This window comes from Nelumbo lutea, chromosome 1 (assembly GCF_056320005.1).
Source record: "Nelumbo lutea isolate HS-2025 chromosome 1, American lotus-T2T, whole genome shotgun sequence".
NCBI lineage: Eukaryota > Viridiplantae > Streptophyta > Magnoliopsida > Proteales > Nelumbonaceae > Nelumbo > Nelumbo lutea.
In genome coordinates, this window is record NC_142684.1 from 70,225,251 (window position 1) to 70,290,048 (window position 64,798).

Consider the following 64,798-nt stretch of genomic DNA (forward strand, 5'->3'; position numbering starts at 1 on the left):
TCCACTGCACAATTCTGAAATTATAGCCCCCCATATAGCTTTCCCTCATAAACTGCATCGGATTTAACATCAATTCATGGTCAGGATTCATTCCACCTGTACACTAAGATTTCTGAGATGGATTGAACAGTCATTCTCCTTTGATATATCCCACAAATAAATACAGTTTTGCTTTGCCTATATCGATTTCAGGCTTAGCCGGGGCTGAATCAATGCGTGGTGAATATAATGCAATCTGTCTTACCCTAGGCGCTAGCCTGACGCATCTTGATCGAAATTTGTCATTACCCCCTGATTGGAACCAATTCTGGTTCTCAAAACAGATTCCATAATGAATAGTTAGTTGGGGTAAATGAACCAATTCTGCTTTGTAGGGTTTGTCTCTTGACTCGCTGATGTATATTTCTTGTTTGCTTGTTTGGTTAATGGATATCTTTCTTACCAAAAAAGAACAACGAATATTGCGGAATTACCTGCTGCCCCAAGGCATTAGAATAGTAAAAAGATTGGCAACAAATTACAATTATATACTTATTATATTAGGGTCCATTTGTTTTGTAGGAATATGGGTCTGTAATTGGAATCGGAATGGGACTGTTTGGTTGGGTGGAATCGGAACCCCATTCCCATTCATGCTGGAATGGTATTCTCCCATTTGAGGGAATGGCCATTCCCTGCCCTTCCCTTGGGAATGAAATCTCATTCCTACTGATTTTAATTCTCATTTCCATTCCTGAACTCATTTGATTCCAATTCTAGAAGATTTCCATTCCGATTCCAACTACAAACCAAACAGGCCCTTAATTTATTTGAATTATAATAGTATAATTAAATTCAGTTTGGAAGGAGTAAAAAAACTATAAATACAAATATGTAAAGTGTAAAACTTTAAATTTTATATTATTTTTATGTATTTATATTATATATATTTTTATTTGTATTTTTTCTAAACCGGTAGAAAGTCAAAGAAGATGGGAGATCTGCAAAAGGAAATAGCAAGATCAACTCTAAAAAGGAATCTAAAATATCAATGGTCGGAGATGGAGAGTGGGAAGTTACCATTGGGAGGCACCTTACCAGTGAAAACAGTAGTCTCTCTTGCTAGACCATTGCAATCAATAAGCCTGCTTACATCGATTTTCAAAGAGCACAAATTTGTATCCAAAAAATGGATACAATCACAAACCTGAATCGGGGGTACATGAATATATCGATTCGATGTTTGTATCGCAAACCTGAATGGGGAGTACAAAACCTTATTTGCAATGAAAATTTGACTAAATACAATTTTTTCACCTAATTTTGTTATGCATATATTTGTTTGTAATTATTATGGGTCAATTTGAAAATAGTACAAATGCAAATATATACAAAATATAAGATTTTGTACTCTATATATTTACATTTATATTTATATTTCTATTTGCTGCAAAAATTGTATTTTTCTTATCAGTTGCACTAATTAACAGTGCAATTTTTGCATCCCAAAAACTGATGCAGAATTTCTGCTACCTTCTTATATTATTTCTAGTTCATATAGAGTGGAAACCATATCATCTTACTTCAACAAATAATTATCTGCCCCACTTCTATTTTATTTTCTATAAGGTGGGGATCAAATTATTTTACTTCTTACAAACAAATTACTGAGACAGTAAAATCTGAGGCAAAAATAAACCAGAGATTACACACACTATATGAATTCCAATGCATTTATATTAGTATAAACAAAATTTGCACAACAAACAAACTGAGCCTAAAAGAATTTTTGGCTGGAGCTAATGCCTTCTTATTCTTATGCCAGTATTTACTTTGGCTTCGCATCCAGACCATTATCAAAACTCTACTCCTTTTGTTTTCCTATCTCCACCATCTCTTTTCCTCTTGTTGTTGTTTTTTTTTTTTTGATATGAAGGAAAAAAAAAACCTAGTGAAGAATGACCAATGTTTTTGAACCGTCGTTGACCTAGACGGTCAGACCGTTTGGCCCCAAAATTGTCTAGGCAACCGATTCTATTTTACCCCAAATCCAATCTTTGGCCAAAAACTGTTGAATTGGTCTGCAAGTCGTTGACCTGGGCAGTCGAACCATCGACCCGTTTGATCTGTTTAATGGTTTTGATCATTTTTTTATTTTAATTATTTTTTTGTTGCAATAGACCATATGTTCAAACTGGACAATCAAACCATTGACCCAGAAAACAATGGCCAAAACAGATTCAGTTCCAAATTGGTTTTTAAAACCTTGAGCATGACCCTACCCCAAATGTCCGTATCATAAAATAGGATAAGGCCCAAGGAAGACTATAGAACAACAGGTCACTTTGTTGATCAAGATTCATTATTGATGCGTATAGATTACACTAGCAAGTGCACTAGCCGATCAAGTAATATAATGATGAATAGAGTATCGTTCCCGCGAGGATTGATCCAACAACTATTAGTATTGAATCAGTCGTATGTTATCTGATAAACCGAAATATTAAACAAAGAAAAAACCTAACTCCTAATTAGCAAACTACCCTAAGCAGTTTGGATCAGACCACCTTTAATGATAAGAAGAATTATTGCATGCAAGAACTAACAAAACCGATTTAGCAATTAAATCCTTAAGTTGTCCAACCGAAGTGAATTCAGTCTTGGGTTGACGAAACCCTAATTTTATGAGCAGCCTCTCTCGAGCGCAACCCACCCTATCTATAAGCGACAATTCCTATATATCTACATACATTAAGAACAAAGAACTCGTAGGTCATCAATTCAGGTATGAATGATTACCAACTGAACCATGCAAATTATTTCTAATATGCATTCAATCTGTTTTCTTGATTAGATGATCTGATTACTTAAACTCTTTCTCAAGCAATTCAAATAATCCAAGATACAAGAACAATTCGGCCAAGATTATTCTATAAATCGAAAACCTTAATTACAAATCCCAAGAATAAATCACAATCAATCGGATCTGCTTAAACATCAAGAAACCCTAATCGAATCTAGGTTACCAAATTGCAGAATCAAAGAAGAATCGACCTAAGAATTCTGCATTAGTCTTCAATCTTCTCTTCTGTTCTCATTTAGCAACCTTCTCCCTCTCTAACAATTCTCCTTCTTCTGTTATGACTCCAAGGGTCTGAACCCTCATTCTCTCTTTTTCTTTTCTTCTTATACTATTGTCTTCTCAGCCTTTTTTCTCTTCTAAAAGTCAGTCGCCTTTTCTCCCTTCTCTAGGGATGCGAATTGGGTTGTTGTTCTTGGTGGGCCGAACTGTTGTTGGGTTGTTCTCCTTGATGGGTCGAACTGCTGTTCTCCCATAAGTTTTTCGACTGGGTTGCAGTTGGGCCTCTCTCCTTGGTGGCTTCAGTGCTTCCCATGGGGTTTCGGTTGGGCTTTTCTTCTTGATGGGCCGAAGTATGTTCTTTTCACCCTAGATTGCCCCAAACTCCTAGTTTCCTAAAATTCTGTTTAAATAGGGTAAAAACCATTGCAGATTATCATTAAAACCATGTATACAGCAATAAAAATGATGTGTAGCATGCGCACACATCAAAATCCCCTCACACTTAAGCTTTTGCTTGTCCTCAAGCAAAGATATTACCCATAAACTGATCATCCCCCAGATTATTTCCATCTATCAAATGACTTTTAGGATGAAAATGCGTTAAGTGACCGAAAACCCTACATAAGCACTCTGATTCATCCCCATGACTGGCCACTCTTACCACATACATAATAAGAAAGGAATGGGAGAACATGAGATTCTCCATGCTCCAGCACTCACTTTCGTTCAATATGTATAGCAGCTCCTTGACCGCCATTATTAACCATCACTTTGAGCTTGGTCTCAAATCTGTCAATGCAACTAATTGAACGCTCAACCATATTGTGTCCCTTTGAACCTTAGCGGAGTTGGGACTGAACTCATTCATAAACCGCTAGTTTTACAATTCAGTTCATGATAGCGGAGTCATTTGGACTTTGTCCCTTTCTCTTCTTCTCTTTTTTTTTTTTCTTTTGCAATTGTTAAAATTCATGGATTAATGGTTCTTGTCATCATGGGTTTTGAAAAGATTGTCCTCAGACTACGTATTCAGTATTGGTACTTGACTACTTCTAGATTGACAATTTAAATTACTATTCGACTTCCTTAACCTCATGCATTGTTATAAATTTGGATAGTTCACAGGAATAAATTTTAGCACTTATAGTGATTCGCTTCAACTCATCGTATTCCCTCTTGGAATTCACCTTATAACCAACAATAATCTTGAAGGAATTTCAGTTTATTCGGCCTATCAATGCATTATGTATTGGGGTGATTGAGGTGCATAGCTACGGCCTCCCCCACACTTAACATGAACATTGCCCTCAATGTTCATAGTGATAGAATGTAAAGATGAATTCAGCAATGAGGGCAGTTCCCTAAAGAGCATCATCAAGCAATAAAAGGGGTTTAGAGAACTCTGCTAAAGAGCATTCTGAAATCTGGAATGACTCCTTCGTTTGGACCCTCTAGCTGCTAAGATCAAGAGAAATTAGGAGGAGAGAATGATAAACACTAAGAGAGAGCAGCAATCTACAAAACAAAAAAAAAAACTGAATAATACTAAAAAAGAAAAACAAAAAAAGAACAATGAACAAGAAAAGAAACTACTTAACAGCATTGGGTTGTCTCCCAATAAGCACTTGTTTTCCGTCTGAAGCTCGACCTTCCAATAGGATCATCGATCGTCTAGGTATACAGTGGATGGAGTAGGCAATGTTCCATCCACTATATATGGCTTGAGGCGTTGACCATTGACCTTAAACGTGTCTTGTGTCGGGTGAGTGACCTCTACAGCTCCATGGGGGAAAACTTGGGATATGGTGAAAGGTCCAGACCACCTCAATTTCAGCTTGCCTGGGAATAGCCGGAGGCATGAATTATACAATAACACTTGTTGTTACACCTGAAAATCACGCCTCAACAAGTTCTTATCATGCCATTGTTTGGTCCTCTCCTTGTAGATCCTAGCATTCTCGTAGGCTACAAATCTGAATTCATCCATCTTATTCAGTTGCATTCGTCTTTGTGCTCCTGCTGCCTGCAAATCAAAATTTAATAACTTCAGGGCCCAATATGCCTTATACTCAAGTTCAACAGGTAAATGACATGATTTTCCAAAGACTAACCTATATGGGGACATGCCGATGGGTGTTTTATATGCAGTACTATATGCCCATAATGCATCATCCAGTTTGACTGACCAATCCTTTCTAGAAGAGTCTATCGTCTTCTCCAAAATTATTTTGAGTTCCCTATTAGCAAATTCGACTTGGCCACTGGTTTGATGGTGATATGGGGTTTCTACTTTATGCGTAACACCATATTTTCGCATCAGCCGCTCAAATTGGGTGTTGCAGAAACGAATTCCCCTATCACTAATTATGGCGCGAGGTGTGCCGAATCGAGTGAATATCTTTTTGAGGAAGTGAACTACTTTCCTAGTCATTTGTGGGTAAAGCCACGGCTTCCACCCATTTGGACACATAATCAACATCAACTAGGATGTATTTATTCCCAAAAGAATTTGGGAAGGGTCCCATGAAATCTATACCCCATACACTAAAAATTTCACAGATTAAGATATTAGTAAGGGGCATTTCATTCTGTCAAGAAATATTACCTGTCCTCTGGAACTGGTCACATGTGGACACATACTTGTGAGCACCCTTGAACAATTTTGGCCAATAGAAACCTTACTGCAACACCTTGGTTGCAGTGCGGTTGGCTCGGAAGTGGCCTCCCGCTTCCCAATCATTCCAGTACTGGTGCATCGACTCCATCTCCTCATCGGGGACACACTTCCGTACGATCTGATCTGCACAAAGTTTATACAGAATGGGGTTCTCCCACAAATAGTGTTTCACATCAAAGAAGAATTTCTTGCTCTACTGATATGAAAGGTTAGGGGGAAGGATATTTCCAACAAGATAATTTGCAAAATCAGCATACCAAGAGAATGTATCTACCTAAATGGAATAGAGCTGCTCATTCGGAAACTCATCTCAAAGGGTGCTAGTTATCTTCCCTTCCAAATCTGCATTCTCTAACCGGGAAAGATGATCAACAACTAGGCTCTCGGTACCCTTCTTGTCACGGATCTCAACATCAAACTCTTGCAGCACCAGAATCCACCTTATCAGCCTTGTTTTGCATCATTCTTTGCGAGTAGGTGTCTTAATGCCGAGTGATCTGTATACACAATAACCTTGGACAAAATCAGATATGAACGAAACTTATCAAAAGCAAAGAGTATTGCTATTAGTTCATTTTCCGTTGTCGTGTAATTCTATTGAGCTCCATTCAAGGTTCTGCTAGCATAATAGATCGGCTGAAAGTGTTTGTTCATCCTTTGTCCTAGAACAACTCCCACTGCTGAATCACTCGCATCACACATCAATTCAAAAGAAAGTGTCCAATCTAGTGCTATAATGATTGGGGCATTAACCAGCTTGTCCTTCAGGATGTTGAACGCTTGTAGGCATTCCTTTGTGAAATCGAAGGGCACATCTTTTTGAAGCAAATTGGACAACGGCTTAGCTATCTTGGAGAAATCTTTGATGAATCTTCTGTGGAACCCGGCATGTCCCAAGAAGCTTCTCACAGATCGGACGGGTGTTGGTGGTGGCAACTTCTCAATTGTCTCCACCTTGGCTCTATCAACCTCTATCCCTCTTTGTGAAACCTTATGTCCAAGTACAATGCCTTCTTGCACCATGAAATGACATTTCTCTCAATTCAGCATTAGATGTGTTTCCTTGCACCGCTTGAGCAACTTCTCCAAGTTATTTAAACATGCATCGAAGGAAGAGCCAAAAATCGAAAAATTGTCCATGAAGACCTCCATAAACTTTTCAACCATATTAGAAAAGATAGCCATCATGCACCTCTGAAATGTGGCTGGAGCATTACATAACCCGAATGGCATCCTCCTGTAGGCAAAGGTACCGTAAGGACATGTGAAGGTGTTATCCTCCTGATCTTCCGGTGAAATCGGAATTTGATTATATCCTGAATACCCATCTAAGAAACAATAGTACTCATGTCTGGCCAGCCTCTAGCATTTGATCGATGAAAGGTAGAGGGAAATGATCCTTGCGTGTGGCTTCATTCAATTTTCTGTAATCAATGCACACTCACCACTGGTAACGGTCCTAGTCGATATGAGTTCATTCCTTACATTCGGAACCATGGTCATGCCACCTTTCTTCGACACTACTTGCACGGGGCTCACCCATGAGCTATCAGAGATCAGATAAATGATACCAGCATCTAACAGCTTGATGACTTTTGCCTTCACCACATCCTTCATGTTTGGGTCCAGGCATCTTTGGGGCTAAACCGAGGGCTTGCTGCCGTCTTCCATCAGTATTTTATGAGTGCAAACTAACAGATTAATTCCCCTGATGTCTGCTATCTTTCAAGCCAAAGTTGTCTTGTGTTCCCGTAACACCCGCAACAGTTTTTCTTTCTACAAATGGGTCAAGGCTGGTGATATGATCACTGGTAGGGCTGATGGTGCTTCTAAGAAAGCATACTCCAAGTGCGATGGGAGTAGCTTCAGCTCAAGGGTAGGTGGCTCTTCGGTTGAATGCTTGCTTTCTGGCACTGAAGGCTTGTTTAGGCTCTCAAACTTGATGAACCCCTTCCCTTGTATGCATACTTTGAATCTCTTCATTTTTCCCCACTATGGCTCTCAAACTTGCTTTTTGGCATTGAAGCAACATACCTGTTGCTTCAGGTATGTTGTCATACTTTGAATCTCTTCATTTTTTCCCACTATGGCTTTTCCCTCTTGTATGCATATCTCAAGGGGATCAGCCGACCTGTTAACCTGAAAACAATCACCAACAGCATAATCAATGACATCAATCATATAGCAAGAATCATCACTAGAAGGTGCATGTTTCATAGCATCAGACATTTTAAAAATTACTACCTCATCTTGAATCCTAAGGCTGAGTTGCCCTTGCCGGACATCAATCATTGCCTTCCCCGTAGCTAGGAAAGGTTGCCCTAGGATAAGAGGGACATCAACATCCTTCTGCATGTCTAAAACTATGAAATCCACAGGAAAAATGAATTTGTCAACTTTAACATGTACATCTTCTATGATTCCCCTAGGATGTTTTATGGACCTATCAGCTAACTGCAATGCAACTCTAATGGGTTGGGGTTCACCTAAACCCAATTTCTTAAAAACCGAATATGGCATCAAATTTACACTAGCTCCTAAATCACACAATGCCTTATTAAATTTCAAACTGCCTATAGTGCAAGGAATAGTAAAACTCCCTAGATCTTTCAGTTTAGCTTGTTGAGGAAGATTGTCGAGCATTCTTCATTCAGTGCAACTGTAGCCACGTCTCCCAGTTTCCTTTTATTCGCCAAGATTTCCTTCATGAACTTTGCGTAGTGTGGCATCTGGGCTAAATCATCAGCAAAAGGGATGCTAATATGTAAACTCTTAAAAATTTCAAGAAACTTACCGAATTCCTTTTCCAATTTGTGTTGCTTTAGCCTACTCGGAAATGGTACTTGCGGCTGTTGACTTTTCTCCTTCTTTGAATCAGATTGCTCTTCCTCCTTTTCGGTTTCTAGGGTTGCACCCACCTTGCCTTCTTCCTTTGCTTTCTTCTCCACCTCTTGCAACTCCTTACCACTCCTCAAGGTAATAGCTTGCACCTGTTCTCTTGGATTTGCCTCGATGTTACTGGGTAAAGCGCCTTGAGCTCTAGAAAATATCATACGTGCCAACTGCCCCACTTGAGTCTCCAAGTTCTTGATCGATGCTTCTTGGTTCTGAAATCTCGTTTCTGCACTTGCTATGAACTTGGTCATCAACTCCTCTAGATTAGATTTCTTTTATGGCTAATTGAAATTTTGGGGAAAAGGTTCCACCGCATTTTGATTTTGCCAAGACTGATTCGGGTGGTTCCTCCATCCGGGATTAAATGCACGAGGGTATTGATTGCCTTGCTGCCCTTGCAAATTACCAACAAAATCCACCTACTCGGGAGACTGCACGAACTGATTTCCAAGTTGAAATTTAGTGCTGATATGACCTCCCCCACACCATTCACAAGCTACGGTCTGAACATGCATGGTTGTTATCTGCATTTCACCTATCTTCTTGCTAAGGGCACCGATTTGTGTAGATAGTGCTATATAAGTGTCTACATTGTGAAGTTCGGGTTGTCTCCTAACTTGGGCTCTCTTGGAATGCCACTGATAGTTGTTTGTAGCCATCTCCTCAATGAGTGCATGGGCAACTTCAGGGGTCTTGTTATTAATGGATCCCTCAACTGCAACGTCCATAATAGTCTTATTGGCTTCGGTCAACCCATTATAAAATGTCTGAACATGCAGCCATACGGGAAGTCCATGATGAGGGACCTTCCTCAATAACTCCTTGTAACGCTCCCATGATTCATACAATGACTCTCCGTCCTGTTGATAGAAGGTGGTGATATCATTCCTCATCTTTGCTGTCTTGGACGGAGGAAAATATTTGGACAGGAAGCGGCTGGCCATTTCATCACAAGTTGCTATCAATCCAGTAGGTAAAGAGTTCAGCCAAGTCTTGGCTTTGTCCTTCAGTGAGAACGAAAACAATCTGAGCTGCATTGCATCATCACTAACCCCATTGTGCTTGAATGTGTCACATATTTCCAAGAAATTGGCGATGTGAGTGTTATCTTCATGAGCCAAGCCGCAGAACTGAACTGTATTCTGTATCATCTGAATTATTGTTGGTTTGATTTTGAAGTTATTAGCAGTTATTATTGGTCTCACAATGCTCGAGGCAGCCCCGGGGAGGGTTGGTTTGGCATAATCCATCATGGTCCTTGGTTCGGCCATCTCCTCACTTGCTTAGAAGCTCTAAGGCGGCGACATAGAGTTCTTTCAATCTCGGGATTGTAGGTGATGCTCTCCTTTTCACTTCCGCGTGTCATAAATTGTACAAGTCAAAGTCATAAAAATGCTAATACACAGATATCATAAACATAATGTACAAAATTAGATTAACAATGATAGATAGTTCCTAATATTACTGTAATAAATCTCCAACAGCAACGCCAAAAACTTGATTCGTATAGATTACACTAGCAGGTGCACTAGCCAATCAAGTAATATAATGATGAATAGAGTATCGTTCCCACGAGGATTGATCCAACAATTACTAGTACTGAATCAGCCGTATGTTATCTGATAAACCGAAATATTAAACAAAGAAAAAACCTAACTCCTAATTAGCAAACTACCCTAAACAGTTTGGATCAGACCACCTTTAATGATAAGAAGATTTACTACATGCAAGAACTAACAGAACCGATTTAGCAATTAAATCGTTAAGCTGTCCAATCGAACTGAATTCAGTCTTGGGTTGGCGAAACCCTAATTTTATGAGCAACCTCTCTCGAGCGCAGCCCACCCTATCTATAGGCGACAATTCCTATATCTATCAGAAATTTAATCACCTTAGATACATTAAGAACAAAGAACTCGCAGATCATCAATTCAGGTATGAATGATTGCCAACCGAACCATGCAAATCATCTCTAATATGCATTCAATTCGTTTTCTTGATTAGATGATCTGATTACCTAAACTCTTTCTCAAGCAATTCAAGTAATCCAAGATACAAGAACAATTCGGCCAAGATTATTCTATAAATCGAAAACCTTAATCAAGAATCCCAAGAATAAATCACAATCAATCGGATCTGCTTAAAATTAATTACAAATCAGAATTAAAATTCATCATGGTTTGCATAAAAGAAAGAAAGAAAAAAGAATCAATAAAGAAACATCAAGAAACCCTAATCGAATCTAGGTTACCAAATTGCAGAGTCAAAGAAGAAGACGACCTAAGAATTCTGCATCAGTCTTCGATCTTCTCTTCGGTTCGCATTCAGCAGCCTTCTCCCTCTCTAGCAATTCTCCTTCTTCTTCTATTTTGACTCCAAGGGTCTGAACCCTCATTCTTTCTTTTTCTTTTCTTCTTATACTCTTGTCTTCTCAGCCTTTTCTCTTCTAAAAGTCAGCCACCTTTTCTCCCATCTCTAGGACTACGAATTGGGCTGTTGTTCTTGGTGGGCCGAACTGTTGTTGGGTTGTTCTCCTTGATGGGTCGAACTGTTGTTCTCCCATAAGGTTTTGGCTGGGTTGAAGTTGGGCCTCTCTCCTTGGTGGCTTCAGTGCTTCCCATGGGGTTTCGGTTGGGCTTTTCTTCTTGATGGGCCAAAATATGCTCTCTTCACCCTAGATTGCCCCAAGCTCCTAGTTTCCTGAAATTCTGTTCAAATAGGGTAAAAACCATTGTAGATCATCATTAAAACCATGTATACAACAATAAAAATGATGTATAGCATGCGCACACATCAATTACCAGTCAGCAGCTTGGTTTCTTTCTCTCTAAACGTGGAAGTATGCTATGCGAAAGTTTGTTTCCTGTCTTCAATTGCCCACACTCCCTGATAAGCTATTCACATTTCCATGGTGGTTGATCCTTTAAAAGGAGACAATCTCCTCTCTTCTTACGTGTTTACATGTGCCATTCAACTATAAAGTTTTATATCTATTAACATTTTGTCCATGAGTGGATATAAAATTGAGATAAGTGGACTGCAATCCACCTAGAAATTTGAAATTGCAGCCCCCTCCTAGTCTACTAGTAGCCCCCCTATAAATTGCATACTGTCCATGAATTTGGCATCAATCCGCATACAGGATTCATTTGACCTATACGGTAGGGGTCAAATTTTTTAGGTGGATTGAACTATAAAGGCCCCTATGAAATTTCTTAAAAACATTTTCTAAATTTTTTATTTCTCTTATTTTTTCATTTGGAAGAGCTAAAGATTTCATACCCAAGATAATTCTATCCACACCTACCTACATAACATCACAGTCACACGTAAGGAACATCTCATCCTCTTATATGTTATTATGCACGAGAAGATGTTACCAATGCACGATGGTAGTGTTCTGTAAGTAAGCATTAAATAGAGCTCAGATCTAGAATCGTTTTGAAGTGCTTTGGATAAGCTATTCAAAGAAGCTGATGACCAATTGATAGCCAATTTGGGCTTTCTAGATATTTTACCAAAACTCTCAAGCGAACCTTGGATGGGTTCAAGGCTATCAATCAAGCAATGTTTTGGGCCTTCCGAGTTCAAACCCATGAAGACTAAGGAGTCCTTAATTCATTCTCGCTGACCATGCCTCACGTGCCTCGCTCGTGCTACTGTCGGACTCAGAAAAAGAAAACCAACAACGAAAACCCGAAAAACAAAATTAAAAAACAGAGTCCACTAGAGAAAGTGCTCCAGTTTCATAGCTGAGAGAAGTGGAGGAGAGCTTTCGATGCAGTGAAGGGGACTTCACACTTCAGATCGGTTGGTTTAGTTTTGTTGCAGAGAGAGAAAGAGAGAGAAGGAGAGAGGGAGAGAGAGAGATGTCGGACCTGGACAGGCAAATAGAGCAACTGAAGAAATGCGAGCCTCTCAAGGAGTCCGAAGTGAAGGCTCTCTGCCTTAAAGCTATGGAAATCCTCGTTGAGGAGAGTAATGTTCAACGGGTCGACGCCCCAGTAACCGTAAGCCATGAAAACCCCATTTCAATACAGCTCCATCTCCTATTTTATTTTAACCCTTGTTGCTTTGGTTCTGTTTGGTTCCTTTTCCCTCATATATTATGGATTTATTTTATGCTTTTTTTTTGTCCTCCTTTTCATTTATTTTCGAGTAGGTGTTTTTTTTGAGGAATATGGAATAGTTCTCAAATTATCTTATTTGGGTTTGATTTGGTTTGGGATTTTACTGTTGGAGGCGATGCTTCGAGAGGCTGGATTATCTTGGGATTTCGATGTTTGTGAGAGGTTTATATTTAAAAACTCACATCTCTCTCTAACTCGTTTGCGATCATCCAATACGAGTTCTATCTGTAAACGAAAGCCGAGTGCCTTGAAAGGAAGCCTTTTCAGCGTCTAACTTTCATTGTTAAACCCAATATAGGACGAGCTTAGACGCTAGTTTTCCTCAATGGGTTTTATGCATCTAATTGCCTGTTACACAAAAGTAATAACTGTAACATTGTTTCCTTAACATGCGGTGCCCCTGTATAGTTATCTGTAAATGATTTATGGCAGGAGTCAAAACATTTGAGACTCCATTTGAATGTGCCCTTATTAAGCTTGTATCATGCCACCACTGGCGCTCTAACCCCTTGTTTTTCCACGTAGCTACCGCAAGCAATGCCTCCTGTATTCCATCTCAGAGCTAAGAACTCCTTATCTTAGATTGTTATTTTGGTTACAGATACTCTAGAAGTTATGAAAATTTATGTTAATTGGATTAATTTATTGGCCTAATTGGCCTCGATAGGAAGTGCAAGAGGACTTTAAGGATAGGGTTCTGAAAGGTGGCTTCACATTGCCTAAGATGATATGTCGGTGAAAAGGGGAGTAGAGAATCAGGTGAGAATGTGTCTAGAAGTTTGCCAAGGCGTTTTATTAGGACTAGAATATTTTACATGACCTTCCAGTCCACTTTTTTTTTTTTTGATAATTAACCTTCCAGTCCACTTGGCTTTTATGTTTTTCATTAGATAAATGATAATTCAATCCTTCACTAAGTTTGGTTGGATTTGGACTAGGCAATTTCCAGATAGACCCATACTTGATCTCATCCAATCATTTCATCACCAATAGAAACTTCTCCTAACCCCATACATTTTATGGGTTCATGTTGATTAATTGCAATGCATCTTATGTTTAGTGAAGGTTGTAGTTGGGGTGTCTTCTAACTAAGACACCCCAATATGAACATTATCTGATCTTAACAACTGCCACCTACATAATTGCCAATAAGTTCTATCACATTGAGCCCTATTTATCTCCACATCATACTAGTCAATGTGGATGAATTGAAAATAGTAACAAGAAAACATTGGAAGGATACTTATTTGACATGTACAATCACTTCATCTCGAAGGAAATATGAAGCCAATGGTTTTGCAAAATATTCTTTAGCATTGTTGGATTTAAAAATTTTGATTTTGACCCCAAACTGGGTCGAAGCCATTTAATGGAAGATTCGAGTCAAGATAGGAACCTCTTCTCAAGAACGCATAAGGTAAACCCATGAATAGTGAGTATAGTCATCAACAAACAACAAGAAATATCTGTATCCCCCCATAGCAGTGATGTGATATGGTCCCCAAACATCAGTATGCACAATTTCAAAAGGAATGCTACTTCTTTTATTGCTCAAAGAATAGGTTGTTCTACAATGCTTTGCAAGTTCACAACTTTCACATTTCAAACTAGATATCTAGATTGACTCAAGCAAACTCTTCAAAGACCTAGCAAATGACCTAACCGATTATGCCAAAGCATAACCTAATTCACAGATTGAGAAACAAAAGACCTCCCAACTTCTCTATATTCCCCATGTGAATTCTCTCCAAACAGGTAGATTCCATTTGTTTCCTGGCCAATCCCAATCACCTTCCTCATCTCCAGATCTTGAAAAACGCATTGATCAAGAAAGAAAGTCATTGAACAGTTTTGCCTTATAGTGATGCTACTAACTGAAAACAGGTTAGTACTAAGTTTAGGAACATACAAAACTGAAGACAAAGAGATGGCATTAGACAAATAGATAAGCAATAAGTAGTAAACAGTGAGGACATGCCAGTCATGTGGTCAGATGCACTTGAACCTATAACCCAACAAGGTTCATTGTTACCTAGGGTTGTGGCATGATATGCTGAAGCCCTTGTACTTGAATGAGCAAAAACTGAAGTGGGAGTAGCAGATGTTGTAACTGGTGGTTGAGATGAGGATGCTAAAGTGCCAACTTCACTTTCCAATTGAGTCGGAGCAGCTTGGACAACAACCAAAGTGTCTAGGGATGTGGCTCTTGTGCTAAATGAAGGTGCACCATCAATAGTGATAGCTACATTGGCATTCCCCTTTTTATTTCTAAGCTTTGTTGGGATTAGATGTGGATATAACTTCCAACAGGTGTCTTTGGTATGTTTTGGTTTCTTGCAATGTTCACACACTAACTCCCTCTTATCCTCCATATTCCTCTCCTTGTCACCTCCAAACTTTGGTTTCACTGCTTCTAAGGCTGATTCCATAGGTTGATATTGCAACATAACTTTCCTCCTACTTTCCTCACTGTGCACTAAAGAATAGGCTTGAGATAAGGTCGCACTTTCTCTGGTAAGGAGTTGTTGCCTCACAATATTATATTTTGAATTTAGATCAGCTAGGAATTCAAAAAGCCTATTGGTCTCAACCTGTTTTTTGTAGGTTTGTGCATCCCTCTAACTTTCCCACTCAATCGTCTCTAGGTGATCAATTTCACGCCACAAAGATTTCAAAGTGGAGAAGTAAACTGAGATTGGTTTCTCTCATTGCTTAAGGTTGTTTACTTCACATTTCAGCTCATAAGCCCTAGCAACATTAAGTGGTTGGGAGTAAGTTTCTTTCATAATATCCCAAATTTCCTTAGTAGTTTTTGCCCACAAGTAATTTCGGTTGATGTGAGGCTGCATGGAGTTTTACAGCCAAGTCATAACCAAATAGTTCTCTTGAACCCATTTGGCATATGTTGGGTCTTCCTTGGTTGGTTCCTTTACATCTCCCCATCACATAGCTCAATTTTCCTCTACCCCCAATAACCATCATGGCTGACTGAGTCCATTCCAAGTAATTTGGTCTGTCAAATTTGACAATGGTAATCTGAAACGTGTTTTCAGTTATGTTTCCAGTACCACCAACCCCCAAAACACTTTTCCCTTGATTTTTAAACCCCATTCCTGCCATCTCTTTCAAGAAATTTATCAAAAGGAAACCCCTTTAATGCTGAAACAGATTAATTACTCCCAGAAATTGCTAACTGACTTGGAAGGTTGAAATAGGTCTATCAATCACCCAGAAATATTGGAACAGGCCTAATAATCTCCCAGAAACTAATATCAGTCAATCTGAAGTACTGAGACAGGTCTAAATGTTACCCAGAAACTGATAACAGTCATAAATTTAGGGTTTAAATCTGAGAACTGGTTGTAGGTCAATAAAAAACCCTAAAAAAATTCAGAGAAAATAGAAAACTTCCAGCCACTCCTTCCAGATTACTCAAATTAAATTCTGATTGAAGTCGATCTCAAAAAAAAACTGAAACCTACCCAGAAAAGTCTGGTCGCCACCTCCAGTCCACAGTCTGAACCCTAATCTTGAATTTTCTTTCCTTTGACTCTTCCTGATCACCGGACACCTTCCAAGGCTCTACAATCCCTTGGGCACCTGCTGCACTCTACCAGCAATCTCCAAGAACCAGCCAATTGACTTTTTTTTTCCTAAAACTTCCAATCCTAGGAAGTTCTCATTGCAGTTAGCCTGATTAGTCTCACATGAGAAGCCCTAGGTTGGCTTTGATACCAAGTTGTCTAGTAAGACTACAATAAGTCTTAGTTTAGATCTGAATTAAACAAGAAATAATGTAGAGAATAAAAGAAGAAGAAGAAAAGAAGAAAAAGAAAAGAAGAGGGGAAGAAGAAGAGAGAACATGAAGAGGAGAAAAGGTTCAGAGAAGAGTGTGGGTCATTTGTAACACTAGAAGAAGAGGGGGGACCCCGGGTGTCATTTGTAAACTTGATATTGAAAAAGCTTATGACCATGTTAACTGGCAATGTTTGGACTTGGTGTTGGAGAAAATGAATTTTGGGCAGAAATGGAGAAACTGGATCAGAGTTTGTGTTAAGACCCCAAAGTTTTCTATCCTAATTAATGGGCAATCGACGGGGTTTTTCAGTAGCTCTAGGGGTTTGAGGCAAGGAGACTCTCTTTCTCCCTTGCTTTTCATTTGCATCATGGAAATTCTAACTCTTTTTAGCAAGAAGGCTGCAGGGAACGGGCTTTGGGATGGCTTTGCAATCTCACCAAGAAAGGAAAAAATTAATATCCTTCAATTTGCAGACGATACCTTATGTTTTGTTGATGCTTCCCCAAGTCAATTGGAGGTGGTGTTTGGAATTCTGAGTTGGTTTGAGGTGGTGTCTGGTCTCAAGGTCAACTTGAGTAAGTTTCAGATCATCCCCATGGGTCATGTTACAAACTTAGAAGATTGTGTAGATGTGATGGCTTGTTAGATTGCTCATCTCCCGGTCAAGTATTTGGGGCTACCTCTTGGGGCAAAGTGTACTTCCTCTGAGACTTAGGTTCCAGTTATTGAGGGAATGGAGAGGAAACTGGCATTTTGGAAAGCTAAATATCTTTCTTTTGGGGGGTAGAGTAACATTGATTAAGAGCACTCTCTCTAATCTTCCTACTTATTTCCTTTCCCTTTTCCCTATTCCAATCAAAATTGCAAATAGATTGGAGCAAATCCAGAGGAACTTCTTATGGAGGGGTTGGGAGGAGGAAAAGAAGATCCACATTGTAAATTGGGAATAAAAACATTGAAGTTCAATTCTGCCCTTCTTAGAAAATGGCTATGGAGGTTTGCTAGTGAAAGAAATGCATGGTGGAGAAATCTTATTGTGGAAAAATATGGGGTAGATTGGGGTGATTGGAGATCCAAGTGCCCTTCTACAAGAGGGATAAGTTCCATATGGGCAGGTATTTTGAAGGTCTTTCCTTTATTTGATGAAGGAATTGAATTTAAGTTGGGAAATGGGGAAAGAATTAAATTTTGGAAAGATTCTTGGTGCTCAGAAGTGTGCTTGAAAGAAGCCTTCCCTCTCTTGTATCAAATTTCTGTTAATCAGGATTCCTCTGTTGCTGAGAACTTTAATGCTTCAGGTATTTCTATTATTTGGAATCCGCTTTGTAGGAATCTCTTTGATTGGGAGGTTGAAGAGTATTCGACTCTGTTGGATTTACTTCAAAATCAGAGGATTGATTTAAATACGAAGGATGCATGGAGTTGGAAATGGGAAGCTGATGGTTTTTTCACTGTCAAGTCCATGTTCCTTAATTTGGTCAGTTCAGGTCAAGTGAACTTTCTGGCTAGGCAAATTTGGAACTCAACTAGCCCCTCTAAAGTAAATTTCCTGATTTGGACAATGGTTTTAGACAAGTGTCTGACCAGAGTGAATCTGATGAGACATGGCATTCAGATTCTGGATATTTCATGTGGATTGTGTGGTGGTTCAGCAGAATCTATTGAACACCTGTCTATTCATTGCCCAGTTTCAGCTTATCTCTGGGGGCATTTCCTTAAAGCCTCGGAAGTCAGTTGGGTAATGCCAAATTCAGTGAAGGAACTGTTGTACTGTTGGAAAATTGAGGGCCTCAGCAAGAAAGGCTCTGGGGGCATTTCCTTAAAGCCTCGGAAATCAGTTGGGTAATGCCAAATTCAGTGAAGGAACTGTTGTACTGTTGGAAAATTGAGGGCCTCAGCAAGAAAGGAAACTTGGTTTGGAACACTATTCCGGCAGCTGCTCTTTGGGCTATTTGGACTGAAAGAAACAACAGAATTTTCCAAGGTAAATCTAAAACTCCAAAGGAAATGGTGCAGAAAGCTGTGGGCAAGTTATTCTCTTGGGTGTCGGCGACGGAGGATTTTAAAAATCAGAATATGCGGTTGTTGTTTAGTTCTCAGTCTTGGATGAGATTGTAATCTGAGGTGGTCCTAGGCAGCCTCTAAAGGCCTAGGCTCTATTGTATTGTTCTTTGATTAAATAAAGTACCTTACCTTTTACAAAAACTTACATAAGCTAGAAATAACAGAAAATTTCTACCAACTAATCCAGCTAACATACTAACAGCAATATAAATAGACATGCAGCAGTGGGGACCACATTATTGTTCTACATCTCTACAAATACTACTATAATAAGTATTTAATAGAGTAATTAGCAACTAAAGAAGATTATTAACTTTATAAAATAAAACTTCAAGATGGAAAGTAAGATAGAAAAAAAAAACAAGGATGGAGTTGCTATTTTATTTAATGATGAGAGGGAGAGAGAATAGAAAGAGGGTGGGCCTTGGCACAATGGTTGGATTGCTCCATTCTGACCTAGGTGACCAAGCAAATCTTGGAAACAGTCTCTAGGTATGTTCAGGGTTAAGGCTGCATACATCTGTCCCTCCCCAGACCCTGCATTGTCAGGAGCCTTGTGCACGGGGCTGCCTTTTAGAGAGTAGAAAAAAAAGAAACCTCTCTATACTTCTATTCATTCATTCTTTCTTGCTCTCTCCTCAAAACCCTTATATCTTTTAAATTTCAATAATAAAACATTAAAACAAAGTATAAATGATATAAATAGTGTATAATAGAATGTATTAAAACACATATTAATGAGATGCAGCAATATAAACGATATTATAATAAGGCGCCTACCTTGTCATTTTTGTCACTATGGTGGGTACCTAGTTGCTATAACTCAAGGTGTTTGGGCGAGGTGCCCAGCCAAGGGCACCTAGTCACCTAGGCAACGCCTTGATTACTATGAATCACAAATATTTAGGGCAATAATTTAATAACAAACTACAACAATATTCGGTTCATTTTAAATAATTAGAGATACAAGCAGACAAACAAACAAAACTTAAAAAATGAATTTGTAGTTCACTAGGATGACTGGTTGTTAATCAACTAGTCAACCTTATTGATACTTCGCCATTCTAGGTGATTGTGTCGTGATTATCAACTGATTAGTTGGTCTGGTCAAGTGACTAATTGGTCAACTAGTCAACGACTAGTTGACACTTTGATAAGGTATGTCTCCTGATACAACTCATCTCCCCAAACCTCTCTAGGCATCTCATTAGGAAAGGGGTTGGTTGATCTCGATCTATTTGAACAATTTGTTTACCCTGGATGTCATGGAATTTCCCTCTCTTTCCCTCTCTAATATGGTGGTCAATAATTCAAGGCCCTTAATTGCTGCTTCGGAATCAGCTAATAACAGTTTGAGTCATTCTCCACCTCCAGATGCTCTAATCCAATAAAAGCCATCGGCCTGAGACCCTGAAGCAAGACCTTCGCCTCAATAGAAACCAAGTCCAGACTCAATAGGACCAAAATAAACCAATACAGTCTTCTCCAATGCATAGCCAATTTACCACTCTACTGGTGATGAAATTATTCAAAAAATTGTGAGGCTGCTCCATCTTTGAGAAGGCTCTGGCATTCCTCTCCTCCTAAGTCCCAAGTGGTCTAAAGACTGGCCTTTCTAACAAAAATTCCATATAATTTTCCTTCTTATATAAGGGGAGAGGATTCTGACCCAAAAAGGGCTAGGGATATAATTTCTGGTTTCCAATGAGCACTGAGTAGGGCAAGTAATATTGTATTTCAAGGATGTCTATAATTATATTTTGCAAGAGTGTGTGGATGTGGCTGTAGATCTAAAACAGAAACCCTTTATATCGATACCATTAGTTCTAAACCTACTACACATTAGCAACCAATTTAGAATGTTATAATAATTCACTCAGATTCTAGGAAGAACCTACACTCTCTAATTATGGTAATGCTGGGATTTGCTTTGGCTGAACAGTAGCATGTTTGTAAAAGGTTGCTTTTGTTCACTGCATTTTCAAATGTTAGGTTTTTTATCTTTGCTAAATATCAAATCGTGTTTGCTTTCCAAATTTGACCCAGTTTCTGCTTTATCTCTTTGAAGAAATACTAAAGCTATCCTATTCCTCTGTTTTGATTTTGATCACTGGTTCACAAAACCTTCTGATAGAATGCTGTCTTTTGTTGTTTCTATATCCCAATTTTATGGGGCATTTATGTACATGGATGTTGCTATGCTCAATAAATATAAGTATGATATTTCTCAAAAAAGAAAAAGAGAAGAAAAATCAATAAAACAATTTTTGTTATCAAATGTATGGCCCAAATTCATTGGAGGGTTAGTTGGAGCATGCTTGACTATCTGGGCACTTTATGACCGGGGTTTGATCATGCCCGTTTCCATGTCTTATATTCTTAGTTATGGGTGTGGCTCTCTCCTAAGCAGTCATTTTCCTATTATCTTTTCCTCCAATGAACTTTTTTTGATAGGCACTTCCAATAAACATTTTGTTATCAATTAAAAAAATTATCTTCATAGATTAGGCTGTAATTGTTTGTGATGATACTGGTTATACTGTTAATTTCACCATGACTAGTTTTACTATTGGAGGAATGGATGCTGCTCAGACACATAAATGGGTAAATGACTTAAATTGTTGTCGTGATGTGTGTGAAGGGATGTAATCTTTGTATATGCATGTGTGTATCAATTCGATGATAAATCATTACATGCTGCCTCTGACATTTCAAAATTATTATCTATCACTTGGACTGTTTCACTGTATTAAGCATTATCCTAATATATTGTAGAGAGGCACTATAATTGATTGTTTATGTAATTAAAAAATGACAGAAAAGTGGGATAACCAACCATAAAATAAATGAAGAAAAGGGTGTCATATTAATTTACTGTTTTGTTAATTGCTTTTGGTTAAAACAGCAAGTGCCTTTCTGTCTCCAACATCTTTTCCATGCATGAGTCAATAGTTTTCAAGTCACTAGTCACTAGTTTGAAGCCTAAGATTCCAAAGGAACCTTCTGTAGATTCTCTAAGGTAAAACTTGGCATTACTTGATTGTGAACTCTTGGCCATTTGTCATCCGCATCATGGGATCTAATTCTGCTGTGGTTGCCATTAAGATTTCCAATGAGACAGAAGATAGAGAAAAGAAAAGGAAAGCATTGTGTTAGTGAACCAATTCTGCTGTGATTGTGATAAAGGTTTCTAGTGAGAAAAAGGATAGTAAAACATTGATGATGAGCTTGTTTTCCTTATTAAGCAACATTTTGGGCTTAGATATAATTCATCAGGTCATAAAAGAGAGATCTGGAGCTTTTGTCTCTCTATTTTGATTGGGTTTGTATTCTGGTTTTTCTGGACGTAAGCCGTTTAAGTGTCTATCTCTTCTCTCGGGTGCTTTCTTATCACCTTTCCTTTTGTATTCTCTTTTTCTTTTAATAAATTTCATCTTTATTCTTCAAAAAAATGTGTAAGTAGGCTACTTAACCAAGAAAAAAGGAAAAGGAAAAGAAGTTTCCAGACTTTTTTTGGATGGTATATTCCTGGTTCTGGTTGGGAAGGCTTATCCTGATTCCCGATTCCTTTTAATTGTTGAAACTGGGATTCTTTTTGAACTTTGATATGATTTATGTTTAGTTTCTTTTACTTAGTTCATTAATAACGGAAAAGGCCCCATATGATGTAATTGTGTGAATTCCAAATAGACTTTAAGTTCTGATAAATTTACTGCTATTACCTTCAAAACTTCAGACCCATGCAGAGCATTTAATATCTGAGACATCAGTACTCTGGGAGTGTTATTCTATTAGCATTTGTTGGCTAGCGAATAGGTCAAATTTTCTGCTTTGTTTGGAGAACCACTACAACAATAGTGCAACTGGAGAAGTTTTCAAATTTTTATTAGAACTTATCATCAAAGGAAATTTGAATCAGGTGGAACTAGAGGTAACCAACCCATAACTTGAGAGATAATTGGAGCTGGCCAGTTGATCAATTAGTTAATATTGCAACAATTTCTTTTGAGGGTGACAAGCATGTACTTTGTACAAAAAATGCCAAAGGTTGGGTTTGTATCCAGTCCACCCCTTATAGTTGGGACGACATTGGGTAGTGACTCCTTTTTGGTTGAGGTATATCCATATCCTTCTTGTAAATGTACTTTTTTAAGTGAGTCCCCACTAGATCTCTGATCTCAAGAACCAATTTCATTAGATTGCTATAACAATTGTCTCATTTAGACAGTTAGATGAAAAACTGTTCAGGGAAGGTATACAGATCAGTTGGTTGTAAAATTAGTGGTTTAGTTTTGTCTGATCTATATCCTGGATGGGATGCTAATATGCTAAAGATGGATATAGAGCTAGTGTATTGTGCATTTGCCACCTGTACAACATGACCAGGGAACATCCTGAGCAAAAAGGGTGAGGGACCAGGAACCAGTATATATCCATGTGGATGTGGATGGGTTTTTTTTTTTTTCATTTTTGTCATATTTTTGTATCTTGATAATTCCACTAACTCAAACTTTTTGTTATTAATATACCAATAAAGGTTGCCCTTCTTGTTGGTATTATAAACATAGAACATTTGATAACTCTTTTCATTCTTGACCTAAAAGAGATACTATTGCTTTATTTTTTTTTTAAATCTTGAGGAGTACAATTATAAACCATCTTAACATTATTCATCTGTGCTTTTCTATAGATATGTGGGGACATCCATGGGCAATTTTATGACATGAAGGAGCTATTCAAAGTGGGTGGTGATTGTCCGAAGACAAACTACTTGTTTTTGGGGGATTTTGTCGATAGGGGATTTTATTCTGTTGAGACGTTTCTGCTTTTATTAGCCCTGAAGGTCAGGTTTCTTCCTTTTTCTCTACAAAATTGGATTAAGAGATATCTCCCTTCTATCTGGGCTTTATTTTTATGTTCATTTGCTATAACTTTTGTTAAGGTTTTGAATTAAAAGGTTTATAATTTGTCATCTGCTAGTGGTCCTTTAGATACTTTCCACCATAAGTAGATCATTAGTGTTGCATATATATGCATATATTTAGGCACAACTATTTTGCTTCTATTGACTTTTGAACCAAAACCTTGTGCTTTCATGCAGGTGAGATACCCAGATCGAATAACATTGATAAGAGGGAATCATGAGAGTCGCCAGATTACACAGGTTTCGATCTCAGCTCCTCTGATGGAGATCTTTGTTCTAACATCTCTTCTGCTTAGCAGACTCACTGGCTAATTCTCTGTTACCAGGTGTATGGATTTTATGATGAGTGCCTACGTAAATATGGCTCTGTGAACGTCTGGAGATATTGTACAGATATATTTGATTATTTAAGGTTTGTCCCCATTTCTTTACTTGTAGTATAGTTACCTGTGTGATAGAAGGTTAGAAGGTGCATTAAGTGCATGGGACATGGATTGCACCTGTAGAGGTAAACTCCAGGCCAAAAACCTCTCCTGATGTTCCTATCACATTCTTTTCAATGATCATAAAAAAAAAAAAGAAAAAAAAAAAGATTTATGATCCAAGGGATGCAGTTACTACATCTGTGTAGCCAAATCAACAGATGGTTTAAGTTGTATATTTACAATTATCAATTTTTGCCTCAGTTATGTTGCCTTAATATGTTCTTAGTTTTTAAATTTGTTAATTCACGGTTTTCTACAGTCTGTCAGCCCTCATTGAGAACAGGATTTTCAGCGTCCATGGTGGTCTCTCTCCTGCTATATCCACATTGGACCAGGTACTATGGGATATATGTCAGTATCTAATTACACTTTATGATAGTAAGATTTTTTTTTAGATACTCATTAATGATATGCTAAGTAGACTCCTTTTACAGATTAGAACAATTGATCGGAAGCAAGAAGTACCCCATGATGGTGCCATGTGTGATCTTTTGTGGTCAGATCCTGAAGACATTGTAGATGGTTGGGGTTTGAGTCCCCGAGGTGCTGGTTACCTATTTGGTGGCAATGTTGTTACTTCTTTCAACCACTCAAATAATATTGATTTCATTTGCCGTGCACATCAATTGGTAATGGAAGGATATAAATGGATGTTCAACAACCAGATTGTTACAGTCTGGTCAGCTCCAAACTACTGTTACAGGTAGTTACTGTCCAAGGCCTTCCCTAGTACTACCATTCCCTTGATTAGGTGGTTTAATCTCATTTTTGGATGTGTTTAGATGTGGTAACGTGGCTGCAATTCTTGAATTGGATGAGAACTTGAACAAGCAATTCCGGGTGTTTGAAGCAGCTCCACATGTTTGTACATATAACTGTTATTCTTTTTCTTTTCATGCATATAACTTGATGTAAAAAATGGTGGCTGCATGATCCTGCATGTCTGCTGGTCTTATGCTCCCATGCTTCACATTTAGAAAAAAAAGGTTGACATTCAATCAGTAGGTTCTATCAAAACAGGCTATCTAACAATCACTTCAGTGGTAATCCTTGATCCACGAAATGGACCTACTGATTGAATGTTCATGATACTCGCATTTTTAAACTTGATTCTTAAAGAGACATGAAGCTTGATGCAGCTTTGCACTCATCATTTCTGCTTATTTCAGGTTCGTTTTAGGGCACTGAATGATTTTGGATCAATGCAGGAATCAAGAGGAGCTCCTTCCAAGAAACCTGCACCAGATTACTTTCTTTGAGATCTTGCTTAAAGGGGTTTCTCTTCCAATCATCTAGTGGACAAATTGATTTACAGTGATGACCGAAAGCTCCTCCCAGAGTCAATGGACTGGCACTGTAAAAGATCAGCTTCTCATATGGTCGACAAGATTGATACTTTTGGGTTCTTGATCGGTTTGGTATACTAGGTTAATTTTTTTCTTTTGTCATTATTTTCTCTAAGATTAGAAATATGTTTCATTACATGTCTGTGTCATTAATATGGATTCCTGGCCTCTCTCAGCTCAGAGCTAGGAATCAACAGTTTCATATGGAAATGGAAAAGGAAGTTCTGTTACCAACTTTGGGAGCAAATGCAAGGCAAGGATTGGATTAGAAACATACTATTTGGCAATGAAAGAGCTTACATTAGTTTTGTTTATTCAATCATCACCTTATGCCCCCCACTCTTTCCCCGGGGCATTCTTTCAGAAATATCACCTCTGGGTTGGTCTTTACAGATACGTCAGCAACCCGCAGTCTATTTATTTTTGGAATGATCTGCAATTTGTCTTGATTTAAATTTGATTAAAAGGATAAGAATCCACCTGCCTTGGGCGCTAGTTAGTGGGTAATTATGTTTACCAATGTTTCGAGAACTAGATTGGACTGCCCAGTTTAACTTTAACCATTCAAAGTTCAAACAATGAACCAGGTACAACAGCCTTCCATTTGCCTCGGAACTGCCGGTTTTGGTGAAGTCAACCAATCACGTTAAAAGACAACTACATGATTCATTTACTTTTTGTTAGTTTGCATTTTATATGATGTATTTTTGCATTTCACAAGGTTTACTTATTTTTGATGACTTTAACAACTTAAAGATTCAACTATGACTTGCTCTATCATTTGATTCAAGTTTCTCGTTCCACAGTGCAGTTCATGCACCATAGATTTGAACCTTTGGTCAAATTGTTTTCAACTAGCCTATTTAGTTTCTTATTTTTCCCTTTATTTAAAGATTTAAAAGATGATAAAGAATACCGAGAAATCTTATATTTTTTGCTCTTTGTAATTCATCATTCAACTGCGGTTGAAACGGTGAACTGTGAATCTCTGTCAAGTTTGAATTTGATAACTAGCAGAAAAAACTGACAAAGGCCCACCTGTTTGTTCGGTATTCACTATTTTGGATCATAGATGATGACTTTGCTTTTTTGGTTGTCCTACTTTGTTCTACTGATGTATTTTCCACCTTTATTACCGATATAGATGGAAATAGAAATAGATAGACTACAAAAGAAAGAAAGGAGTAACCCATTTTCCAATGTTCTGTACTTCTGTACATTAGGAAAGCTACTTAGGTGACCCATATGTTCTGTACTTCTGTTAATGATTTTCTAATGCCAATCCTTTGGCAAAAGTCCTACAGGCACAACAAGTAACCTGGGGGGGGGGCTTTTGCCACGTGTCTTTTGTGGAGTGGTAGAAAGTCCTACAGTTTTCAACCTATGGATGCAGTTTTCTGACCCAACATTTGAATGAATATTTTTTTATTTGATGCATAAAAGTTAAAAGAAAAACAAACAGGAAGTACATTTGAATGAATATATTCGACACCGTGCGAATTGAGAGGAAACCATTAATTGAATCTTGACCCATGTAAGAAAAAGCTTAATTTGGCCCGGTAGAAGAGAGGATTTCATGGTGAAAATTGGAAATCAAAGAGTAGAGGTATTGCCATTTCAACCACGTGGAATGGAAAGTTGATATGAACTGTTCAGAGTCCAGAGCGTGGATCAGATAAAGACACGAAATACATTCTTGTGGGGTCTAGTTAGAGACTTAAGAGGCATGGACGACAGTCGGCAGTGTTCCTCCCCCCTTAAACCTTTAGCTTACACTTTGATTGCTCCAGTGTACCCTATTCTGTTCAGCTACTCTATTATGGAGTGCTTGTAACCAGATACAGATTCATCTGTACTAGACCCAATGTCGGCCACCATTCCAGCGGTAAGAAATGCCAAAATTGACGTAGAGCTCAGACTAACCCAAAAAGAAGAGAAAACGGTTGACAGGAAAGCACTGGTTAGAAAGTTGTGTTGTATATGCAACCGTCTAGTGAGGGTGTAATGTGTATTCTTCTGGCAAATCCCAATTCCATTTTACAAACGAAAATGGAGTAATGGACTATTTGGGCAGGCTGATCTAATCCATTGACAAAGTCTTTAACTCCTCACATATCTTGACGGTTCACAAATAGGCATAAACAACCTTCATATTATTATCTTATAAGCAATTGTTTTTCAGAATTACATTGCAGCAGATCTGAAGAAATTAAAACAACTCTGTTTTAGTATTTTTACTTGGTTCATATTTGCCTTTCAACATAGAGAATCAAAGAAAGAAACATGAAGAGCTGCTGCTGCTGCTGCTGCTACTACTCATAATCATGAGATGAGAGCAAAAGGAGAGACCTAACAGAAAAGAAGAATATGCGTAGACTCGGTATCAAGCAAACTTTAATAGACCATCTGGTGCAAGCCATGTGCAAAAAGTAATATAAAAGCAATTAGCTCTGCAATTCTCAAGCCTAAGCCTATCCCCTTTCTCCACCCTTCACTTTTTTATCATCTTTGTGATTTAAATGGCCACAGTCCAGCTCTAAAGCTCTGCAAACCCTGCAAAACCTCTGACTTAGTTCTATCTAACATGTGGGGCTTTTCTTTTTCCTACTTAATCTATATTAATCAGTTATTGCTTTACTGAGCACTGTGGAGTGTGGGAATGTAGTAAACCAATTGTTTTCAACTTTTCTTTATTTACTCCTTTTCATTTATAAATAATCAATACTTTATCATGGTTTTTGGCTATAATTATAGACGCACCATTTGAGAATTCTGCTCCGCGGTTGCCGACGTGAAATGGGTCTCACTGGGGAGCTCGTCAGGAGTGTTTTCTCTAAGACTACTCGGTCTGTGAGTGAGCACGTTAGCAATGTGCGCCACAGCCACTTTTATTGTAGTTTGTTCGCTTTCGTGAGATTAGTCTGGTTTGGATTCTGATAGTCGAATTGTTTCTCTTGTTTGTTTTGTTCGTTCTCTCTCTCTCTCTTGTTTCCGTTTTCTGAGATTTAAGTGGTTAATTTTTCACGTTTTATTGTTTTCCAAATTCAGTTGGATTGATCGTTTTTTTGGGATTTCTCCTTTTGTATTGCTGACTATGTCGCACTCTGGTTTCTCGAGAAGCTTACCGTCAGTTTTCTGGTTCTGAATTTGATCAAATCAGGGAAGGAGTAATGGGGTGGATAGGAGAAGATGGAGCTCTGTTAGATCCTATCTATGTGGGGACGAATTTAACTCGGTCCTCGCTGAGGAAGATTCAGCTTCTATCAAGAGTTCAGAGGCCACTGTAACACAACCTGTAGCAGAGGATTTGAAGGAAGAAGTAGAAACTCAGAGTGGAGTGAAGGAAGAACAGATACTCGATGAAAAGCAGAATTCATCTACTAAACTTTTGAGCGAAGAGGATGCAGCAATTTTCATCCAGTCGGCATTCCGACGCTTTCTGGTTGATTCATGCTCTGTCATAAATACCTTAAAAACTTCTTCTCTGACTTCTCTTTTAATAGATTTAATTTCCGACCGAAAAGAAAGTGATATCTTTCAAAAATTAAAGTATAGAATTTTTAAACAAAATCCCCACAAAAACATTGTGAGGTTGGAGGATTCCTACATTTAAAACTTAATGAGCATTGCAGTTTGAGTTCTCCAATTTTAACAGTGGGACACTCAAACAGTCAAACTCCATCTCTAGTTTTCTCAGTGGAGCTCAGAGGAAAAATTCAAGGATTCAATAGAAAGTTGTCGAAAAAAAGAAAACCTTTGTTAAGGAGGTTTTTATTATTTTCATGCTTAAAGCATCTTCTTTCAAGTTTATATGCTTAAAGCATTTTGATTTTCATATGGTTTTTCTTGAAATGCATGGAATTCAGGCTAGGCGTCGAGATAGAGGAACAAAGCAGATGGATGAGACAGAGGCTGTCCAAGGCACAAAAAGTAGTAAGGAGTCTGTTGGTACATCAATTGAAGTTCAAACAGGAAACTCTGTTGAAGTTCTCTCAGTTCGGGAGGATAGAACTGCTGTTCAACACCGAGTGCAGCAGAAATCCCGGACTCAGATCTCCAAGGCGAAGGTAAATAGGCCATAACTTCAGCACTAGATTCCAGTCACCCTGAGAAACTCAGCACATGTCTAATTAGTAGAGATCAGAATATCCAACCAACAAGGTGTTATGACATGCAGTCTTGCAGGGATACCAAGGAACATAGATCTAGATATAGACAATTAATTAATTCAATCAAGAAGAAATGGTATTTCATTCCATGATATAGCCAGCTGCTTGCTTAGTGCAGTGGTTTCTCATGACAATGATCTTCCAATGTTGAATCCATGTTATTCTTTGAGGGATTTCAGGAAGAAATCAAGGTGGTTGACCTTGTCTCATACCGGCTCAAGATATTCAGGGTTTTAACAGTTCTCTGTGTGGTGCCACTCAGGCTCTGACGTACTACCTCTTCTCTGATTTGGATAAATTGCTCTTGTCAATAGAAATTAACAAACTGGATAACAAGGATTATAAGATAATTCATTCAAACATATATATAAAGCATTTACCCAAATCTTTGATTATTTGAGTTTATTCCACTCATAGCCCAACTTGAAACATAGGCCACTCAGATGAGATGCCAACTTGGGTGGATTAATTTAACCATTAGTTTTACAGCTATTCAACTCAAAACATATCTAGTAGCCCATGAGTTCTGCAGGAAGATTGGGATGACAGCACAGTGAGCAGCAACATATCAAAGCTGAGGATCCAAAACAGACAAGAAGCACATACCAGACGTGAAAGAGCTCTAGCTTATGCTTTCTCTCAACAGGTATAGATGTAATATTTGCCCAAAATGAGTACAGTTAAGGTGATCTGATATCCTGAAACAATTCAGTTCTTCCCTTATCTGTTGATAGCTACGGATTTGTTCAAAGAAAAAGACAGCCCGATCTGATACCGGAGAAACCAACATGGGTTGGAACTGGCTAGAGCGTTGGATGGCAACTCGCCAGACAGATGGTTCCTTCGTTGAAGATCGTATGAGCAGGCGCCTAGAACCCATTAACAACGATCAAAGATCAGTTCTTATTAAGAAAAATTTTGATATAGGAGAAGAGAAGGAAAGCTGTGGATCTAATGAAGTACCCGTCGGAATTGATAGTCCTACTCTGTCTGCAGAAGACAGATACAAACCTGTTAAGAACAGGCTGAAGGCCACCAGAAGCGTGTCACGAAGGAAAACTGTTCCAAGCTACCAATACCCATCACACCTGACCAAGGTCGACCCTCTCTCATTCACTCATTCTTCTTCTTCTCTAGTATAATTAAATACTTTAGGGAGTTATAGTTTTGGTTCTCTTTTATTTAGCATTAACAAGGCATTTGGTTGCCACATAGAAATAGAACCATTTCATCTTAGTTTTCTCCTGGGAACCTTGAGTGGTGAAGGTTCCATTCCATCTTCTGAAATGGACCCAATATCAGAAAATGAAAATTAGAGATGAGACCAGTTCTTGAAATACTAAAATTACTTTATTTTCATTTTTGTTAACATCCCAGTAATAAAACTACTCTCATTTAAACAAAAATATAGTGTTCATATATTAAAATCTTAAGATGATTTCATTATTTTCTCCGATAAGCATCAAGGATCATTCATCATGTTCCCAGAGACCCCATAATTGTAGAATTTGATTATTTCCTAAGGAAAACTTAAAACAGAGTTGATGATAAACCTCATGACTAGGGAATTATTATGACCCAACTGAAATGGACTTGTATAATCCTACTGACAATGGCATTTTTTTGAGCCTTGCTTGTCCAAGTTTCTTTATAGGGCTAAGGTTAAAACCATTTATGTTGATGCACAAGTTGGCTTGTTCAGTTTCCAATCTTTGGTTGTCTGATTTACCACATGTATACTCTTTCCACCTTGCTACAGGTGAGCAAGAAAGAAAGTTCTAGGGAAGCTGAGAAAGATAAGAAACAGAAGCAGACACAGCCACGAAGTGTGGGAGAAATGAAGCACAAAGAAACTTCATCTCAGGCAAAATCTGTTCCACCGACGAGTGGCTCCAAGTGGGGCCATTGAATCTCAATGTGAACATGGTCTTATCGTTTCTGCTTATAAGGTCCTCCATACGAGTTGGCTTCCACATGTGCTATGTCCATCTCCCCATCTCGTTAGTGTTTCCATGGAGTCGGTCACTAGTAATCTATTTCAATTTCAGCCGACACCACGAACGAAGCAATTATATTAGCTTATGAATTTCTAAGTGCAGATTTCTTAGATCCCACACAACCCGAAGACCCTCGGAAAGGTGCATCTATTGCCAGTGGGTACTAAAACTTTCCCCATCCACCCAACCTGTTCACATCTCCAAATTGGAGAAGAAAATGAAAAATGAAAAATAATAAAACTTATTTGATTTTGATCCAAGATGTAAAATATTGCAACGTATCAGTGTATATTATATTATATCTATACTTGTCGGTGCCAAGTATTAGGATTTAGGAGGAAAAAACTATGATTTGGTCAATGAAATAGCCGGTTTTTTTTTTTTTTGTTAATACCTATGAAATAGCCAGTTGATAACACAAGAGCTATCATTAATGAATTTGAGCGTAATGCACTAAAAAAGGAAATATGGACGAAAATAAGCAAGATGAGGAAAGGAACAGGAGAGAAACGATCAATCAAGGAAAAAAAACATGAGAGAAATGGGTTAACAGAGAATGCACACAGGAACAATATCAGAATAGATACGGATGAGAGAGGCTAATCAATGTAACGATCACAACTTATTATTTATGTATTATTAGCAAATACAGTAATATGAAACTATTCAGTATTAGTTACTTGTGCATCATTTTGGAATACAATCAATAAAATCTTTGGTAGAAATAAATACAACAAATTTTAATCGCAACATTTGCATCCTTTTGGGCGTCAGAGCGCAGTTGGCTAAGTAGATAAAAAAAATACCTGTACATAAACTTTGAACTTTGAAACATATACCAATCACTGATCATGTTCCCACAGGAGTGCTCCATGGAATTTCTCTTCTTCATACAAGAAACCAGCAACCAGCTTTCCAGTGGTCAAAATATCATTGAAACGTAAATATTTTTCCATTCAAAACGGATGAATTTGGATCAAATGGGCTTGATTTATCCATCAGTATCAAGATATTAAACCAAAGCAAGGATCTCCACTATTAAGTTTCCTATTTGTTTTGCCCTCATCAAAAATGCTTCTCAGTCTGCAGGACTGTTCTAGTATCAGTTTGTAGGTAGATGGGTGTTCCCATGCTACAAGCGAGAATTGGTCACCATAGTCTTCCATTTTTTCAACAAGTAACTGCCATATCAATGCTCCTGCTCCAGCTTGCCTCCTCTTTGCTGACTCGTATATTTTATCATACACTATCTTCAATAAAAAGTCCCTATCATATGTACCTTGTTCCTTGGCATGCAAAGAAGATCCAACCTCTGTAAAAAGAACTGGCTTCTTCAGCACATATTCACTATCATTCACATGGTAATCCACCCACTTTGAAAGATAATTTGCTTTCTCTTTCAAATCAGCATTTGGAATCCTGCAAGAGATGCACAACTGTGAGATATCACTGAAACCAGAGCCGAGGAAAGAAGGAGAAAAATGAGCATTTGCTAAAGATACATGACAAAAATATGAAACTAAGGTCCAGAGTTCTCAATGGAACCCTATGTTTCTACCAACTTGCTGGTCCTGACTGCTTCACTGATGCCTCTAGAGAGAGATACAATCCCAAAACCATCCACTACACACCTCTAGGTCTAGGGATCAATATGTTAACCTGTTCCTCTGATCCTTGACATCAATTCCCTTATCTAACATTTAGCCCTACTTGAAGGTAAAGATCCTTTGGTTACTCTGACATTTCGTCTAAACCCCATTAAAAATACCTCTCAATAAAAAAGATAAGATCAACAAGTTGGTTGTACAACCCTGTGGTTGGGTTAATTGCAGACATAGACCTCAGTTTCTCAAGCTACAAAATAAGCAATTTTTGCTGACCAGCTATCCGGGTAAGCATGAACCGATGCAAAATCAATATTCTCAATTGCTGAGTTCTGTATAAAATCTGATCCAAATGAGGATGCCCAATCCCCAGGATTTGCTCCAGATCTTTCAGTTGTTTCTGGTCCATAGAAGCCTTCTAATCCAACAGTCAGAAGATGTTTCTGGTCCAAGCTCTTGATAAATGCAGCCATATCTATAATCCAACTCTGTTCCCCAGAGAAAATGCATGAGAAACAGAAACAGACAAAAATAAATAAAGTAGATCTATTATCTTACAATGCCTGATAATGCATTAGAGACCAGAACCAAAGAAAGATGAAAAATGATGAAATGTCAGATATATATTTAGGTATAAAGAGGAAGTTCACTGAAGGGCATGCTAGTGCATGTGGATTATAATGCATGGACAAAATCAACCATTTCCACAACATAGGACAATCACCCACATCAGATGGCTTATCTTCTTCATTTTCTCAGTGAACAGAAATTATATGACAAACAGTAGGAACTAGGAAATAGATTATTAGATTGCATGGTTATATTTGTCCAAGTGGACTGATCCAACATAGATCTTCCATGGACAAGGTAATATATCTTAACTATCAAAAAAATTTTGGTATTTCCTACATGAATATGCCATGTGTACACAACGAGAACCCTAAGATATAGGCAACATAACTTTTCACCTGGAGAACAGGAGCAGATGAACTAGATGTGCAGCGAGGCTCATTTATAAGTTCCCATGCAAATATGGCTGGCTCCTCAGAATATCTGACTCCACTTAAGGAGTTCTTTCTTGTAACAATAGCCTGCAATGTTTCAATCAAAAACATGTATAATGGGAGTTGGTACCTTATCAAGTTTCTTTATTGAGCTACTTCAATACCTGATAAAGTTACTAAAAGTTTGATTTGATGGATATGATTGTTTATATAGTGGGATTAAGAGGTGATTTTAGTGTTCCTCACAATTCCTTGTAGTTTTCTTGAATTTTTACCTCATTTAACTTGCTACTTTGAAATATAACAAGTACACAAATAGGATGAACATGTTCCTTAGCAATCATGATCTACATAAAGCCATAGATGTTATGCCAGAGCACATTCATTGGAATAGAGATCAACAATTTTATGATTCTTATGACTCTCACTTCAGACAACTCCAATCTGCTAATACTTGCCATGCAATAAAGTGAACTACTCAATCATTTGTTGAACCATTGAGAAGACGGTGCAGAATTGGATGTCTAGGATTATTAAATTAACATTTCAGCAATAGACCACAAAGAAGGTGCAATTGAATTGTTTGTGCTAATAACAATGCTTCCTTTCCTTCTGGAATGTTTTATCACATCAAAGTAGCAAGCGCAGCATAGAGATCAGCTATGAAGAAGCAGATTATTTTATTTTCTTACATGGACTGAGATCTTTAATGAATTTGGATAACATTGTAGTAGTTGAGGGATCAGAACCCAAGCATATAGTAGAGAAATGTATCCAAATAGGGAACATAGATATTATTGCATACAACAAAAGTTCATGAACTTATGAATATCTCATTTATTGAGTGGTAAGATTATAGACTGATGAGGTGGATAAATAACTGCAAAATCAAGGATAGGAAGGGCTGTTATGTCAATGCTATTGTACTCTGCTTTTGTTTGTTCATTCATCATTTTTTCAGTTTTTGACTCATCCTCTTGGATAACATCAATATCCCCCTTTCAACAACTTTCCCATTTCCACACTAACGGTTTGTATAAGCAAACCTTACACCAGAATAGTTTACAAGAACAAGATGGAAGACAAAATGGGAGGCTTGAAGTTTTAATTCAAGATAAATTAGATAAATAATTCAATGGTTGAGTATGGGATTAACAGATTCACAGGTCAGCTAAGGCAGTTGGTAGTGGCAAGGTTCAAAGTATCGATACACCCCTGTGTATCAGCAGAGGCACATTGGTACTTAGATATATGCAGTTTTATATTTTTTTTTAGTTTTTGGGAGGTATTTAGGGCTATTTTTTTATTAAAAAAGATAGAAGGTCCTGAAACACCTGTTTTTCAGAACCCCAAAGATACAATACGATATGCCCAATATGGGGCGTATCGCATCAAAATTTTGAACCTTGGGTAGTGGTGGTGGCGGTGGTAGTGGTGATTGTCATGATGATGATGATGATGAATAAATCGGTAATGGAAGGTGAACAGACCGACCTTAACATAATCCTTATAGTAGCCCTTTATAGTTGGGTGTGAAAAAAAAGAATCAGTTGAGGATGAAACATTGAATCCAGCTTCTTTGGCCCACTTTACATACTGAGCCTTCCCACCAAAAGCATTTAGATTATTTACTAGGCTAAGAATCAACCTTATCCGATGCTTCCTTGCCTCAACTATTGCAAAATCCAATCCCTGAAATAAAATAATGTCAGTCAATAAATCAATCACGAATAAGGACCATGAGGAAAGATGAAATCAGCTACTAATTACGGGCAAAACATCACACTGAAAAAATGAAAATGAAGGGTTGCAGTTATGCATGAGGAGAGAGTATATTTGAGGGGTAACGAAAATTTTACATTCCATCAGCATCCAATGCAATGGGTAAAGTAACTTAGAGATAGGAAATAGGCAAAACTATTTCTGTGTATCTATGGTTTCAACTGAAAACAGGAATAAATTTGTTTCTAAAAAGCACATCATTTTGTTTCTAAAGACACAATATTTTGTTTCTAAAGCACATAAACTGGAAACATTCTAAAAAGCACATTTCAGATAAATTTGTTTCTAAAGACACATTATTTTGGGAACTATTTGTAATTGCTTTTTGATTGACCATGAAACAGGAATGATTTAAGGTGTTTTGGGTCAAAAGAATTGCCAATACCTTTGCTGATGGGTTAGAAAATCAAGGGGTGAATAGAGTCTCTATGTTTCGGGCTCAATTGTAATCGGTGTTTTAAGTCTTTTGTATTTGCTGAACTTCTGTGGGAGAGCTATGAGAGCATATCTCTCCCTGGTATTATACTTGGTTTTGCTTTCTAATAAAGTGTATACGTTATTGATCAAAAAACGGAATGACTTAAGGGCTCATAACTTAACAATGGATATCGTACTTAACAGGACTTATGTAGCCAACCATTCAGTTGGGACAAGGCTTAGATGATGATGAATCAGGAATGATGACCATCACATTCTTAAAATATGGACAGGGCCATTACCCAATGTTGGTCCCATCTATTCAGGGTCTTTGGGAGGCAAGGACTGGATATAAACCAAACCTTTCAACATTTTCTTGCAAAAACTGGCTGCTCTCAAACTCGAACCAATACTCCCATTTGTAAGACCAAGATTTTACCATTGAACCAGCAGTGGTTCCTCCATTCTCAAAATATGGGTAAAATAAATAAATATTGTAGGCCCAGATGGTGACCCAAAAATGGTCATTACACAATGCTACTCCCTTCTATCTTAGAGTCTTGGGAGGGAAGGGTGGACTGGATGTGGACCTAACCTTTGTACTTTTTGCATGAAGTGGCTACTCTGATTCAAACTTGTCACCTGAGATTTTACCATTGTACAAAGCAATGGCCCCTGCCTAGAAAGTGACTGTCTCATTTCAGTACTGGCACTCACATTTCCAATGTGATTATTATTACAAAGGAAATGTCTTATGAATGAAGGAAATTAAACTTAATAAAAAAGATTAAGACATGAAACTAATATTTTAGAAAACCAATTTGGATTCATGCCAAGAAGATCAATTGTGAAACCCATGTTAGAAAATTAATAAAAAAGTTCAAGCAACAAAGGAGAGATCTCCACTTGGTATTTTATTTATTTGATGAATACAAGAACAGATACTACACTTGATCTTAGCCAAAAGGCTGAGAAAGGTCTATTGATTTAGAAAAGCACATGATAAGGTCTCCAAAAGTCACCTTATAAGTTTTGAGAAAGAAAGAGGCTTCAACTAGGTATGTTTAAACTCAGGAGGGAAAATTTCCAATGACAACAGGTTTACACCAAAAGTCAATTCTTCATCCTTATCTTTTTGCACTAGTTTTTTTTTTTTTTTATCAATATCTTTTTGCACTAGTTATGCTTGAGCTAATTAGAAATTTACGGGAGGGGGTCCCATAGTGTATTTGTTTGCTGATGATATATTATTGACTGAGACTAAAGATGGATTCAACACAAAGCTATGATAGGAAGATGCTTTAGAATGAAAAGGTTTTAATAAAAATAATAGAAACAGTGAAGCTGCAATTAAGGATGATGATCAGGAGATACCCCAAAGTAGTCATTTCTAGTACATTGCATTAATCACCATTCATCCATAATGGTGAACTTGAATAGGGATGTTGCTCATAGAATTAATGTAAGGTGGTTGAAATGGAGAGGTATATTTAACATCCTATGCAATTGGTGTACAATAATGAGACTAAAAGGAAAATTTTATAAGATGAATATAATATGTTATATGGACCATCAACAAGCATGTACAAAAAATGAAAATAGTTGAGATGAGAATGCTAAGAAGGATGAATGACAAGACTAAAAATCATATAATTAGAAACAAGTGTGTTATAGAGAACTTAGAAGTAGCTCCAATTGGTGACAAAATGATAGAAAATCAGTTAAGATGCTTCAGTCATGTGTATGGATGGCCAATGACTACACTAACAAGGAGCGGTTTGGTGCAAGTAGAAGGCTATAAGAGAGCAAGGGGAAGACCAAAGAAAATGTGAGAATAAGTGATAAGAAATAATGTAGGGACTCGTAATTTGACAGAAAACATGGTTCTTGATAGAACAGAAATGGTAGGACATGATTCATATAATCAACCCCAAATAATTGGGAATAAGGATACACTAAATTGGATTGAATATTTTATGCTAAGACCAAGAGGAGACTACAAAGTACCAAGGTTGGGGGCACTAAGTAGTCTATTGATTCCATATTATCAACATAACAAATAAGGTGTTATAATTTAAATAGGCTCCACAACACTACATAATAACCCCTCCCTGTTAGTTTGTATACTGAAACTCTTAACATGCAAAACCATGTCTAAAATGCAACCATTAACTATTTGAATGACAAGCTTAAGCTGGCTAATTGATAGAGTAAGTTGATCATTTGATTAAAAGCTCAAACTTGGACAACTAAATGAACATGACTGAATGGTTGGAATCGTTGGATGGAGAATAAGATCTACGGTTGTCAAATTGGTGAAGCAATTTAATTACATGAACCATAAGTGTTCAAACTCCGAATTATATCTACTCTTACGCTTGTGGAAATCTAGTTTGCCCACTGATAAGCAATAGTTAGCGGGAAAACACAAGAAAAAGAAAAAATAAACGAAATTCCATTTAAAATTCAATAAATTGGAAACTATCTACAATTTACGAAGTAGCTTTTCTGTAATCGGTTTGAATTGAGGCAATTCAATCTCTTTTTGATATTGTAATAGATCGAGATCAAGCTCGTAAATGTGCTGATCATAATTAGCACAACATGGTATCTGCTATTTGTCCCAAAAAATAAAGAGCATTACAATTAACAGAAAAAAAAAATCCAGAAGTTTCTCTTAGTTTTTACTATCAAAATTAAATCATATTGTTTGAGAGGTATGAACTAACCCGAAAGACCTTCTCATTGAAGTTCCCAGGTGATATCTGAAGAGAATTATGACCATCTCCATCGTTAAAGGCCCAAGTCCTACAAACAGTCATCCCCATCTCAGCTCCTCTCTCGAGCATCTTGGACACCCTGTGCCTGGAATTACTCCACACACTCTCTTCCATCAACCAGTACGAATTCCACCCGTTGACGTACAGAGTTGATTGTTCGCCATTTTGGTCGATGACAACGAATCGGGTGGAGTTGGTGCCTACGAAGCTCATCCTGGGTTGCCATAGAACCGGAAATGTAACTCTGTCGCCGAAATTCATGTAAAGAAGAGCAGCTATAGATAGAAGACCCAAAAAGGGATAAAGTCCCCTCTCTCTCCACATCGGTTCCATCTCTTGCGCAAATTCATGCAACCATTGCTCCTGGTACCAGGCCTGCCAAAATTCCCTCTTGATTTTGCTTCATGAAGTATTTCTCTCTCTCTCTCTCTCTTTCTCTCGCGCTTCCGTGAGACGTCGCCTTCTGACACTGGTCATGAATCCCTCCAACACCAATCCAACGGTTAAGAAAGAACATCTTACCTGAGGGCACCCTCGTTGAACCGGGCAGACTTGTTATGACTTATGATTATAGTTGACTTTCACCGACTACTTTGTAGGACCTTAATTGTAGTCTATAAACTGAACGATTCTAGCGAAAACCTCCCCTGTATTTTGATCCTAACAAAAACCTCTGATGACGTTTAAAATAATTGCAAAAACCTCCCTTCCGTTAGTTTTGCTGTAATACAGTGACATTGAAATTACAAAAATACCCTAATACATTATCCTAATGCACAATGTGAAATTCACACACTTGACGCGCCAGCGCCAGACAAGAGCGTTGCATCTTAACTCTGTACCAATAGATGTTAATGTGAACAATGCCGAAGAAAGACGTACAGGTGCTTGTGTTTGGCAAGGTGAGAGTGGTTTAGATTAGACCTGGCATTTGGGTTGGGTCAACACACTTTGGGTTGATTTTGGGTCGAGTTGAATTTTGAGTTGGACCCACGGGTGCTTGTGTTTTAGTTAGGGTTAGACCCACGGGTCAATTTGGATCATTCAAAAAATAACTGAAATTTTAAAAATAAAGAAAAAATATAAAAAATGCCAAAATTAAAAGAATTAATCTTAAAATTTCAAAAATAAAATAAAATAAAACTGAGTGTTTAATAATTCAAAGAGTAAACAATAAAGAATAAATACTAAATATATAGTAAAGACAAAAGAGTGAAAATTTCTAACAATGCATAAATAGTCCAAAGTAGACCTAACAATCAGGTTAGCGGGTTGACCCATGACCCAACTCAACTCAACTTAATTTTTATTTGAGTTGGGTCATTCTCAAATTCAAGTAACTAAATATGAGACCGTAGCCCTATTTTTCGGGTTGGATCAACTTTCTCCAGGTCTAATTTAGATGGAGAAATAACGAAAAAGGAATTATCATGGTTTGGCAAGGCAATATGATTGAAGAAGGTTGTAGATGCCAGAGTCGTGGATTCATTGCTAGATGAGCCGTTTGGATTCAGGAATTTCAGCGAATAAGCCTTTTGGTATGAATTATCAACGAATAACCAACCACTTATCCCAAGGCCCTAGTTTTTAATTGAAATCGTTATACTGATTCTGGTTGTGTTTGGTATCATTTCTATTTGGGTCATGGCTGAGCTGGTCTTAAGAGACACGTGTCCGCCCAATCATCGTCCGGTTACATCGGCCACATCAGCACAGCCCGATCATTGTGTCGAAGCTAGGAGAAGGCAAGCTCATACCAAACTGGAAGGGACATACAAAATCACCAAAGTTCTTGGACTTGTCACCTACAGACTCGAAAACCTTGATGGCCGACAAATACTAAGAAGTTGGAACACAGGAAATCTTTGAATGTACTATCAATGATCCGATGTTAATGAGGAGTATCTTATTTGAGCCATATGTTGATTGCCTGGCACACCGTACACACACGCACCATACACGACGCGACACTGCACACACATCACGTAAGCCGCGCAACACGCACCGCACAACACACGCGTAGCTCGGCACACCACGCTGACTCGGCTGACCTTCGAACATCCTGAGCCCACGACGCGTAGCTCGGCAACATATCACCGACCAAGTAAACTGACTCGGTTGTCTATGGCCCGAGCCTAAAGTGGAGAAAAACACCCCCACCCATCAAGGCCTAAGGGCAATCATTAAACTCCACACACCCACTAACTAACAGTCAAGCTAGAGTTAGCCAAGCAACAACTAGCCCTTGAAGAGCCAAAAAGCTCCCGAGACCAATAACTATGTGTCCCAAAGATGAGAGCTCGGAACACACTCCGGTCCCACTAATCAAAGACTGAAGATCTCGACCAACCCCAGACCTCGACCACAACAAGACCGAAGAACGCAGCAAAAAAGATAGGGGAGAGAGAGAAGTGCTACACAATTTTGGAACCAAAAAAGTACATTTTCATTAAGTTAGCATCTTGGTACACAATTCAAAGCTCGGCCTACCGAATTGTACAAGGACAAAAAGAAACAAAAGTAACCCTACGGCAACTCAATCCTCGGTAGGAGTATCAACAGCCTCATCTCCCTCCTCGCCATCCTTGTACCCATCGCCCTCCTCATCAACAAGGTTGTCCAAGGCGGGAGGCATCTCGTCGTCATAAGCATCACAGGTTTACACAATCTTGGTTAGTTCAGGACAGTGGCGCAGCGCCCTCCGCCAGCGTTGAACCCTACCACGTAGGAGCTTGAAGCGAATTGATCCATCTTCTACTAGTATTCTACCGAGCCCTTGTTATTGCGTCACCGCCGCTTCGATGACCTCTTGCATTAGACACTCCCTCTCTGCCTTCAGCTCGGTGATCTACTGCCTTAGGCTACACACAACATTCACTTGCTCGGCTATCTGGGCCTTTAGCTCGGCCACCTCTGCTTCCACCGCGGTTTTCCACTCCCCGGCCGCCCGAAGCTCGGCCAATTGAGCCTTCAGGTTCAAGTACTTGAAGTCCTCTCTCTCGTATATTCCCTGCAGGTCTCGGAGTTGGTCAACCAAAGCAATCGCCGAGCACGCATTTTGCAGACAATGAACGATGTTAACACGAAAGAACATTCTTAAAACAACGAAAGCAAGTAAGTATTTACCGGAGTCGCAGCCCGAATGAGTGAGAATTCTAAGGCACTACTGCCAATGCCCGGACCTCTCGAGCAATGAATGTTGTCAGCATTCCGCGGAGCAGCTGCTCGGGAACCCTAGGCGTCTCAAGGCCATCATCGCTACGAAGCGACCACCGTGGCACGTAGATGGTCGAGATGCTGCCCTCGACTTCAGTCTGTAGAGGAACGGAAGCCTAGAGAACATCCTCTAGATCCACCACCACCACCACATGCCCGTCATCATTTCCCCACTTCCGAACCCTTTTCTAGCAATGGGACGCCCTCTCAGAAAACCTTGGTGACCACCTCCGGGCGGACCTACGGCTATGCAGCAGCCTGGTTCTACCTTTGCCGATTCTCCTTCATTTGGCGGACAATCTCCTCCTCACTCGCCATCTCCACACCTACACCTTGGAATTGCAACAATAAGCACGATATCAAAAGAACAAAAAAAAAGGAAAAGAGGATTCGGCAAGTAAACTAAGGCGACAAAAAAAAGACCGGCCACCTTGCGCATCAATTCGACGAGCATCAACATCTCAGAGCAGGTGTACGCCACCATGTCTTTCTCACCTATCATGCTCAAGGCCGACCTTTCCTCCTAGGTAACCATAGACCACTTGGGTTGTGGCACCTTCATCCTTAGGAGCTGCAGCACAGCTAGGAAGGGGAGGCCCCCGAGACAATGCACGAGGAAGAAGGTTTCCTTCCAATGCTTCATAGAAGTGGGGACCCCGACCAACACCTTGATGTTCTTCCTGGTTGAGAAGTAATAGTAGCCTTGCTAGTGAAGTTTTAGTTGGAGGAGGTAGCTCACCATATCCAGGGTCAACTTGATGTCACGGACTGCACAATAAGACAAAAGGATAAACAAAAAACTAAAGGAATTCAGCATCAGCTGCACTGGCAACACTCGGTACCATCCAAATATCCCGGCCTCCAAGCTGCTCTCGTACACACACACTTTACCCGTCCGAGCATCCGTTGGCCTCTCACTAGGCTACGGACACCTCATCCCGAACACCTTGGGGATGTCGTACATAGCCCGGATCTGAGCCATGTCCCTAGGGGTCAAAATGCAGGGGTGGTCCCGAACCGACAACCAGCCTACAAGGGACACTCTACTTCTACATTAGAAGGACCAACCTCGGCAGCCTCAAAGTCCCCGACCTTAAACTCATAATTAGAGCCACTAGAACTTGAAGAGGAACTAGAAGAAGAAGAAGAGAAACGGAAAGATGGGGAAGACATCTTATCAGACTTGAAGCCGTGGAATCAAAACGAAAGCCAAGCAACATTGACAACCCCTCACCAAGCTATCTAAGCAATTCCTCTCGCAAATGGTAAAAGAGAAATGCCCTTCCACCCCTTCTTATAACCCCCAGGAGCGTGAATCAAAGCTAGATCAACTGTGGAGATCAAGCGCCGCTCTAACGAAGCTCGGGAAGACCAATTGACGTGATTGTCACCGCACACACAAGGCCTCAAGAACCGAAGCGACGATCTTGGCAAGCAACAGTAAGGACATTTGACTAGGACCGCTGGTCCAATTAGCATCTCGGGTCTCCTCAAGACGCCCAACAACAAACACCGACCAACCTCGGCCGCGCTACACCCCAACCGGACACTCCATTCTTCAACTTCGGAATTGGAGGAGTGGTGTTCAGATTCCGAAATATCGAACACAAGTTCCTCAACCAAAGAACGAAGAGCCCTTCCGTAGCATAGCACCACCGAGCATCAGGGAGGCCCAGACTTTGGAGCTTAACTCAACACCTCGGCGCCTGGCTGAGTTAAATGGTCGTGCAATATCTTAACCGAAGAACGAAGAACCCTTCCTCGACATAGCATCGCCGAGCATCAGGGAGGCCCAGACTTCAGAGCATAACTCAACACCTTAGCGCCTGGCAAGGCTAAATGACCATGCAATACCTCAGTCGAGCACTCCCCCTCCTCGACTCTAGAACTGGGGGGTGGTGTTCGGATTCCAAAGCTAGAGTTCTCAAAGTTCCACAGCCGACGGTCGAAGGAATCCTCAGCCACTACCCACATTGCGCGGATCCCAAATTTTGACGAGCACTGAGGAACACTAATTGGACCAAACGCTCAATCAGACTTTCAACTTGGAGTTCCTCAATTGAGGAACAAAGCATCCTGCCACGCTACACCACAGTCGAACACTTCATTCATCGACTTCAGAACTAGGGGAGTGGTGTTCGGGGTCATGGCTGAGCTGGTCTTAAGAGACACATGGTCACCCAATCATCGCCCAATCACCCTATCCACATCGGCACAGCTCGACCAACTCCATGGCATACACCGACTCTGCGGCCCCGGCTACGCTATGCTATTACTATCACCCCCCATCTTATCCTCTCAACCACGTTAGCTACACGTCACGTAGATAAGCACGACTACGAATAAGAAGAGGAAGGAGGACAACTCCGCCGGGGATAGGACTCTATCCCAATGACCTCAGCGGTTAACCTCATCCCAGCAACCCTGGAAGCCCAGTCCGACCAGGACACGGACCTTTGGCTATAAAGAGGCATTCCCCGCTCAAAATAAGAGATTCAAATTTTCTAGCACCCATATTGTTACTCTGCTCGGACCAACACCTTTATTACTCCGCCCGACCATCCATTACCCTCTATTGACTTGAACATCGGAGTGCCTACCCGGGAATAATTCCTCAGTCCTCTGACTTCCCTTTCTTGATCACATGTCTTAAAGAGCAATATGAATTACCATTCCAGGCTGAAACTTTTTTGAATAGTACGGATGGGTGGAAGTTTCAATGGTTAGATGAGAAATCTGATAGCATTTAAAACCACGACGGAATGAGGAACTCGCCAGTGAAGAAGCGGAGCAGTTTTTGGAAGAAGAGAGATGTTACCCCGATCACCTGATGGACATTTTTTTACTTTTACCCCAATGGAGAGATTGGTTGAGTTTTACATCGACTTTTTCGATGTGAAAATTGCATTGACCCTCGATGTAAAAGTTAGATTTAAAAAATGGTTTACATCAATAATGATTCTTATTTTACATCCTGACCAAATGCATACAAAAGTGGATCACGGTGTAAAACTACACCAGACTGGGTTTTACACAGGAAACAAACACAACAATGCTGACTAAGAATTTATAGTAGATATGTGTTTGGTATGTCCTGTTTCATGTTGAAGTGGTTAAAGTAAACATTTTAATTCTATGTATCGTCAATTCACACTTCCAATTACTATTATGTCAATCTAATTAGCAAGAATTTTCTAAATCCAGGATTTCATCAGATTTTATTTTTCTCCAATGTAACACCTATTACGTTGAAGTGTTGTTATGATACGTGATGCATCGTATCAATTCATCAACATGCCACATTGGATGACAGGTAAGTGCCATATCAGCTAAATCATTGTGAGACTCAATGGCAGTTGGGGGAAACCTCAATTTGACGTTTCCTCCAAACATACCCTACGTAATTTTCTGGTTTTTGATCGAATTCATGTTAAATCGTCCTACCGAATACCGATGCCTCTATTCTTGATTCTTTTCTTTCCCTGAATATTTTAGTATATTTATTTCAGTGCGAAAATAAGGAAGGAGGCAAGGAGATGATCTTTTATCTTTGATTGACTCTTGGTCTTGCATCAACTCTGAGAATATTTGAAGATAACGACACAGCATCTGTTTCGTTCTTTGGCAGATGATGCTATTATATTAATTTCAAACCAAAACAGGAACATACATAATCAATTAAGGCTCAACAAGAATCAACTCCTAACCCCTAAACAAGATGATGCTATTCCACTTCTGCCAACTGGTTTCCTTGGAATCAATGCAGCCTATCATCATCAACTGCCTTCTCAATCTTCTACTTTGTCTGCTGGGTTTAATTTCCCTTATGTCATAAGCGTAATTCCCCAATGCATTCTTGGCCTCCTACCGAGCAAGTTGTTGTCCTTGGCTTGAGTTGAGCACCCTCACCCTCATAAAGACTTGAATGATGACAAGTTGTTATGTAGTTGTTCAAATATATTCCAGTGAAAATGCACAAGTTGATCTGTGGTTCCCTTAGCTCTCTCAGTAGGAGGAGATAAATGGCCGCCATCACCAATAAGAATTAAGACTAATCCGCTTCTGATAAGAACCGAGAGAGGACATAATGAAATTACTGGAAAAAAAAAGGCATCCGATCTCATAAATAATTTAAGATGAATAATATATATAAAAGAATGATGAAAAGATAGTAACATGACTAATTCCAAAAGCCAAAGCTCAAAGGCCAGTTTATTCGTAAGGCAAAGGCAAGGAAAGCCACAGATTCATTAATGACCAGTTTATTTGTTCTGTTGCAAACATCTTTGTTGATTGATGCCCATGCCATTTTACAATATAAACTTGCCACATCTGATCGATCATTGCAACAATTTTTTTTTAAGCACTTGAAAATTGCACAAATACTGCACTGCTGGCTATAGTGAATGGCAAGGAACGTATACGTAGCCATGTCAAACACCACTTGTATATTGCCATGTAGGATTTTATCCAGTTAACTCCTGTGGAAGTCTTAGTGCTTGTGGTGTGTGGTCATCCATATCTCTAATCAAAATAACCTACCACTTAATTAGAAACATTTTAGTCAAACCATACAATAATACAGTTAGCTAATACCAGGCCTCCTCTCCTAAAGAAGTTAATTAATTAAACTAAAGAAGATATTCAGAACTCTCTTTCAATCAAAAACCAATTAACACAGCATGACAACTCTCTTTTAATCAAACCCATAACACAGAACATGGCATAGATTGAATATGATAGAAACCCAAAAGGCAAAAAGGAAGAATACCATTTACACATCTAGCAAGTTATGGCAGAAGTTGTAGGTATGTCTAATTCCTTAACCAAAATTTTGTTTTCCACCCTAATAATGGAAATAAATCCCAATCCATGTAGAATGGAAAGCAAGCAAAGTTTTGCCTGTCAAATAGGCAGAAACTTAACGAAAAATTACAGATTAAAGAATTGTTTGCATGTTTTACATTGAAATTAATGGGGCCTAAACAAAATTTTAGGGAAGATAACCATGAAGCCAAGTAGTGAAGCTTTTTACAAGAAGGGCATCCAATTGGAGAAGGTTCTCATCTGCTCACTGCGTTAATCCAGTCTCAATCTCAAAAAGCATGAAAGAGAAAGGCATAATACCATGCCCCGCCATGGATCATTACTTTACTGACACCGTAGCTCGGGGCATCATAAATTTCGACAGCCTCTCAAGGCTTCACAGGCTTACATCTCCAAATCAGTACCAAATAGACACAATTAAGATCTTATTCCAGAAACCTAAGAGGCATATATATAAGCAAAATAGAAAATAAACCACCCAACCATCAAGGCCCAGAGAAAACCAGCAAAAAAATATATCATAATCAACATATATCTTCAAAAGGAGCAACTATCCTAAAGTTACTTGACATCCATATAAACTGAACATATCAACCAAATTCATAGAGACAGAAAAAGTCTCGACTGGAAAAATAACACAAACGAGGGCACAAATGTGGAGCTCAATCGAACAACCATGGGTCAAAGAAACCCTAATTTCATATACCAAATAACCTCGAATTCAATCTCACGCCAACACAATATACGTTACACCCAAAAATAAATTAAGCATAACTTTGAGCATCAAAGATAGAAAAATCCGCAGCAGAAGAAAAGGAGAAATTTCCGAAACCCTGGGATAGATACAATATTGAACTTCACCAATTCGCTATTATTTTCATCCAATACCATCCGGGAAGCTCTAATTCATCATAACATAGTCATCACAAATGCACGAAAAATAAAATTCTCGGATTTACTACAACATACCAATCCCGTACGATTGATCCTTATAAAATTAAACTGTAAAGGAGAAAACACGTAAATTATAGATAATTCCAAACCCTAGATCTTGTCAATATCTTCGTCCTCAAACTCGATATAATCATCCCCAGCACCATCCTCCTCCTCGTCGAGGCCGGCGGCAATACCCTCGTTGAGACGGGTGTTCTCCGGAAGCTCGCCGTATGCCTTCAAGAGCCTGGCCTCATCAGGCATGTACTTGAGGATAACATCAGCCTTGTCATCCTGATAATCGCGGAGACCGACGAGTATGATATCTCCAGCGGCGATCCAGACCTTCTTGTGCATCTTGCCTCGGATATGGCACAGGCGTTTGGTGCCGTCGATGCACATGGCTTCGCAACGGCCGTTGCCAAGCATCCGAAGCACCTGCGCATACTCCTGCCCGTCTTCTTTGAAGACGAGTTCTCGCTTCTCGTCGTCTGCTTCGTTCTTACCTCTCTTCCTGTTCTTACCTCCCTTACCCTTGTTCTTCGGCATATCTGCTGGTGGTTTCTGCTGCCAAAAGAATATCAGTTGCAGAAACCCTAACCCTAAACTTCGATTTTTCCTAGTAGATTCTCACTTGCTCCCGTGGTTTTTTTCCCCCTCTCTCTCTGTCTCTCCCTCTCTCTCTCTCTCTCTCTCGATCTCCCGATCCCGACTAGTTGCTCTAGAGCTTTAAAATGGTGCAGGTTTGGCCGCGTAGGATTAATAAACGGTTTTCTTTTATTTTCCTTTTATGAATTATGACAAGGAGTGAGTTACTTTTATTACCACGTGTATGAGATGTCGATGACTAGACCGTTCATCCGGACCCGATTCTACAATGAGATGGGAATCGATTCGAAAAATGAGAACCGGGGTTTGTTTTAGGTGAAGTGTAAATGAGAACGGGGGTAAATATTACCCCCCGGTTCAAATGTCCCATGTTTGTTTTCGGTATAAATTTTTTCAATGTAAATTCTATTCACGGTAGACTTATACATCGATTTGATCGATGTAATTTTTACATACACTCACTATACCTTTTTCACTTTTTCTAACGATTCATTATATTTAAACTGATTAATTCACTTTTCAATTATTTACTTTACATTTATTGATTAAACGATTATTGACGGTGCCTCAGTATTTTCTCTCTTTCTTCTTTTATATACATTGAAAATGTAAAAAGTGAAGATTAGTTTATATGCATGTTAGCCGTTTATTTTTTGAAGCCTTCACAAACGGGTTGGCCGTTTATTTATTGCATTTTTCAACCAGCAAAAATAGAACCAAACACATATTAAGATACAGTTTTTTATTTCCTCAATCCCTTGCAAAGCATCTTAAGACTTGAACCATAAATCTGGAATGTGCCATATCATCAATGCAGGTTCCACAGTTCCACACACAATATTCTTGATTGTTGGTTGAGATTCATTTGTAAGGCGTACAAAACAAAACTTTTGTGTCCGTAGCATTAATCAAGGGGCGGGTTAGGTGGTGAACCCGCATTGATCTCATCTTTAATCAGATTTTCGGGTCAAGCTGTTTAGCAGTGTATAATTTTTTTGTGGTGCAGGCTGGATCGGGTTATGTACCTCATCACCATCATTATCTAAGCATTATCTCAATTATATATTTATATGGATCCGCTGACTAGGTTGGTATCTCATTTTGCCTATTCAGGCACCGGTTAGAGTTAACCAAACCCTCTACTTGTCCACAAAAATACCTGAACCCAACCCAAGGTGTTAAACTCTCCAACCTGACCTTTATTTTGGGTTGAGCTCAAGTTAAAATTGTATTGGCCTAATTCTATCATTTTTTTTTCTTAAGGCTTAGTTTGAAAAAAGTATAAATACAAATATATACAGTATAAATGTATACAAAATAATACAAAATATAAGGTTTTGCACTCTACGTATTTGTATTTGTACTCCTTCCAAACTAAGCTCAAAAAAAATCTTACAACTCTGTTTGGTTGCAATGTAGTAGCACAAATGATTTAGCTGCATATTCTGATTTATTTTTATTTCAAATTTTATCTTTTTTTGTTTGATTGCAGTAAAATTGAAGCAAAAAAAGACCTGAAGCAGAATAGAGTAAAACCCAAAATAAAATTAAACCAAAATTTACATTCTTTTCATTTATACTCCCATATATTTGCACTACTACAAATAAAATTGCACTGCAACCAACCACACTCCAAACTTTATTACCAATTAATGTATGTTGGGATGCATGTGTGAGTGTATGAAAAAAATGGTTCCATGGTGAAAAGTCTTACATTGAAAAGAGATAAAGAGAATGCACATCAAACCTGGCAGTTAAAATGGCAGGATAAGAAGCTCTCCAAGGCAAGTTGGGATATCCTGCCAACAAAACACATTGATGATATTGGTAGGCTGTTGGAAGGTATTTTAGTGGCAAGTTAGGTTGGATACTTGGAATTGGACTAACCTAGCCTAAATTAGAAGTTACACCATACCTAATATGTGCTAAAATTTTACCTAACCAAATTACCCACAAAATTTTCTTTTTTCATAATTCAATTAAATCATTTATAGGATTTTTGGAGTTATATAGTATGATTCTTTGAAGGGCAAGGAGATTTTATTAAGCCGTGGAACTTTTCATTGACATTCATTCTCATCCTATTGTAATTGTTGATGACCATTTGGACACCAGCACCTCCCCATCAGAAGCTGAATCATGGCTGGTCAGTCATCTGAAGCAAAACTTGCTCCTCACAAAACGCATTTTACATTGACCTTACAGCTCTATCCCACCATGTATTGGGAACATCTCCCTATGAATAACAAAATATTTCCTATGTGCGGCTCGAAACATCAACCGCGTTAAGTGTTGTTAGTGGAGGGGATTATTTTTCCATCTTATTTTGCCAAAAATAAAAATAAAAAAAAAGGATTCCCACGTTTATCAATCATCCTCTTTTCCATTGGTGAAATCGTAACAATATTTTGATATTCATTGGGATGATCAATCTGACCACAATGATAAACGGTTTCCTTGGGGTTAAGCTATTTCATTAGATAAAAGAGGTCAAATGATAAAAATTGACAAGGAATAAAATAAAGTTTCGCTTGATCAAAACTCTTCATATGCTTTTTTTTTATTTTTCAATTTAGGCTATATTTGGTTAGAATTCTATAAAAGAGGATCACCATTTAAAGAATGAGTTTTCAGGAATAAGAAAGGCTTTAATTCCAACAATTTTCATACATTAAAATTTTGCTAGTCTCACTTACATAGTATGTGTTTGATTTCATTAGCATTATATTTTATATTTAATGTGACTATAAAATAAAATAAAAAATAATTAATGAAAATAATTATATCACAAACACTATTAGGCACTACATCAACAAAAAATACCAATGTTTACTTTAATACATACGATGCACATAATGCCTTTGACGAACACATACATAGTCTAAACCGCCTCAATTAGCTATTTTAACACTTTAACAAACATTAGCAATCACATGTTCAGTTGTCTAACAACATACGAGCAGCACTTACATTTAAGTGATTTAATTGGTGGAACACAGTTATTACTGTTTACTGGTTAATTATCGTAATTTACCGTATTATCTTATTTACTTATCTTATTAATATCATAATAAATAGTATTTTCTTAAATTCCAATTCAGTTCGAGGCTTCGAAAACCACCACATTACCTTTACCTGAATCCGCAACAGTATACATCAAATCCCCCGCAGAAACCTCTGCATGCATCGAAACCCCAGTTTCTCCACACAAAACCGCTCCAGTTCCTCCCCTCCTCGCTCCTTGCACGCATCTTCTTCCATGTCCGCAATAACCTCATTCCAATTCCTCAGGAACCCGTCCCCGTCGTCCACACGGGCATCCGCCACCGCGTCTAATATCTCCTGCAGCACGACGACCCGACGGCTCACCGACCTCCGCAACTCGCGGACCGTCGGATTGACACCCGGCACGGAGTCCAGCTGCAATAGCAGCGACATCAGGGCCTCGTTCATCCGCAGCTTCTCTCGGTCACCGCTCCGAATGGCGTCCACCGTCTCCTGCCGTTGGATCAGGCGTTCCAACCGGTTCGCCTCTGAATTGATCGCCGAGATCTTGCTAACTAGCGCCCGCACAACGTAGGCTCGGTAGGTGGACTGTATCTTGACGGCCGCGGCGAATTCAGGGTCGTCAGCAGGCGCTTGAGTTTGGGGAGGAGAAGTACTGGGGAGGTGGTCGGTTACCGGCAGCGGGGTTTCGGAGGGGGACTCGATTGGAATTTCGACAATTTTGGGGTCCGATGGAGGGGCATTTTGATCATTTCGGCTGATATTAGTGACCGTGGTGGTGGTCGTCGTGTACGAGAATCGTGCTTTGAGGGAGGCTTTCATGGTTGAGAGAAACGAAACAAAGGAATTGAGCTTCAGAGTTGCTCCAGCCGAAGACGATGAGGTTGAAACTTTAAAGTTGAGACTTCAGAGTGGATGTTTCCCGAAAGCAGGTTTGGCGCGTTTCGCCTCCAGAAGAACCCGGTGATGTCATCTGTGGGACCCATCCATAAATCATCGAAAAGCGAAAACCCCAGAGGATATTGGGAGTGCATCTCCGGCTACAAACCTGACCGGCGGCCACCACTACCATCATCGTCCTTCGTTCCTCGCTATCTTGAGGGAAATCAAAAACCCAAGAATTTTGTAGAGGTTCAACTTATTACAGAGGAAAATGAAGAACAATCCTTGATCATTGAAAACCATGTAAGACGACAACTACCATGAAACAGATCGAGTTTGTTTAGACCAAATGCCAAGAAAATTACCATGACTGAGTTGTTTGATTTATTATCAGCATGTACAGCTTCACAGTACAGTTTCGGCCTTTCCGAACGGTGGGATCAATGCATACATCTCCCAGACATTAACTTAGGAGAAAAAAAAAAAAAAAAAGAGAAGCAGAATCAAGGCGAAATAAACAATTTGACCTTCAACTTGCACAAATATAAGCCCCATATCCAAATTCCAAGCATGAACAATCAATTAATCAAACAATCGCCAATCGGATAATGACGAATTTATGAGTTAACATCCCCTGTCAAAGAAGCACTAATTGGACACGCCCTGTGTATTCTCATTTTCGCAGCTGAAACGTTTTTAGAGAGCTTGTCATCTAGATCACTATCTACCACTTTGTAGAGCTTTGGCTTCTCTATCTTGCCTGACTCAACGCTTTCTGCAATGAATTGGAGTCCCTGAAAGAACATAAACATGCAGTAAACATGAGATAAAGGGAAAAGAAAATGAATGCCTTCAAGTGAAAGGTGAAACAAGGCGTACCTTGGGTGATATGTCCTCATAGTTTAAAGAATGCCTCAGTGGAGGTTTATCATTAAGGTCCTGTCAAATGAAGGAAAGATCGTCCATCTATATCAATAATTCAATATTTGGAGTAACACAGAGGACCAATAATTTATCTTTATTAGGTTTGGACTGTATCTAGTTATCCACCATACAGTCCACTACTTTTTAGTTTAAAAATATCATATAAGATGCATTATATATAGGAGAACAAAGGGACCATTTGGGAGGACTGAGGCTTTGGTTGAGTTGCTTTCAAGAAGCCACTAAAAAAAGTTTCTTAGACATAGTTTGCTGTATTTTCTTTCCAGAAACTATAAATATTGCAGGCACCGGATGTCTGACCTGAAATAGTTTGGTATTTAGCCCATCTTTAATTCCCCCAGCAACTTGGCATAAATACCAGAGGCCTGAATTAGCAATGTCCTGTACATATTCGGAGACATCAATAACTTCATAAATTTCAATAGGTACAAAGTGAGAGTATTCATGATGAGTACTTATGTACCTGTTTGCTTTCAAGAAGTCCAATCTTCCCTTCCTGCTTAGTGGAAAAGTTATCATAACATCAATAAAATGGTTCTTCCTGCTGATGTACTTAAGGTTATCACACTGAAGTTGTAATTAGCTCACCAGTCCAGACACCATTTTTTGGATTATTTCAATATCAAATCCAATTTGAGAAAGATCTGATTTCACATCATCTACCTGCATGTAAACAGGTAGTAATGAATAAATACAAGTTTCCAAGAAAAATCTAAATTATGGAAGAAGGCATATGATCTTGATTCAAATATGCATATTACACTCAATTCTCAAATTTCAAGAAGGGTGGAAATGACTGCTCAGACATTCAAACTGGTAGGGATCCACCAAACCCTCTCAATGGGTTGAAATATTAGAATAAAAGGTTACATCCAAGGCTTCCTTGCATAGACAAAGATGGAGAAATGACATATCTTTCGCAATACAGTTCTCTTCAATATACTCTTGGGGTCGTGCTAACCTAACCAGAAAGTCAAACATCCATTCTCCCATCCTCCAACAATCCAACCTTCTCAATTTAATTTCTTATTTTCGGTTTATCCAATGAGGTTGCAACTTGCAAAAAACTCTGATTGATCAGGAGGTTTTCTAAATTCACTGAATGCTTGAAAAGTTATTATGCAACCACATTAGACCTCTTTTCTGTTCCTGGAGAGAAGACCTTAATAATTAGCACCATGACTTAAAATCCCGAGCAACATGTCACCAGAATCCTAACTCATTCGGTTGATTGACCTGGTATGCATAAAAATGAACTGAATTGACAAACTGGTGAAAACAACTCAACATGGCCAGTTCAACTGCCAAACCATGCCTAACATCTTATAAACTTGAAGTTTTTTATACATAGATGCCATTTGTTGAACAGGTCAGCATGCTTAGTCAACCCCCTTTGCAGATTTTAACAATCAATTAGATTAATTGATAGAGAAATCCTAAAAGATCTTAACTTTTATAAGAAATCCATATATAACAAAGCAATGGAAGTACATAGAATTGGAACTCAGAAGAAAATGGCAACATATATCAAACTTAAAAACGAACAGCATACAATTCTGCATATTACTTGCCTCATTCATGATCAACTTTGATATTTCCTTCTGCTCATCCAGCTTCCCATCCAAGTTTTCAAGCCTTTGAGATAGGTGCCTTTTGGTTGACTATAAAATTGAGAAAAAAAGGAAAGAAGGGGAACAATTGAGTATGCTAATAACATTATGACATAAAAGATTCCATAAGAGGAACAAATGAATGAACCAAAGGGTCATTGGTTGTATCTAAACATACTGCTAAAGCTGCAGAAACTTGCTCCAACTGTTTTGATACAATTGCAACAGCATTGGCCATATTACGCTTTGTTACAAACATAACATCAGAAAATGACCAGCCCTGAACAAAGCACAAAAGTAACAAAATTATTTTTCAATGAAGAGAAGGAAATGCACACATCCAGACCCCAGACCACATAATAGAGCAAATGCAATCATATAGGCTCTGCAAATTCATAAATCGTTAACAGTTAGAACTTTGCCTTCCACCACATATAGCAATATCCCATCGCTCCAAGTGCAGCAGCTGGCATTATGTAAGATGCAATGCTCCCTGTATAAAAGAAGAAAAACCGGTATCACTCTGAGTATATATTTTGCATGGGGATACTTAAAACTTCTACAATCAGTACCAAAAATGCTTATTGCTAGGCTGCATAGAGAATTGAGAAAAATAAAGAATGTGAAATATATATCAAATAAATATCTGCTCTGATTTTTTCATCCATTCTTTAGAAAAGCTGCAAATTGAGCAAGTCTATGCATCCATGGAGCAGCAGATGAGAGCATTGTAGTAGCAGTACACAAGTACAGGTGATGAAGGACATGAAATTAGTCAGTTCTTTGTCCCATATAGACAAACTTTACAAGAATAAACTGCCTATTGTTGATCTATTCATAAGCCCTTTTTCTGCTTTTAGTCATTCCTTGTTTGATGAGGTAGGTAAAAGAATGCAATAGATTGGTTTACATTTTCATCCAATCAGAGCAATAGGAAGTTAAGTTGTCCTCCTAGGTTGAACTCACTGAGTATGAATCTAAGCCATAGCATAAGTACAAAAGGTATTGGTGTTTGTAGCATCTTAACCACTGATTTAGCCATAATACCAAAATTAAACGAGCATTGATTACCACTTGAGTCAGAATTTCCATTGAAAATGGCTACTGGACTGGACAGTGTCAACTCTCTGATCTCTTGTGCCAACTGTCGAATCTGAAAGACAAATAGGAAACCATATAACATATAACACACTATGCAAGTAGCTTAAATTTTGACTAGGACCAGCAAAGAAACCAAGAAAATGAAATTTACAATACAAAGAAATGATCAATGGTGCTATTCCCAGATCCCAATATAGTACCTAAGATAAAACCTTCCTAGACATGCAAATGTTTTTGGCTTAATATTCTGAACTATAAACTGAAGAGACAAAAATACAAGTTACAAGATTGTTAATATGTTATCCTAATTCAATTAAGAGGCTAAATCTCATTTCTACTACATTACCTATATTTAAAATATCAATCCCTGATTCATATGTTACCACACCTTAGTTTTCCATTCTATTCAAACATGAAGGAATCACCTCATACTCTCCAAGGAGGCATACTACATCACACTCCAAGGCATTCATGGAGCAAACTATTGACATCAAAGATAAAGGAAAAGTATAGTGCAATCACATAAGATGTGAATCTAAATTAATGAATTGAAAGGGAACATATGCAAGCCAATATGCTAAAGCAAAGGAAGGAAGAGGGAAGAGGTAGGGGAGTATGTACATCAAAAGACATGAAGGAATAGTAATGAGATACCTGAGCTGCAAGAAGGGAGCTATCATACTTGTTAGATGAGATCTCCGTATCATTCACACCCTTGATTAATTCCTGAGGAAAAACATAGCCACTCTATCTTATTATTGTTTATGATGATATTAGAAGCAAAGCAAAACACCAAAACATGCAACCAAGTTCATCTTCATGCTATCAGCTTTGCAGCAGAGAGAAATAATGGTTTCATCACTTATAAATCAAAGTTCAGTAAAAGTTGTTTGTTCAAAGAAGAGCATAATGAGAGGGGGGGAATCTTTATCATTTTAGGACCACCAAATGGCCAAAGGTTAGTCTGTGCAAGCACTGAGCGCATTCTTTTTATCATAATTGAAGTAAGGAACTCCATGAGCAGCATCCTCAAGTTCCTTTACTGTCTGGTTAACGAAAATTGAAGAAAACAACAAGAACAACAAAATGATAACAATACAGTATATAGTATTTGGGTGCATAATCTTAAACATTAACCGATAAAATATCATAAACATTAACCGATAAATAGGATGCACATTGTGAAATCTGGTTTTGTGATAAACATAAAGCTTTTCAGATTGATTCTGGATGGCCTGTGTCCTTTTTTGGGTAAAAGAATACAAGAAATTATAGCTTGCATACAATAAAGAACAAGGAACATAAAATATACCCCAGATCCTGTTTAATCTATTAATTAATCTAGCAATAATGGGCACTTGACTGATTCTTAAACAAGATACCACTTCATGCTATCAAAGTGTGACTAACATCAGAGTATGAGAAATCACTTGAAGACATAAATCTGGGCACAAGACCAGTTCTTACTTGGCTCACCATCCAAGATGGTATTAATCATAATTACAGATTTCTGCACTTTCTAGTAATTACTTCAATTTAAGGGATTAATCCACTCCTACGCAAGAATACCAACAATGTAAAGTAATTGGATTCTATAGGTGGAAAAGTTTGATTTAATTTTCAAACTCATCCGCTATAAAATGTAATAGAGGTGAAAATTTTTAATTATTACCAGTTATTTATTGTGCAAAAACAAAAACCATATTTTTTTGGTATTTAACATTCACAGTCAATGCACACAAGGTTTTCATCAACAAGGAAAGAACTGTAAAGGTCACAACTTAAAATTGAACATGCTTAACCTGACATCAGTCCATCAGTACTAGACACATACATATTTAACATCATGGACAATTAAAGGCAAGAGAAAAAATTCTTAAGAAAACCCTTTCTTTCCCATCAGTTCACCATCTTAAAGAGATAGAAAACTTTAAACTTAATGGAGATTATGTAATTGGTATTTTGTTCCTGAAATGGATGGAAGTTCTTATATTGACAAGTTCGCGTGAGATATCATAATCAAGGAATCAATTACCTGAAGCTGAAAAATAACATCAGACAATTGGCCGTTCCTCAAAATAACAGAACCAGTCAAACCTAAATGACAGAAAAAGGAAAAAGAAACCAACTGATTTCAGATGCCAGAGTGAACAATATGATTGTAAAAGGGCTAATAATGTATCATTTTCTTTTATCAATGAGAATAACTGACAGTACAAAATAAGAACCTTTATACATCCAGAATTAACAAAGAAGTGGGAGATTAGGGCTGCAATTGGCATTCCTTATTTTTAGGACTTATCTCCGTTTTGCAGTTAAAATGCCCCTATGAACACTGATTTTTTAATTGCAAAAAGGAGATAAGTCCTTAAAATAAGGAATGCCAATTGTAGCCTAAATAAGTTCCAAACGTAAAGTTCATTAAAGTTAGAGCCAGAGGGATTGTGGGGTTTCTTCCTTTTCTTTGCTATTTTATAGATGCATATTGGCAGGAACATCATCATCATATAAGCGGTCACATGAATCCTGTTTTGCCATTCCGTTCTGTTCGGTGCCATATCAATTCTTAAATTACACGCATACATATTGGCAGGAACATAGAAAAAAATCAGAACATGTAACACCAGAACCCATAAAGGTATATATCCACCAGAAAGTTTAGCCTAGAAACCTGTCAATTAGCATACCATCTAGTTAACACTAGACAGTCTTTGAAGCTGCACCATAAACCATGAAATTAGCATACCATCTAATTACAATTTAATTCAAACAAAACTGCATTACAAAAAGTAGGGATTAAAGGTTCTTCAAGATGTCAAACCAGGACATGACGAGATTGGGTTGAATCAGTTTTGAGTCGCTGCTGTGCATTATCTGTCTTTAGGTTTCTCTTGGAGAACTTCCTCCCATGCTTTTATATTTCTTCTTTAAGGGGCATCTGTCTTTTGGTATTGTTTTCCTATTTAAAATCCTCTAGTTTAATGGGAAGTTTTTATTGTGGGGATTCAAGACGAAGCCTTGGTGAAAGATTCAACCTCAGTGGTAGGAGAAAACTTGTTTAGAATGGTCTTTCGTGAGAAGAGACCCACCAAAGGTTGAATTGAAGCTTGGTGTTAGAAATTAATCAAATAGGACCAAAACCCATTAAACTCTCGAGGGTTTCATATTGTAGTTTCGATTCACAATTAGATTGTTTTATTTAGTGGATTTCTTATATTATGCTCAGGATGAAAATTTAAACCTTGAATTGATCAACTCGTGAAATTTTACTGAAACCATCCGTTTCTATGAAATATTACTGAAATCCTGCCATTGTTTTGATGAAATCCAAATTGAGATAACTGTTAAACCGAAACTCCAAGCTTACCGAAGCTAGAAGAATAAATCGAATAGGAAGAACCAGATCAAGCCTCATAAACTATTGGGAAGCGAGAACATACAATGATACAAACAAAATTAAAGGAGAGAGAGAGGGATATGACCTGCTCCGACAAGAATCAAAACTTTGGAGGTTGAGACCCCGGTCTGCATCGCCATATTCGCAGTCTTAGGAGACGGGAGGATTGTCTGACCACGGAGACAGAGAGTTTTCAGTTTGGAAAATGATACAGCCACGGCGTATGTTTTGATATTGACGGTAGAAGTGCCAGCAGCTTCCAAGCAAGCCTATGCCATTGGCAATATCATCAGCCACGTTTCCCGTCTTTACTTTTCGTGTCCGAAAGAGACATTGGCGCAGGCATAGGAGAATCGACTTTAACCTGCTCAACTCTGCCTAAGTTTATGGCAGTCATATATGAATAACATCTCATGCTTTGTATAGTATTATATTAGAAAGATATTCCCAATTCACGGGGATAATCTATTTGAGTAGGTGTGAGCAGGAGATTCGGAGTCATAAGTCCAGTGCTTGTAGTTGTCCCGTCGGACCCGCCCTCCCTCCGCAGAGGCACATAGAGAGGGTCAGCCCCGATTCCAGAAAAACACCCTCCGCGTTGCATATATCAATGGGTCGGGCCAGATAGAAATCAAACCAATTTTATTAATTCTGATTTTGTTCTAATTAATAATTAGGGAAAGACCAATTCTTGATGTTCCCAACCAATAATTTTGCCAATTGAGAGGTGGCTCAATGGGTACATTAGATAGTTTGTTCTGGTGTAATGCCGTTAGAGGTGTAAATCAGGCGGTGTTATGCCATGGGTGGTCTGTTGGTCAGGCTATGTCAGGCCGTGCCAGGCTATGTTGTGGGCCGGAGTGATCTATGGACCGAGCCTTCGGCCAGATCAAGCCATGGATCAGGCCAAGCCATGAAAGGTATAATTTTTTAAAAAAATAAAAATAAATAAACAAATTAATAAAATAGACAATTTTCTTATCTAATGCCTTCCAAGGAAAATATTAACATTTTGATGCCTTTATAAGGGTGCCTATACAGGGGATGGGGAAGCCCATTAGATTTAGATATCTATCAAAGTTTAAAAACCAAGAGTGATGCCTTCTATCTTTATGATTCTTTTAATGATATTTGCAGGTTATGGATATATCTATTATGGTTGAAGTGCAATCAAATATTGTTGGGATTGTGTTTTATTTTACAACTGTTGGATTAATTTTAATCTAACGGTTGGTGTGATCCCTCTTTAGGTTAAAGAGGTTTTGCATATAAAAGTTTTCTTTTGTATGTAGGGTTAAGGCTTTTTTAGAGAGAGTGTGTGAGAGAAAAATACAGAGTGCTCTTGGTGTGAGAGTTGGTTTTTTCTCTTGTTTTTGTTCTTCGTGTTGAGAGGAAAGGGAGAACGGGTGTACAAGGGTTAAGGGTTGATTTGAGTTGCAAGCCACAAGATATTTGTAATGCTTCTCAGTTTTCTTTCATAATGAATAATAGGTTTCATTTCTCACGTGGTGCTTGTTTTTATTTGTCTTTGTTTGGATTTCATCATATTTGCTACTATTAGATTTCTCTTGATTGTTATTTCAACCTTGTGATATTATACTATGGGTGGTTGTTGTGAGACCCCAACAAATATGCACTAATTCAAATCCATCAGAGTTGTAGATGTTAATGGTAGCATTCAATATAAATTTTGCTTCAAGTTGGTTTCAGAATTCAATTTGCTCTAGAGGCTGCAATGGAGAAATAGAACAAAGGTATGCCAAAGTTAGAGTTTTCTTCTCTCTACATGCGACATATGCCCAGTTATAAATTCAACATTATTATCATTGTGCAAGGTTTAAAATATCAATGTGATACATCAAGCATATCATCATATCCATATCCATGTTCACCGACACAGGATACGCTATAATTTTATTTGTATCTTACTAGTCGTGTGTATCAACATGATATGTTATTGTACCGTGGTGTATCATGGTGAATACGGTCCGATACTCACCAATGTGGAGGCATATTGGACCCTAATTTGATGACAAATTAAAACCTTGATTTATTTGTGTAGAGTTTATATGAATTAATATGTCATGTAGGGAGAGCCCTCTAAATAGTAGGTTGCCAATATAAGTTTGGGTATGTATTTATACATATGTATGGTGACACTTGTCACTTAAATGTCATATATGCAAATTGGGGTGTTTACTACTTGGGAGAATCTCTACCACCTAGCTAAGGTGGCATTGATGTGGCATTGATATGGCATTGGTATGGATGCTACAATACATATCTCCAACCAAATAGGGATGGGGCTAGGATTTTCTTATGAGGTGAGCCAAAATGTAATAGACATGGACAAGGGGGGCAAAAGTTAGTAAATATAGGTAGGGGAACCAAAATACAGGGAAAGTTAAAATGGGTATTATAGGGATTTTTAAGGCATACCCCTAGCTCCGCCCCTACAACCAAATAATATTATAAATGATTAGGGATGGCAATTTTCCCCATCCCCATAAGGTACCCACTCTTCCCGACTCGATGGGGTTGGGCTTTGGTGGGGCAAGGCAGGGATGGGAATGGGGATTAATAGGGATCCCCAACAAGGGACGGGGTCAGGATGGGGAATGAAGTCTTCACTATATAAGCATGCTAGCAGTGCCAAGTATTCTATTTGTATGTTAGGGCAACCCTACATAACATAAAGAAAGAAAAAATACCAAAATGCCCCTACAATACATAGCTGACATATTACACCACTCCCCCTCAAGTTGGGGTGTAGATGTTAACTATCCCCAACTTGTCACAAAGATCATAATGCCACAAGGAATTTAACCCCTTGGTAAAAACATTTGCAAGTTATTCTTTAGTGTTGACATAAGGAGTGCACACTTCTCATTTTTCCAATTTCTCCTTAATGAAGTGTTTATCAACCTTAATATGTTTGGTTTTATCATGGAGCATTGGATTGGCTGTAATATTGATGGCAGCATTATTGTCACAATAGAGTGATATAGGACCATCAAGAGGAAAACCAAATTCTCCTAGCAAATTTTTAATCCACAGGAGTTTAGAAACACCATGAGACATGGCCCTACACTCTATTTGTGCACTATATTTAACTATCACACTTCATTTCTTACTTCTCCAAGTGACAAGATTTCCACCTACAAAAGTACAATAACCATTAGGGGATTTATTGTCGTCCATTGATCCAGCCCAATCAGTATCAGTATAGACCAATGTTCTGAGAATCGGATCAGATATTGACCCAATAAAGGCAAAGGTTCATAGGTTAGAGGTTCGACCGAGGTTGAACTGTGCTGATGTAATAAATTATATATATATACACACACACTAAATATAAAGGAAAATAATCCAATATAGAAATAACATAACAATTCAAACTTTCAAATTTTAAGACAATATGTCCACAATGAAAACAAATACATCAACAAACAAAGTTTAATATTCAATCCTAACAAATTAGATGGTATAAAATTATAAATTAAATACAATTATTTATCCTAATTCCTAAATCATAATATTTAATTATTTAATTTATTTCTAAAAAATTCAAAATATGGTATCAATTTATTAAAGTTTAAATTTCACCTATTTTTGTATTTTTGTTCCAAGATTTGAAGGGGGCTTAGGCTAACCTGGAATTGAACAAGTAGGTGAGTTGTCTTGTCTATTGTGTAATTTAGTGGACTAGAAGCCTGAAACAAAGATTAATCAAATTTGAGCAAACCTATAAACAAAACTAATTAATGTTAACCAATTTTTGAATATAGAAATTAAAAAATAAAGCATTTAAATTTTAAAATAAAATAAATTTCCGGAGATTGCAGAAATAGGCGTCAAACAGTGGGAGGGGGAGGAGGAGAAAGAGAAGGAAAGAGGAGAAGAGAGGAACCACTGTCACACGAGTGGCAATGAACAAACCACCATCAGAGAAGGAGGGAGAGGAGGAAAACAGACGACCAACGGAGTTGAAGGGATATGGTGAACAAACCACCAGCAGGAAGAAGAAGAAGAAGAAGAAGATGATGAGGAGGAGGAGGAGGAGGTGGTGGTGGAGGAAGCAGAGGAGAGAGAGAGAGTACCTGGCGTCATCAGCTATTGCTTAAGGCAATTGACGGCAAGGCAACGAGTCGCAGTTGTTGTTAGAGGCAATGTTCGATGATGGTTGGAAGTCAAACGAAAGAGAAAGAGGGACGAGGGTTTTGGGGATTTTGATTTGGTTTAGATTTGTAAATTAAGACCTTAAGTTTTGTTTGGTTCAATTTTGCATGTTTTTGTCTTTTTGTGATAAAAGTTGGGGTGTAACAAAACCGGGACCAGTTCCCAGGTTGAACAAGACAGGTGGTCGGTCTTTTACGATTTTTTAATAAAATGGTTTTGGGGGTATGTCCAAACTAGTGAGGGGTCATGGTCACAGTTTGACTGGTTCAATCGGCCAGTCCGGCCCGATTTTCAGAACATTGGTATAAACTTTAACTTTCATGTGTCCATGCTTCTTAAAGAAGAGGTTGGTCCCAAGGAATTTTTTTAGGTACCTATGAACTTTGTTTCCTGCCTTAAGGTGTGCAATCTTAGAGCATGCATATACTGACTGAAGATTCCCATGGCATATGCAATGTCAAGCCTAGTCTTAGATAGGTAGAAGAGTCTTCCAACAAGTCTTTGGTACTGCTTTGCATCCTTTATGGGCTCATCACTGTAGTCCCTTAGCTTGTAATTCACATCAATGGGAGTGTTCGCTGGTTTGGCACCTAGTTTCCCAATATCCTTCGGAATATCAAAAGTATACTTCCTTTGGGAGATGACGATACCCTGTTAAGAGTGGGCAACCTCAATTCCAAGGAAGTAATGTAATGGTCCCAAATCCTTTACCTTAAACTGTATGGTAAGAACTACTTCAACCTCTGTATCTTTGATACCCAATCACTAGTGATAACAATGTTATCCACCTAAACTATTAAAGCTACTATTTTCCCTTGTTTATTTTCCACAAAGGGTATGCGGTTAGTTTGGCATTGTTTAAAACCCATTTGTTGGATTACATAGTGGAATTTACTAAACCAGGCCCTAGGAGACTATTTCAACCTATATAGAGACTTGTTTAACTTGTAAATTTTTTG

General features: G+C 38.4%; 5 protein-coding genes, 1 non-coding gene and 2 pseudogenes across 16 annotated transcripts; 3 read left to right on the forward strand and 5 right to left on the reverse strand.

The window, feature by feature from the left end:
* Positions 1 to 9,422: 9,422 nt before the first annotated feature.
* On the forward strand, positions 9,423 to 9,529 carry LOC148875181 (small nucleolar RNA R71). Its single transcript, XR_016106092.1, has one exon. It is a non-coding gene; the product is annotated as a small nucleolar RNA R71 (small nucleolar RNA).
* A 2,802-nt stretch (positions 9,530 to 12,331) lies between these two features.
* LOC148875182 (serine/threonine-protein phosphatase PP-X isozyme 2) lies at positions 12,332 to 25,700 on the forward strand. Of its 3 annotated transcripts, none has more exons than XR_016104886.1 (9): positions 12,332 to 12,643; positions 23,317 to 23,469; positions 23,728 to 23,790; positions 23,877 to 23,962; positions 24,295 to 24,370; positions 24,470 to 24,738; positions 24,818 to 24,896; positions 25,244 to 25,462; positions 25,558 to 25,700. XR_016104886.1 is itself a non-coding variant. In XM_088964250.1 (8 exons), the coding sequence occupies exons 1-8, from the start codon at positions 12,503 to 12,505 to the stop codon at positions 25,292 to 25,294; spliced, it is 918 nt and encodes a 305-aa protein (XP_088820376.1). In that variant the 5' UTR covers positions 12,332 to 12,502; the 3' UTR covers positions 25,295 to 25,700. The 3 variants fall into 3 exon arrangements, 1 of the variants encoding a protein (XP_088820376.1); XR_016104887.1 differs by having other exon boundaries at positions 12,334 to 12,643; positions 25,244 to 25,453; XM_088964250.1 differs by having other exon boundaries at positions 25,244 to 25,700.
* A 2,337-nt stretch (positions 25,701 to 28,037) lies between these two features.
* LOC148875183 (protein IQ-DOMAIN 33-like) lies at positions 28,038 to 31,807 on the forward strand. The gene is made up of 6 exons (XM_088964249.1): positions 28,038 to 28,252; positions 28,542 to 28,823; positions 29,248 to 29,448; positions 30,083 to 30,196; positions 30,285 to 30,647; positions 31,310 to 31,807. The coding sequence occupies exons 1-6, from the start codon at positions 28,178 to 28,180 to the stop codon at positions 31,457 to 31,459; spliced, it is 1,185 nt and encodes a 394-aa protein (XP_088820375.1). The 5' UTR covers positions 28,038 to 28,177; the 3' UTR covers positions 31,460 to 31,807.
* Positions 31,808 to 32,150: 343 nt separating this feature from the next.
* On the reverse strand, positions 32,151 to 39,664 carry LOC148875184 (mannan endo-1,4-beta-mannosidase 6-like). Its single transcript, XM_088964251.1, has 5 exons — positions 39,084 to 39,664; positions 35,650 to 35,847; positions 34,120 to 34,242; positions 33,428 to 33,639; positions 32,151 to 32,966 (listed from the first exon to the last, which is right to left on the reverse strand). Exons 1-5 carry the CDS (start codon positions 39,465 to 39,467, stop codon positions 32,552 to 32,554), a joined length of 1,332 nt encoding a protein of 443 aa, XP_088820377.1. The 5' UTR covers positions 39,468 to 39,664; the 3' UTR covers positions 32,151 to 32,551.
* LOC148875185 (U2 spliceosomal RNA) lies at positions 37,217 to 37,335 on the reverse strand (annotated as a pseudogene).
* A 6,273-nt stretch (positions 39,665 to 45,937) lies between the features above and the next one.
* BAG5 (BCL-2-associated athanogene 5) lies at positions 45,938 to 52,589 on the reverse strand. Of its 8 annotated transcripts, none has more exons than XR_016104890.1 (3): positions 51,855 to 52,547; positions 50,467 to 50,518; positions 45,938 to 46,446 (listed from the first exon to the last, which is right to left on the reverse strand). XR_016104890.1 is itself a non-coding variant. In XM_088964257.1 (2 exons), exon 1 carries the CDS (start codon positions 52,545 to 52,547, stop codon positions 51,876 to 51,878), a length of 672 nt encoding a protein of 223 aa, XP_088820383.1. In that variant the 5' UTR covers positions 52,548 to 52,589; the 3' UTR covers positions 45,938 to 46,412; positions 51,855 to 51,875. The 8 variants fall into 8 exon arrangements, 4 of the variants coding, with proteins under 4 accessions (XP_088820383.1, XP_088820381.1, XP_088820380.1 ...); XR_016104888.1 differs by having other exon boundaries at positions 51,849 to 52,547; XR_016104891.1 differs by having other exon boundaries at positions 46,298 to 46,412.
* LOC148875187 (eukaryotic translation initiation factor 1A pseudogene) lies at positions 48,017 to 50,267 on the reverse strand (annotated as a pseudogene). Its single transcript, XR_016104892.1, has one exon. The product of XR_016104892.1 is annotated as a eukaryotic translation initiation factor 1A pseudogene (transcript).
* Positions 52,590 to 52,968: 379 nt separating the features above from the next.
* Positions 52,969 to 60,065, reverse strand: LOC148875188 (golgin family A protein (DUF1664)). Its single transcript, XM_088964252.1, has 12 exons — positions 59,746 to 60,065; positions 58,299 to 58,360; positions 56,918 to 56,989; positions 56,234 to 56,315; positions 55,585 to 55,655; positions 55,341 to 55,442; positions 55,124 to 55,213; positions 54,141 to 54,215; positions 54,016 to 54,048; positions 53,853 to 53,933; positions 53,487 to 53,546; positions 52,969 to 53,401 (listed from the first exon to the last, which is right to left on the reverse strand). The coding sequence occupies exons 1-12, from the start codon at positions 59,798 to 59,800 to the stop codon at positions 53,225 to 53,227; spliced, it is 960 nt and encodes a 319-aa protein (XP_088820378.1). The 5' UTR covers positions 59,801 to 60,065; the 3' UTR covers positions 52,969 to 53,224.
* Between the last annotated feature and the right edge of the window lie 4,733 nt (positions 60,066 to 64,798).

Coding starts and splice junctions, on each gene's coding strand:
- LOC148875183 (XM_088964249.1), top strand. CDS start 28,178: ATGGGTCTCACTGGGGAGCTCGTCAGGAGTGTTTTCTCTAAGACTACT. Junction 28,824..29,247: donor CGGCATTCCGACGCTTTCTG/GTTGATTCATGC, acceptor CATGGAATTCAG/GCTAGGCGTCGAGATAGAGG. Junction 30,197..30,284: donor CTTATGCTTTCTCTCAACAG/GTATAGATGTAA, acceptor ATCTGTTGATAG/CTACGGATTTGTTCAAAGAA.
- LOC148875184 (XM_088964251.1), bottom strand. CDS start 39,467: ATGGAACCGATGTGGAGAGAGAGGGGACTTTATCCCTTTTTGGGTCTT. Junction 35,848..39,083: donor TCAATGAGAAGGTCTTTCGG/GTTAGTTCATAC, acceptor ATTTTATTTCAG/GGATTGGATTTTGCAATAGT. Junction 34,243..35,649: donor ACTATAAGGATTATGTTAAG/GTCGGTCTGTTC, acceptor GAAACATTGCAG/GCTATTGTTACAAGAAAGAA.
- LOC148875182 (XM_088964250.1), top strand. CDS start 12,503: ATGTCGGACCTGGACAGGCAAATAGAGCAACTGAAGAAATGCGAGCCT. Junction 24,371..24,469: donor CTATATCCACATTGGACCAG/GTACTATGGGAT, acceptor CTCCTTTTACAG/ATTAGAACAATTGATCGGAA. Junction 24,739..24,817: donor GCTCCAAACTACTGTTACAG/GTAGTTACTGTC, acceptor GGATGTGTTTAG/ATGTGGTAACGTGGCTGCAA.
- BAG5 (XM_088964257.1), bottom strand. CDS start 52,547: ATGAAAGCCTCCCTCAAAGCACGATTCTCGTACACGACGACCACCACC.
- LOC148875188 (XM_088964252.1), bottom strand. CDS start 59,800: ATGGCGATGCAGACCGGGGTCTCAACCTCCAAAGTTTTGATTCTTGTC. Junction 56,990..58,298: donor ATGTTATTTTTCAGCTTCAG/GTAATTGATTCC, acceptor GTTTTTCCTCAG/GAATTAATCAAGGGTGTGAA. Junction 54,216..55,123: donor CAAAGTTGATCATGAATGAG/GCAAGTAATATG, acceptor GTTTACATGCAG/GTAGATGATGTGAAATCAGA.